This window comes from Symphalangus syndactylus, chromosome 3 (genome assembly GCF_028878055.3).
Source record: "Symphalangus syndactylus isolate Jambi chromosome 3, NHGRI_mSymSyn1-v2.1_pri, whole genome shotgun sequence".
Lineage (NCBI taxonomy): Eukaryota > Metazoa > Chordata > Mammalia > Primates > Hylobatidae > Symphalangus > Symphalangus syndactylus.
In genome coordinates this window covers 79652278-79724200 of record NC_072425.2, presented here as the reverse complement: position 1 = coordinate 79724200, position 71923 = coordinate 79652278, and the positions used below count along the sequence as shown (strand labels likewise).

Sequence of the window (71923 nt, the reverse complement as noted above, 5' to 3'; positions counted from 1 at the left end):
AAAAGAAAAGAAAAGAAAAACTATATATCATTCATATAATGTTACTAAGTAACTAATACTTTGGGCAAAATTCGTATATTTTAATTTTTGAATGCTTTTCTGAGTTACAAATGTACACAATTAAAAACAATTCTTGATATATGTTCTTTTCTTCTTCAGTTATAAAAGTTGTGAGAGTCAATACTCCGTCAACCCAGAGCTGGCCACGATGTCTTACTTTCATCCATCAGAAGGTGTTTCAGATACATCCTTTTCCAAGAGTGCAGAGAGCAGCACATTTTTGGGTACCACTTCTTCAGATATGAGAAGATCAGGCACAAGAAAATCAGAATCTAAGATAATGACAGATATCATTTCCGTAGGCTCAGATGATGAGATGCATGTAAACGATGAGTCAGTTACCCGGTGAAGAAATCAAGGAACCCGGTGAAGAAATCATACTGATGAATAAATAACTTTAATTATTTTGTCATCAAAAGACCTTTCTTTATGTCTTCTGTTAATGTCATGAATTTGAAACTCTGCTGAGACATTCTGGTGTCTTAAAAGGAGGACAGACTCAATAAAAATTATCTCTCGGTTATAAAATTTAATGGAAAATGCACAAGAAGATAATTTAAGGTGGGAGAAATTCATCAAGTAAAAACATTCCTGGGGAGTGACTTTGAAAGATATTTTCTCCAGGCTGGTTCATTTTAAAACAAGGACATTTAGATATTTACCTTCCCCAGGGGCATTTTGAGAACATCAGGGAACTCACCACTACCTATGCACCCCCTCACCACCGTTGAAGCAAAAAGAACACACCTGTTCATGTTTTATTGACAAAACAGTTGTGCCATCAAGAGATGAAACTAAATTAGTGGTAGGAACTCTTAGCATTCTTGAACTGTTTAAAAGTCATCAGTGGTTGCTCTCACATGACAAAGGGTAGGAAAGAAAAGATACTTTTCTATTCCTTTTGTTTTGTTTTGTTTTTTGAGAGGGAGTCTCGTTCTGTCGCCAGGCTAGAGTGCAGTGGCGCGATCTCAGCTCACTGCAACCTCTGCTTCCGGGCTCAAGCGATTCTCCTGCCTCAGCCTCCCGAGTAGCTGGGATTATAGGAACACGTTACCACACCCGGCTACTTTTTGTTTAGTAGAGATGGTTTCACCATGTTGGCCAGGATGGTCTTGATCTCTTGACCTCATGATCCACCTGCCTTGGCCTCCTGAAGTGCTGGGATTACAGGTCTGAGCCACCGCACCCGGCCGTATTTTTCCATTTCTAAAGTATCCATAATCGTTTGAGACAACACAGTGTTCCAGAAGAAGAGAGAGGAAGAGGGGAATTCCAGCAGGTAATTTTCTAGATGAGGACTCATGGACCCTGAGTCTTTTAGAGCTGAAGTGCCCTTCTTTCTCTCTTCCCCCAGGCATCCAGGATTATTATGTTCCACTGAAAGAAAAGCAATGCTTTTTGAAGACTTATTCAAGTTTATTAGTGACTTTTGTGGCTATCCATACCAACAGTATTTCAATTTACAAAGACAGAAAATAGGGATAAAGTTTCCTTTTTAGAAATTAGTTTCAGCTGGGTGCGGTGGTGCATGCCTGTAATCCCAGCACTTTGGGAGGCCCAGGTGGGCGGATCACAAGGTCAGGAGTTCGAGACCAGCCTGGCCAACATGGTGAAGCCCCGTCTCTACTAAAAATACAAAAATTAGCCATGTGTAGTGGCACACGCCTGTAATCCTAGCTACTCAGGCTGAGGCAGGAGAATTGCTTGAACCCGGGAGGCAGAGGTTGCAGTGAGCTGAGATCACACCACGGTGCTACAGCCTGGGCGAGACAGCAAAACTCCGTCTCAGAAAGAAAAAAAAAAATTAGTTTCAAATGGAGGGATTTAGGGACATGCATCATGTCTTTTCTGGATATGTATGGATATGGGAGAAGAACTTAGGGCATGTTTCATTGCCCTCTTCAATTTTTACCACACCAATAGCTTTCATTTACTGAGCACCTACTTTATAATAGGCACTTTAGAACATTGTATCACATTAAATTCTACTATCTTATGAAAGGTGAGTTTAATTTTACAGATCAAACAACAGAAGTTCAGGTAAGTCAGATAAATTGCCTAAGAGCACCTGCTGTGATGTGCTTCCAGTCTGAGGTTCTCTCCATGATCCATGAAGGTGAATAGTTAGACTGGCAACAAAAGTCTTTAGGAGCACCACAGGCCCAGCACCCAAGACACAGAAGGTTCCTTAACTCAGGTGCTCTTTCAGCTCTTGGGAAATTGTTTTCCTTGCCTTTAGCTTGGGTATCTATAATTCTTCTTCCTCGCGAGAATAAACACACATTTTACTCTCACCTGCCACTTCCCCTACTATCCATTGTTAGAGTCCTTCACTCCCAGATTTCACCTCAGACTCCCGCCCAGTCTCACTCACCATCGGTTGGGAAAGCTACGGAGCTCCGCCTTTGAGTAGTGATGGGCTATAAAAGACAGCACCCCTGAGGGAAAAGGCAGCAGGTCAGGCGCTCACCTTTGCCTGGTCTCTGCCAACAGTGCTCACAGTTTCTGAGCCAGTGGAGGTGGCCTGGAGCAGCAGCCCGTGCTACCCTCTGCCGGTTACTTTTGCCATTTTCTGTGCCCTTTTGACAGCTCCAGGGATCGGTGCCAGCATTTGTACTGCCAGTTCAGGCACCTGCAGATCTGGTGGAAAAGTGAGGGAGGTGACTGCAGTTGCTTGGAGATGCTCCAGGTGCAAAGGAGCTCTGTTGAGTCCACAGGTGAGAAAGGGACGTGAGAATATCAGGTGGGCTTGGAGAGAGGTTGATAACCAACTATTCCCACGTTTTCTCTCCACCCCTCCTTAGGAGGTACCAAGAATTTTCCTGATTGGAAAGAGGTGGAAGAGCCACTTTTCAATCATGTAAAAAGTAGTAGTAGTACTAGTAGTAGTGGTACTTGTCTTTGGTACTAAAGTAAAGCATTGTACAAAGTTGATACAGCATTACTCTGGCTACAATATCTAAAATGGCCAAAAGAGATGTGTTAGCTATATATTTTTAAATGGGCTAATCACTCATCCTTAGACAGTTGGCATAGTCTGCCTTGTAAAGTGCAGTGAAGGTATTTTGAGGGGGCTGGAAGGGGAGTGGGCACAGGAAGAATGTCAGGAAGTACTGGTGTGTGTGGTCTCTTTTCCTCCCTCTCCTGCTCTAGAAGTGAGAAGAGGGTCTCACAGCCAGTGCTGGTTGGGGAGAGGTCTTCTTGTCTCTCACTGCTGATCCTCTATGCCATCCATAACTAAACCTTCATTTTCTGAACAGGTTTTCTGGACCTCTGACCTGCTTGCCCTGGAAGGCATCATGAAACCAGTTCCTTTTTAGCCTATCAGTCTCTCCCGCATTCTGAAACTCCCTCTTATTTCCTTTTGCTGATGCTCCCTAATCATCCTCTTCCCCAAACCTCAAAGGGGACTCTCAATTCTGTTCCCCCATCCCCATAGGTGTATTTTGCTGCTTTGTTTTCCTCTACCTTAACTACTCACAGTGATGCAGGTGAACCCCAAAACTGAGGCTCAGCTCGGGCGGGTTCTTGGCTTTGCTCAGGAAAGAATTCAAGAGCCAGCCAACAGTGAAAGCAAGCAAGTTTTTAAAGAGCAACGTTGTACAGCGAAAGTGGTGGCTCCACAGGGCAGGGCTCCCTCAGGCAGAGCAGCACTTGTGGACTGCCAGCTAGCTCTATTTATACCTACTTATAATTACAGGCTAAGTAAGGGGTAGTTTGTTCACAAACTTTCTGGAAAAGGGGCAGGGAGTTTGTGGAACCACGTAAAGTAACTTTCTGCCATTGCCATGGCATTTGTCAACTGTCATGGCACTGGTGGGAGTGTCATTATTTTATGCAAATGAAGAGCCCAGATCAGGAACTACAGCATGGGTTGCTGCTATATTTATACTCCCTCTTAACTGCATGCTCATCAAGGGGAGGGTTATTTTAAATTTTCTAGAAAAGGGGCAGGGAGTTCCTGGAACCATACAAGGGAACTTCCAAGCGTTGCCATGGCATTTGTGAACTGCCACGGCTCTGGTGGGAGTGTCTTTAATAATGATCAGTGACAGCAGAAGTTGCTTTCCTTGCCGGTTTCTGGCAGCTTTCTCTGCTACATCCTGTTTTTGATCAGCAGGAGCCTTACTGGTGCTGGAAAAACAAGTCCTCCTGATCGACCTCCCTACTGCAAAGGAACTTAGGATCAGTTCCTACGGACTGGCTGTGATGGGAAAGAAGCACCAGCACTCGCCTTAGAACTAGCAGCCAAGCCCTTCTAAAGTGCCCAGGAGTAAGTCTTCCCAGCATCACACACCCGGGAGCAGCAGCCTTAAGTTCTAGTCCCTATTCCCTCTTTCTTCCTCCCTCCTGCCACAAGTGTGTCCTAAACATGCCGAACAGTGAGGGTGCTACAGGGGTCCTGATTGATGGTGTTTTTTACAGGCCTTTTAGGGGGTCCCTCAGTTCCTGAAACCCTGGGTTGTAGAGGGAAGCTGTCCCAGAGATGTTTGGAAAGGTGGTTGGCTTGAGCGGGCGTCAAGAGCATCTCTTCCACCCCCAGGAGGAGTGGGCACCAGCTCCCTAGTAACCGAAAGAACTGCTGGGCCCGCGGGGCTCCATGGTGCCCCAGGTGGGTGGACCAGCGCACTGCTCAGATGGGGGCAGGGCCAAAGTCACCAGGTCAGGAAGTCGTGGGCGAGGGGCTTGCGTGGGCGCGTGAGCTCTTTGTGAGGACCAGTAAATGGCATTTCTTGGGAATGCAGGATCCTAGGAAGGTGCCTAGGATGCCGTGCACAAGATTTGCTGCTTGTTAAGAAACAGGTGCAAGGTGTCCTCTCTCCGTCCCTCATCCCCAACATGGAATTACTGTAAGGAGCTTCCTGTGCTCTTGTGAAAGGTGGAAAAGACAGGAAGGAAACTGGCTGTTAGGCCTCTGTTAATTCTGGTGAAGGCAAGGAATAATTACCAATCCAAGGATCCATTCCCAATGAGCTCTAGCCTGAGAAAACGTTCTAAGCGTGCCTTCAAACTTCAAAATTAACCCTCCAAATCTAGCTTCTGGTGAAGTTAAAAAACAAAAACAGAAAAACTTAACACTGTTCGTGATATGGAAAGAAAGTATAATCATGTTTTTTCAGTAGTGCCCCCAAAGCACTATTTAACAGCCCTTCCTAAATCATTGCAACCAAATAAAACCCAGCTTAAGCCAAAAGGCACTTCCGCCTGCTTATCTGGAGTTTACTGCCCTTTAATTTAAAGAGAAATTAGATCCAGGCCTTTATCTTTGGATCCTAAGATAATTCTCATTCTTGTGCGTGCTCGTCTCCTTCCCCAACTATCAAAATGTCACATTTCCACTACACTGTTTTGGATTTCATTCATGTTAATTTCTTAATAGGAAATGAATGGTAAGTTGAAAGACTACTGAGCCAGGAAAAAGCTTATTGTGTGAAAAGGAAGCATGTGTGTGTTAACAACACATGTAGGTTATCTAAAATAAATTCAGAGTTATAAAAAACAATATAATTGGGACCACATCTCGGATCTGAAATCTCTTGTTTGGGCGAAGGGAGAAGGTATAAGTTATCCTGTAATTGATACAGGAAAGCGTATCTTGGAAAGAGAGAAGAGGACGTATTTCTCCTAGTAAAAATTAGGGAAGCAGCTGCCAGGGTGTTGTGGACAGCTGTTACTTCAAGCCTATGTCTTGTCACTCTCCTGGGTTTCCTCAGAAGTGTAGATCTAGCTAGAGTTTTGTCTGTCAATTCTTAGATTGTCATGGTTAAGGGCTGGGGGTTATTTTGTGGTTGAAGCATTCTATAGATATCAGGGACCTTAGAATGTTGAGACTCACTAAAGGAAGGAAAGACTAATGCTTTAAATACATTTTTCTTGTGGACAGAGGAGATGTGTCAGTGGAGAAGACTATATACAGTTCTGCGTAAGTGCTATTCAGTTATTTTAAGTTTCCAAATTGTCATTGCTTGGTAATAAGAAGGTGAATATTTTCTATCCAAAGCATGTCACGTTTGACACAAACAATTATGCACAAACAAGGCCTGTCCTACTGATGTATAGTCACCTTAGTAATAAGGTGTAAATGTATTTTAATCAGTCATGGGAATGAGCTAGACATTTGAAAAACTTAAACAGTGATAGCCGTTGGCTTCTCATTCTCCTTCTAGAATTGATCACTCAGCGAACTACCTCCTGTATTTAAAACTGGGTTTGGAAGGGTTAATGTCCTTCTGATAGGAAGCTACTTCTCCAGGGTATTCTAGAATCTGCATTTCATCATGATTGTAATGATCAAACAAAACGTATTTTCTACTGACAGTCCTAGAAATAACTATGGAAAAATTAGAAAGAACAGAAAAAATGAGTCAGTCAAGGCTGAGGTTGAAGAAGAGCAGAAGAGGGTCTCCAAATGAACTTCAGCACTTGAAGAACTGACTCAAAGCCCTGTGGCCTCCTTGAATGACACAAATGTGAGGCAAGATTTTCCTGAAAATAGCCTGCTCCCAGAGGAAAAGTGAATTGCACCATCGAAGGACAAAGACAGCCTGGAAAGTATGTGATGGACTTCAAATGTCCAGAGACTGATCTTGACTATGATCCTTTCCTCAATTATTCTGCAGAGCTACTTGGGGCATCTAAAACAAAGCAGGATGAGGCTGATCAACAGCACTTCTGCCACTTGAAAACATCTGTGAGTGAAGAGCGCCACACGTCTCTGGAGAGCCAAAGACCTTCTGTTTTACCAGTAAGAAGTAAAACAGATCTTCAAGAATCTGAAGATGATCTTATAATAGATATACCTCCAGTCATGCCTACTTCTAAGAAATCTAAACTATGTAGAGGCTTCAAACATCATTGTAAGGATAAATGGGTATATATCACACCCCTGGAGGAGAAAAATCTTAAAATTAGTGGCACAAAAGAAAAAACAGATAAAACCCAACTAACCACATAAATAGATGATGGCAGTGACAAATTACAACTACCTACATTGCTCATGAAAACATCAGCAGGTATTAAAACTAATGTAAATTTGTATCATTTTAAAACAGTAGCTGAGGAAGAAAAATTTGGGGATAAAAAAAGCATGACTGTATTTTAGAAGGAGGTTCATCTTCTGCACCTCTCAATGGCAATGAAATACTGAAAGAAAGTTGTAATCAAAAAGTTACCCAAAGAGCGAAAAACAGGTGAAAACAAAATTATGATACGCAAAAAGAAGAAATTAAATGTCGGTATTCACCAAGCCAGTTCCACATTTCTTATTCAGATGACCTTGCAAAAGATGATGTGCCAAGAATGCAAGGTAATAATCAAGACCTCATTACTTTTGAAGACAGCAAATTAGCCAAATTTGATTCTAATCCAATCAAATCTGATAAGGGGTGTACTGAAGATGACACCCCCTCTCATTCTGATGACACTATGAAAGAATGTCTTTAAGTTTCTAATGAGTTCACTGAAAGTGAATCTCATAAGGAGAACACTGCTAAACAGTTTAGCATTTTTTTTTCTTGTATTCTTGTTTTCTTAAACCTAAGGGAGTTTTGCTTAAATACATATTTTATACATGTTCTAAATTCTATACAATATACATGTACATAATACACATATTCTAATAGTTTTGATCAATAATATATTGGAATGACAAGGCAAAAGCCTTGATAAGTGGCCAGCCATAGTGTCTGGCAGAGTTGACAGTTTCCAGAGGCCATAGTACCATATACAGTAACTTATAGTTGATTTCTCAAATTAGAGGATTCTTTTTTCCTTGTTTTTTTTTTTGAGATGGAATCTCTGTCGCTCAAGCTGATCACAGTGGCGCGATCTCAGCTCACTGCAACCTCCACCTCCCAGGTTCAAGCAATTCTCCTGCCTCAGCCTCCCAAGTAGCTGGGACTATAGGCACGTGCCACCACACCCAGCTAATTTTTGTATTTTTTGTAGGACGGGGTTTCACCCTGTTGGCCAGGCTGGTCTCGAACTCCTGACCTCAAGTGATGCACCTGCCTTGGCCTCCCAAAGTGTTGGAATTACAGGCGTGAGCCACCGTGCTCAGCCTAGAGGATTCTTTTATAGGAATCTACACATGTAAAACTATTCAAATTCAATTTTTTGTGAATTTTTATTAAAAAATCTGTCCACACTTTGTTGCTTAGATTCATATGACTTTTTGAGAAACATGCTAAATTTGCCTTTACTGTGCTGAAATTGGATAATTCTTTTTTCCGCTAGGCTTCAGAAAAGGATGATATGTTATATTACAAAAACACTTCTGGACTAAAAAAGAGAATTGTACACGATGGCAAATTTGATGTGAGTTATTTAGTTCCTCATCTCCACCCAGCTCAAAACTTTATATAAAGTGCATACTTTGTTGTTTCCAGTTTTGTTATTCTAGGACTACTTATCCTTTTGTCCACTAGGGGACACAATTTACTGGCAGTCAGTACACTGATTCCTGCTTGTTCGCATTTTCCTGTCCATTTCCCCACCCCACCCACAGATCTCACATTTTCATTGAAAGCAGGTATATTATCATTGTATAGCCTCTTAACCATAAATTTCAAAAGTTTATCCTCATTATTCACAGATTCCAAATTTGCGAATTCACCTACTCAATAAAATTGATTTGTAACCTTGAAATCAAGACTTGCTGTGCTTATGAGATCGTTCACAGACAATGTAGAGTGGCAAAAAATTTGAATTGCCTGACATGCACATTCACAGTTAAGGCTGAAGAAGGTGACACAGCCTTCTTGCTTCAGCTCACATACTGCAAACAAATGTCCTTTTGCAGTCTGTTTAGTGCCAGGTTTTTTTGCATCTGTGTGCATTTTGTTGGTGATTTTGTGCTGAAAATTGCCCCTCATTGTAGTGCTGTCTAGTGCTTCTAAGCATAAAAAGGATGTGATGTGCCTTACAGAGAAAATATGTGCTAGATAAGCTTTGTTCAGGCATGAGTTTTAGTACTGTTGGCCACGAGGGTATTAAATGAGATGTCTGTAAACATGACACATACATAAAGCAAGGTGATACATTGATTGACCAAAAAAAAAAATGTGACCAGAGACTTACCTGAACCTAACCCCATGTTTGTTTTAGGAGCAGTGGATTCAATGTTCACTAATTCTGAGTTTCTGGTGACTTACAGAATATAACTACCTGAAATAACAAGAATCGACTTTAGTTTTTCAAAATAATTGTAAACTTTTGTAATTTATAAGTGCTGAAATTCTTTTATGACATATAAAAAAGAAATTGAAGAAGCAGTTCAGTGAGTAGTATTCCTTTAACACTTTTGTGTTTAAAAAGTGATATTTAGGCCGGGCGTGATATATCATGCCTGTAATCCCAGCACTTTGGTAGGCCAAGGCGGGTGGATCACGAGGTCAGGAGATCAAGACCCTCCTGGCCAACATGGTGAAACCCCATCTCTACTAAAAACACAAAAATTAGCTGGGCATGGTGGTGCATGCCTGTAATCCCAGCTACTCGGGAGGCTGAGGCAGGAGAATTGCTTGAACCAGGGAGTCGGAGGTTGCAGTGAGCCAAGATTGCACCACTGTACTCCAGCCTGGCAACAGAGTGAGACTCTGTCTCAAAAAAAACAAAAACAACAACAACAACAAAAAAGATATTTAACAAACTTTCTGCAGGGCAGAAAGAGTTTATACTTCCAAATCACAAATGAAAACCTGAATTTCAGTTCTTCATAGAATAGTTGGATGTCCTCGGGCAAGTTATTTAATTTTGCTGAGCTTCAGTTTCCTTATCTATGAAAGGAAAATTGAGTGCCTACGCCAGGGTCAAATATATGAGTACTTAATAAACGCTAGTTACCCTCCTCTTATTTCTTAAAAAGTTTTTTTGGGTGGCTAACATTATTTCCCTTTGACTGCAAATGTTGTGGTGTTTATAGTTTTAATTTTATTGTGCTATGTAAAAAAAAAAAGCCAGGTGTGATGGCGCCTGTAGTCCCACCTACTCCCTGTTACCCCCTCCCCAATTCTTGTATATTAATAGTTTTTGGCTTTGTAAATAACTGTTTCCTTAAAATTCTCACACGTTGAAATAATTGGACTAAAGATAAAGAATTTTAAGATTTTTAAAGCATGTTGCTGTATTACCTTCCAGAAGGGTTTTGACAATTTATAGTCCTTCTCAGTGTTTCAGAGTTCTCTTCCCACAAACCCTTATCTACAATGCACATTATAATTGTTTAAAGCCTGCAAATCTGGTTAAAATTGTATTGCCTTATCTTATATTACATTGCTTTAATTTCTAGTAAAGCTAAACATTCTTTCACATGTTCATTCTCTTAAAACAAATGTTGCTGTGGAGAAGTCTGCTTGCTATTTCACCCTTTGAGTCGCTTGATACTTTTGTCTGGTTATCCAAAGGATTCTTCCTTTAATTCTGAAGTCCAATAACTTTAGTAGATATGTCTTATTAACTATTCTATTATTTCTGTCTACATACAAACTATCACTTTTGTATGAAGTTTAATTTTTTAGTTAAAACTTTCTTAAATTATGTTTCAATAGTTGTTCAGTTTTATTATTTGCTTATTTCTGGGGATACTCCAGCTATGCATGCATTGGATCACATGCAGCATTACAAATGTGGTCAGTTTACTGTGTGGCTGCCTGTAAGGCCCCCAACGAGCTTCTATGTCAGAAGAAAGGCAAAATTATCAATTTTATCAATTTTTCATCATTTTCATTTGTTTTATGTTGATGCCCTACAGGCTCCAACCAATAAAGAGATCATTAGACCATTCAGGGTACCAGTCCCACTGCTAACAAGCCCCACTGGAATCATTCGGGCCAGCAAAGCAGTACAGATAAAAGCTGCCATAAAGAGTGGGAAGGCTTTTATTGATGACACTTCAGAACCGAAGAAAAATGCATCTTCATGTCCAGCCTGTCAGACCCAAAGGAAAGGTTTGGAAAAAAGCTTTTTTTAAAAAAATCACTTACTTAAGAAATGGAATTTTACTTTGTTTTAAAAAATATTTCTTATAAATCCACATGTTACCAAGTATAGTTGAATCAATGGCACAGTTTTACATGAAATAATATGATTGATATTTAAATATTTTGTCTACATCTTTTTTTTTTTTTTTTTTTTTTGAGACACAGTTTCACTCTGTGGCCCAGGCTGGAGTGCAGTGGCGTGATCTAGGCTCACTGCAACCTCTGCCCCCCAGGTTCAGGCGATTCTTATGCCTCAGCCTCCTGAGTAGCTAGGCAGGCACGTGCCATCACACCTGGCTAATTTTTTTTTCTTTTTTTGTATTATTAGTAGAGACGGGGTTTTGCTGTGTTAGCCAGGCTGGTCTCAACTCCTGATCTTAAAGTGATCCACCCATCTCGGCCTCCCAAGTGCTGAGATTACAGGCATGAGCCACCACTCCCGGGTCAATACTTTGTTTATCTCTAAATGCTACACAATAGTAGTACTATTTTGCAAGTATTTTACAATTGCTTTATCAATTATCTAAATTCATTCTTCTGAATTATACTGGAGTTGGTTATTAGGATTTTTTTGCATTTGAATGTTGTTTTCTTCCAGGTTGCATGTTTCAAACCTATAAAGGAAGTGTTGTGAAATTTTGAATTAATGATTAAACTCTAATCATCTGAGGTTAATGTCATTAAAATTTATCTTTTTTTCCTTGTTCATGAAAACTTCTTAGAATATTCACTCACAATGGACCTTCATCTGGATGTAGTTCTTTCAAGAGAAAACCCGGCTGCAAAACCAACCAGATCTTTCATTCCTGTCAAAAGTATTGCTTCTCTTTCTGTATAGGTATTATAAACTAAGTCTGAACACCAGAATTATATTTCATCATATACTGCTTACATATAGAATCCCTGGAGGAGCGGCTATATTTTTTTCTGAAGCTTTGGAATTCAGATAAATGCCAGACCCAACAGAGAAAAATGTCAACATTTTTTAGGTTACCGATGAATATAGTTATTTTCATTATGATGTAATTTGTGTCTGTGTCACTCTTAGATGTTTTGTTGATCCTATCCTTGGAAATAGTAGGCATTGTTTTAGACTTAAAACATCTCTGGCTATGGTTAATCGAAACCTACTCAACATTTTTTAAAAGGAAAATTTCAAGCTGTGTCCAATGAGGGTGTATATTTGTATATGTATATGAGACAGAGACAGCTCTTTACTAACTAATGCCATCAGTGATATGATGTTGTAGCCTTGTTTAAGTAATTCTTATTCTACTTGTGGCAGGGATTTTCCTCCCCTGTTTTCCAATAATTCTGTAGCAGAAAACCACCTGGCAGTTTTAAGGTTTTCTCCACCCCTAAAATGTCTCTGTACTACATGCAAACAATTACTGAGAAGTATAATATTGGCTTGGTTTTATTTTTCCTCAAAGGTGAAGCAGATTAACTGATTTTAAAGTTCTCCGGGTCTTTTTATAAGTCCTTCAGAAGAAATGCTAAGAGTTTATAGCTGGGATCACTTTAATACTAAGTATACTCAAGTCTCACAAATTTTAAGTCCAAGCAGTTTTCTTAATGATGTGCTATCAGAAAGACATTGGGATATATATTTGAAGGATGGAAATCTACAAACTTTGCTATATTTGAATCAGAGGAGCAAATCCCAGCTTTAGGAATCTGGTTGTGGAACAGTAGTATAATTAGATGAGTGATCAGCTATCATTGCGTACGTGCAGGTAGCAGCACAGACATGGCAGTCTCACTTCTCCCTTTTGTGAGTTTAGGTAATTTTATACTTTGTGTTTATTCTACCTCTTCAACTTCACACTTGAAATTGCTTTTCAATTTAATTTTGATATAACTGACCTAAGGTAGTTTTACTTCTTCCATACACTCAGTAGGAATATTAAACAGAAACATGTCTTCTTCTTTTCTCTAATAACACTTTTATTTTTAACAAGAGGCCAAAAGATATATTTAACAAGATGGCTCATCAGAAAAGACCTTCAGTAACATCAGAATTCTCATCCAAAGTACCTGATGAAGTAAGACAATGCTCCGTCAACCTCTTTGTTGAGAAGTATTTGAAAGTTTGTAAAACAGAGGATGAGGCTGTTTACAAGGTTAGTATTATATAATATAATTTATCTGAAGACACACAAAATTATTACATTGAATAAAAAACTCATGGAGCACAACTAGCAAATAACTTTATTCATTTTCTCTTCATTACATTTTCAAAACCAGGCCATGGGACTGGTTCAGTTCCTTCTTCCCTCTTGGATGACTTTTATGGTCTTTTTCAGTTACCAAAAGTCCCCTGGTTACTTCTAGGGGGCCTGGGCAGGGTGAGGACTGTCTGCTAGCTCCATCCTCTGCACAGGGGCCCCATGGCTCAGAAAACCTAACAAAGGAAACGTGGGTACAGCAGTGGTAATAAGGGGCATGCCTGTTTTATTCCTGATCCTAGGGGGAAAGCTTTAAGTCCTTCTTCATTACGTACAATGATAACTATGGGGTTTTTACATATAACCTTTATCAAGTTGAGACAATTCCTTTCCATTCCTAGTTTGTTGAGTGCCTCATTGTGTTAGATTTTGTTAAATGCTTTTTTCTTCATCTATTGAGCTGTCACACAGGTTTTATCCTTTATTCTATTAATATGATACATTGCATTGACTTTTTATGTTAAATCTTACATTTATTTGATAGGTGTTCTTGGTCATGGCATATAATCTTTTTTTATATGTTGCTAGGTTACATTTCCTAGTATTCCACTGAGGACTTTTGTGTCTATATTTATCACAGATATTGTTCTGTAGCATTTTTTGTTAATGTCAATGACTTTTAAAAATTGCTATAAAATATACATAACATAAAATTACCATTCTAACCATTTAAGTGTACAATTCAGTGGTACGATGTATATTCACAATGTTATGAAACTATCACCACTATCCATTTCCAGAGCTTTTTCATCATTTCAAACAGAAATTCTGTACTCATTAAATAACTCCCTATTCCTGTCTCCTTCCAATCACTGGTAATCTCTATTCTACTTTATGTTTCCATGAATTTTCTTTTCTTTTCTTTTTTTTTTTAGACAGAGTCTCACTTTGTCACCAGGCTGGAGTGCAGTGGCGCAATCTCCACTCACTGCAACCTCCGCCTTCCAGGTTCAAGTGATTCTCCTGCCTCAGCCTCCCAAGTAGCTGGGATTACAGGTGCATGCCACCACACGCAGCCATGTTTCTATGAATTTTCTTATTCTATTTACCTCATGTAATTGAAATGATATACTATTTGTCCTTGTATGTCTGACTTCATTTAGCATAATGTTTTAAAGATTTATTCATGTTGTAGCATGTATTCAAATTTTATTTATTTTTACAACTGAAGAACATTTTACTGTATGTATAACCATACTTTTGTTATCCATTTTGTCCACTCAATAATGGATGGAGATTGTAGTTTTCTTTGCAGTAATGATTCTGTCTCTTTTTTGGTCTCAGGGTTATATTGACCTCATAGAATAAATTGGAAAGTGTTTCCTCCTCTTTTATTTTTTGGTTTATAAGACAGCCTTAGCTTTCACTTCCTGCTTGTGCAGGGCCTCAAGGTCAGCCACTGGTGAATGAATAGGACTTTCTGTATTCCCAGGTCTTAAATGGGACACTTGTTAAACCCAGGATTATGTCAGAGCCTTTAAAAATCTCTAGGGTCATCTAATTCTCCAAGAGTTTCTTTTAAATTCCTAGCCAAACTATTGTTTGCCAAACTAAAACCATAGCCCTAGCTAGCTGTGGGTTGGATTCACAGAACTGTTTTTTTTCTTCTTTTTTTGAGACAGAATCTCTCTCTGTCCTCCAGGCTGGAGTGCAGTGGTGTGATCTCGACTCACTGCAACCTCCACCTCCCAGGTTCAGGCGATTATCCTGCCTCAGCCTGCTGAGTAGCTGGGATTACAGGCACCTGCCACCACGCCAGGCTAATTTTTGTGTTTTTAGTAGAGATGTGTTTTCACCATGTTGGCCAGGCTAGTCTCAAACTCCTGGCCTCAAGTGATCCACCCACCTCGGCCTCCCAAAGTGCTAGGATTACAGACATGAGACAGTGCGCCCAGCCTATTTTTTTTTCTTCTTAAGAAACAAATACAAAATGTAAAATAAGTTACTTTTCATTGGTGGCACCATTTCCCCCCATTCATTAAGTTACATAAATATTTTGCCATATTCATTATATTGCAAGTGACATTTCTTGTTCATAGGCTTTTGGCTTAATATTTCTTTTAATTATTCAATTTTTGACCTAGGCTAAAATAGAAAAAAAGGTGATACACGAAAGGTATAGCAGGAGAAACATGTATGTGAACATAGCAGTAAATTATCCTAAGAAGCTAAGAGATCAAGGTAGTTTATTTTTTCAGTTAATCAAGTGATAAGATAAAACCTGTAATTAGTACCTGACCCTGAATACTTTTTCTCATTAGTAGGGCCATCTTTGGCTTATACCAAGGAATTTATTTTTAAAATAGTCTCTTTAGTGGAATGTGTAGGTGGTACTTTTGGTTGAAAATCAGCTAGATTTGAAATTGGATGTATAAATATAACCGTATTGACAGAGGTTATCACTGAAATATTTAAACTTGTTTTCTGGTTATAAAAGTAACTCACTTCTATGTGGAATGGTATTCTCAACCTTGTTTTCATTATCATCCCCCTAAGAAATCTTTGCAGACATTATTTTTTCTATCACCTCCCTCTTCCCCCTTCATAAAATTAGGTGCCAAGGGATAAGATTTTATAGGTAAGATTGAGTTTTGAAGAACCATATACAATCATAGTATTTAAGATTTTTTTCATCCCTCAAGAGTCAATTTTGCTCCCTTGTGGGCAGTATCAGTTCCATCAAGAATGCATGGATGGCATAAATTCAAATAACATAGAAAAACGTAAGAAGTAAAAGGCAGCCAAGACAACTCTTTCATATTTCTTATTTAGACCCTTCTATGTATTGCTGCAGAGATGTATATAGTTTTAAAATTTTTAATGAATATAATAATTTTATATATACAGTGTGCCCAGCTATTTTCACTGAATAAGGTATCATAGAGGCCTTGTCAGTTAATCTAGAATCTGTTGACATCTAGATCTATATCATGCTTTTTATAATGGCTACGATATTCTATTATGTCGAATCTATACTGTAGATATTCTTTTCTATAGAACTTATACTAAAGATGCAAAAGGTAGCTGGGCATAGTGGTGGCCCAAACACATTTGGATATTTTAGAGTGCTTACATTTTTTCATATACAATTTTTTTCTCTGACTTTTGTAGATGATTATTTCATATAGAAAAAATATCTTTTTCTATATATTCTGTGATAAACTTAAGTGTAACCTCTAACATTTTCTCCTACCTGATGATATGTATCCTAGCACAAATTCCTGTACACAGAAGCAAGGGTCTGCATGTTTGAAATTGGTAAATATTACTAACTGCATCCAAAGAGTTGGCCCATTTATATATTCCCCTTCAGTAAAGTAGAAGTATACGTGTTTTTTCTCACACCTTGCCAAAGCTTATCATTTAGCCTCTCTCAGAGTGCAATGGTGTAGCGCAAAAATGAAGTTAGTCTTTTTTCTTTTCTTTTCGAGACAGGGTGAGGCTCTGTTGACCAGGCTGGAGTGCAGGGGTTCAATCCTTCGCCTCCCATGGTCAAGGGATCCTCCCACTTCAGCCTGTTGAGTAGCTGGGACTACAAGCATACTCCATCACACTCAGCTAATTTTTGTATTTTTTGTAGAGATGGGGTTATACCACATTGCCCAGGCTTGGTGTCACGTACGTGAGCTCAAGCAGTCCTCCCACATAGACGTCCCAAAGTGTTGGGATTACAGGCATAAGCCACCACGACTGGCCTGAAGTTAGTCTTTTTTAAAAAAATTTATTACTGGCAGAGTTAAAGTGGTTCTTGTTTTTTTCTTTCTCTCTCTTCTGCATCCCTCTTCCCCCTCCCCCATTTTTTATTGGTCTATTCATCTGGAACAACCTTTGCCTATCACCCTTTTAATGTGCTGCAAATCCATTCCTCAGTTTATCGCTTGCGCTTCTGCCTTATTTATGAAGTATTATTACATAGATGTGATTTCAAAGTGTAATCAGTCTCTTTGATTTCTGGGTTTTGTCTCAGACTATTCCAACCTCAAGAACATAAACTATCAATCTATGATTTTTGTGGCATTTCTTATGTATAACACTTTAAATAGGAGTTTGTGGGTTTTGTTTGTTTGTTTGCTTGCTTGTTTGTTTGTTTTGAGACAGAGCCTCACTCTGTCACCCAGGCTGGAGTGCAGTGGTGTGATCTCGGCTCACTGCAGCCTCTGCCTCCTGAGTTCCTGCCTCAGGCTGTCAAGTAGCTGGGATTACAGGCACCCACCACTACGCCCGACTAATTTTTGTGTCTTTAGTGGAGATGGGGTTTCACCATGTTGACCAGGCTGGTCTCGAACTCCTGACCTCAGGTGATCCGCCCGCCTCAACCTCCCAAAGTGCCGGGATTATAAGCATGAGCCACCACACCTGACCTCTTTAAATAGATGTAAATACATGTGTTAATATATGCAGGGTCTGTTAGGTTAGTCTTTACAGGTTAAGCTAACTTTCCCCCCTTCTATTCATATTAAATGTAGCACATAGAAATGGAACGTAGAGGTCTTAGTACCTATTTTAAATATTCCCCATGAAAATAGAAATGGTTTGCAAGTTTTTACAGTTGTGGTAAATTATAATATAAAACATATCGACTCAAATTTAGACATAATCTATTATATAAAATGTATTAATTTGAGCAAATATCAAGTCTTGACATTTTTAATAGTTCAGTAGATTTAACTTTTTTCCCAGCTTGGAATTGGTTATGAAGATATTTGGACTCACATGTTGGATACTTGTTTTAAGATTAAATATTTTACCATGCTTATATCTTTTTTAATGTGCTATGTGTTTTCATGGAACAGACAAGAATAATTATTAATTTCAGAGAATTTCTTGTATCTTTTAGTTGTGCCTAGAAGCAGTAATGACAAGACAACTGAATTTAGAGAGTAGGAACAGAAAAATAGGCCAGGCGCAGTGGCTCACGCCTGTAATCCCAGCACTTTGGGAGGCCGAGGCAGGTAGATCACGAGGTCAAGAGATCGAGACCATCCTGGCCAACATGGTGAAACCCTGTCTCTACTAAAAATACAAAAGTTAGCTGGCCATGGTGGTATACACCGGTAGTCCCAGCCACTCGGGAGGCTGAGGCACGAGAATTGCTTGAACCTGGGACGCAGGTTGCAGTGAGCTGAGATCGCGCTACTGCACTCCAGCCTGGCAAAAGAGCAAGACTCTGTCTTAAAAAAAAAAAAAAAAAAAAAAACAAGGGGGGGTGCTGGGGGAGGAACAGAAAAATGGTAAGCTTACTGTAATAATAGTAATAAACCTTGTAATTGTTACCTTAAGGGGAAAGTAATCTTGGTATAGTACAAATATTAAATTACTGTGTTTATGAAGGGTCAACTGCATACGACGCATTTTTTATATCCTTTTAAAAAATTAGTATAAAAACACCATGGAATACTGTGCAGCCATAAAAGAGTTCATGTCCTTTACAGGGACATGGATGAAGCTGGAAGCCATCATTGTCAGCAAACTAACACAGGAACAGAAAACCAAGCACTGCATGTTCTCACTCATAAGTGGGAGTTGAACAATGAGAACACATGGACACGAGCGGACCGTCACACACTGGGGCCTGTCCGGGTGGGAGGCAAGAGGAGGGAGAGCATTAGGACAAATATCTAATGCATGCGGGGCTTAAAACCTAGATGACGGGTTGATAGGTGCAGCAAATCACCATGACACATGTATACTTATGTGACAAACCTGTACGTTCTGCAAACGTATCCCAGAATTTCAAGTAAAATAAAAAAATAGTATAAATAATAATAGTATAAATAGTAGCTGGGACTACAGGTGCCCGCCACCAAGCCCGGCTAGTTTTTTGTATTTTTTAGTAGAGACGGGGTTTTTCACTGTGTTAGCCAGGCTGGTCTTAAACTCCCGACCTCAGGTGATCCACCCGCCTTGGCCTCCCAAAGTGCTGGGATTACGGCGTGAGCCACCACGCCTGTCCTCTATGTGTTTTTAAAATCACAATGAGAAATTAAAAAATAAAATGAAAATAAGAAATGCTTAGCATATAAGAAAGTGAAGCAGTGAAGCCCGCGAAGATACAGCGAGTTTGCTTACTCCCAGCTTGTCTGGCACTGTCCAGATCTTACTGCCGATAGTCCTGCACCCTGAGTATAACCTCAGTCCCAGGCACACCACATGTTCGGACATTCTATATGAAAACCGGAACATTTAAAGAAATGGTGTAAACAGAATAAAGGTATTTTGTTGAAAATAAAATATAATGCTATCCTTACTTGGGAATCCCATTGCCTTTAAAGCGAAGCATATTACTGGGATGTAAACCTATATTTTTCTCTCTTGGCTCTTTAACAGATTCTCCAGATCTGTCTTATTTATATTTCCTTCAAAATACTTTTGTGGTTTCTATCTTTTCTTCTTTCCGAGCCACACTTCAGCTTCATTCCTTATGCACAGGAGAGCCTGTTCTTGGTTTCTTTTCTTCCAGGTTCTGACTTTTAATCTGCCCAAATTGTAACTGGGGCATTTATTGACAAAGAGAAATTTGAACATGTAACAGCCTTTTTTTTTCTTCTAATTTTTCAGTGGTTTCTAATTAGGTAATTTCCTGAAAATTAAAGTTCTTAAAGTCTCTGATTTATTAGTTCATCATTCTTAATTTTTTAAGTTTTCTATCATTGTCTAGTAGAGTATGCCCAGTTGATAGGATATCTGAGGGCATATTATCTCTCCATCAGTTTATTTCTGTATTACACACACTTTCTCTCCATTCTCTTCTGCAGACATTCTGCACCACCTCCCTCCAACAGTTGTAACAAAAATGTCTCCAGACATTGCTGAATGTCCCGGCGAGGGGGCAAAATTTCCCCTGGTTGAGTACAGCTGATAGAAATAATGCCCAAATTTCAAGATTTTTTCCAAAGTGGTCTTCATATTCAATTCCCAAAGGTGTACTTAACATTGTTCTTTCTGAGCAGAGTACTTTCCCCATTTTCTCTACCTGGAGAGAACTCCAGGAAGCTGAGACTGGCCAGACGGCAGAGCTTGACCCAGGTTCCAAGACTGATGAATACCACGAGCAGAACGGTTAGGATGGCCTCTTGTTTGTTTCATCCTTGTGACAAAATAATTGGCCCTCAGCTTTAATTGTAACAACTAGCTGGGGCAATAGCAATGACTCTAGAAGTTCTGCTATTTGGGGTTTACTTTTTACTGGGGACAAGTTGCTGTCATGGTTCCTCTCTGTTTTCAAAACATACCAAAATCATGCACTACACTAAAGACCCAGTGTCTGTCACTGTAGATGCTAATCTGAATTCCCTCTGCCCTATATAAGCCTCAATGAGAACAATTAATTTAGCCACTTTGGCTGATTTAACGTGTGGCAAAGCTTGGCATTCAGGAGTTTTGTGATCAGTGATGGTATATCCAGGCTGGAAGGTCCCAACCTCCTTCCAGAAGTAGGAGCCATTATCATAGAGCATAAAGTCAACTTAGGAGAGAAGGGTTTCTGATACATCTAACCTAGAGTGAGACAGTGATCTGGTTTCAGTAGCACCATTGTGTGTACATGTTGAGGGGTTCCCTTATTGGACAAAATGTACAGGGTAGCAAGGGGTTTTTGGCAGCAAAGGATTGTGCTTGGGTGGGGAGGAGCCGTAATATTTCATTAGAAGTAAGTCGAGAAGCAAACGAGTGCTGATTGGTGCATTTTACAGTGCTGATTGGTGTGTTTTACAGAGCGCTGATTGGTGCATTTTACAAATCCCTTCTAGGACCGGAAAGTTTCTGATTGGTGTGTTTCACAATCCTCTTGCAGGACAGGAAAGTTCCCCAAGTCCGCACTCAACCCAGGAAGTGCAGCTGGCCTAACCTCTCACTGCCAGAGGCTAATTTCCATCCTGGTATTTCTCAGGCCCATAGACAGTGTAAATTCAAATCCAAACCAATATGGCTATTGAGTTATATTTAGAAATTACCTTTTTTTTTTTCATTTTTTTGTCTATCCTATTGGAACCAAGACAAGCGTATATTTTCACTTTCTTCTTATGGGGGTGGGATTTTCCTAGCCCAGGCACTTAACATGCTTCTCTTTAGAAATCCTAGATTTATGCAGAACGCATTTTAACCTATATTCCTCCCTGCATGGGCATCAGTCTCTGTCTCCTGAATTAGGTGCTCATGGTTCTGGGCCAGTAGTTACTGGGAGACACCCCAGGGCAAATGCCAGATGAGGACTCACACCTCTGGATTCAAATTTTTTTGCTCTTCTAGATATCTGAAAATTTGCCTTACTTTGACTCAGCCCATGCATTAAAGCAGACGCTTTTAAATATTTTATGATGCATGTTTTAGGAAAGGGTCTGTCTGGGTATTTTTTCTTTCGATTTGCATTTTTCATTCAATTCTTCTTTCACACTATCCTAAGCGTTAATCAACTCGTCATTTATGTCAGTTAGTACAAAACTTCACTATCCTGTTCATTATCAGCATTTCGTTTCATTCTGCATAAGCCAGACTATTTATCTAAAAAAATTTAAAGAAATCTAAGGCCTTAAAGGATTCTTTCTCAAGGACTCTACTATTTGTATTTAGAGAAATGCTCATTTTTTCCACTGTTTTACTTTCTTCTTGGGTCACACTCTTTGATGACTGTGATCTTACAGAGGATGACAAAAGAGGGCCCACGCTAAGACAATGATACCTACTTGCCCTTTTGGATTTTATTTTCTTAGTGTTCTCAAAATATTAATAAAATGTCGAAAACAAATTATCATCAGAATGTGCTCCTCACTTAAAATTTCTCTCTTTAATAAGTTTTTGTTTCCTAGTTCCTTTGGTACCCTAATATTTAGGTAAATATTCTCTGAGGAAAGGATGTGAAAGTCATAGCAAAATATGTGCTGGATTTGAATGAAAAATATCTGTTTCATAAAAGTTAAGCAGGCAACCAAAACTTACCTTTTTTAACCTAAATTATCTAGACATGTATTTACATTTCTGCTTCATTAAAATATATTTGAGATTGAACGTTCCTGAGACAGATTTTGGAATGCCCTCTCTAAAATATATTTTTTATCTTTTTGGACTAAACAGTTATTTAAAAATGAACTTAATGATTGCTAATTACTCAGTTATCTAAACACTTATTTAAAAATAAACTTAATGATTGATACTCAGTTATTTATAATGCATTTCAAAATTAACTTTATTGTCTAAACCTTTTAATACAAATGTATTAAATTATGAAACAGGGAATTGGGTATTTTTGTTCAAATATCTATTCTCATCAGACTTAAACTATCACTCAGCTATATGATTAAAAATGAATTGCAGTCATTAAATTATTTCCCACTTATTTGTGGTATTTCTCCATATTAAAGGAGACAAACACTGCTCTTTGAATCTGATGATAGTTCTATTGATAATGGCCATCACAATCTAGCTACGCATTGTTAATAAGATCAAGGCATGAATAAAATTTCTCCCTTCTTTCCACTGAAAAACTACAAGTATAGGTCTTTGATAAGATGCCCCAACCATGGCCGGGCATGGTGGCTCACGCCTGTAATCCCAGCACGTTGGGAGGCCGAGGCAGGCTGATCACAAGGTCAAGAGATCGAGACCATCCTGTCGAACATGGCAAAACCTCGTCTTGACTAAATATACAAAAATTAGCTGGGTGTGGTGGTGCGCACATGTGGTCCCAGCTACTCGGGAGGCTGAGGCAGGAGAATCGCTTGAACCCAGGAGGCAGAGGTTGCACTGAGCCAAGGTCATGCCGCTGCACTTCAGCCTGGTGACAGAGTGAGACTCCATCTCAAAAAAAAAAAAAAAGAAAGAAAGAAAAAGAAAATGTGAAGCTCCTTATTATTTCGTTTTAATTTTAGGAATTCCACTTCCTAGATAAGCAGAACATAGAGCCAAGTGCTATGTTCTGGTTGTTTTCAATGGGTACATTTATGTTCTTCCCCAAATTATAATTTATTAATGTCTAACTTCCATTAGATGAGTTGATTACTTTTCATACCCCATTGACTAAAGGAAACCTAATTCTACACATAATTCAAGGGGATCTGTAAGTAAGAACATTTTTAAATTAAACCAACACATGTGCGTTGAAAATCATTCAAACAGTTTGATGGGCAAAAAAACAGTGAAAACCAGAAATTTTGTTTTTTCCTTCCACAGACCTCAGTCCTGTTTTTCAGAGTTAGGCAAGATTTATCATTTTCTTTTTTTACCATATGCTATTCTCTTGAACTGTAAATAATGTTATATAATCACCTAATTTGTTTTATCCATTTTAAGTAATATCCCTTGACTTTATGAACGGTAGAGAATATAGCTCATTTACCCCACTTTCTTCTTCTAAAACTGTATTTCCAATTTAGTCTTTAATGTATAATTCTAAGGGATTTTTTTAAAAATTTGCTTTCTCTAAATAATATACTTACAGTGCTTAGTTCTTTGCTTAAGTAATATACTGTTTAAATAATATATGGTCCATCCAATTTGAACAGCACTGATTGGCTCAGTAGGATGTAGAGATTAGTATACAACTTCCCTCCCCTCCAACATTCCCTGTCATAGCTTTAGACTTTTATCAAATATGGATCTATGCTTATATTTTCACTTTATGTAAATTACATCCTATTTTGTAATTATAGTAAAGTCTGTGCTTTGTTCATAGGTTAATTTTGATCATGGAATCATCCTAATGGAATTGACAGCATCATTATTATGTTTTCTTTTTTTTTCAAACCACAGTCACAGGTGGCGTGATTTGGTTTGTGTGAAGGCAATGAAATGATACATAGATACACCAAAGCCTCCCAAAAGAATCCTGGTTCCAAGATTCAAGAAGATGGATTAATGTTTTTCCATTAATTGTTTGAAATCATGTCATTTTTTTCACTATGTGTCATCAATTTTAAAGTACTTCTGAGAAGACATAACCATCTACATGAGATGGCATTTTAAATTCATAAAAATAAAATATTTTCCTCAACTTTTATACATTTATGACACATTATTTCTTATTTCCCAGGAATTTTACTTACCTTTGTTTTGAATGATTAAAAAGGAAAAATAGCACTTTTTTCAGCACATCGCCAAGATAACCTAGTTATTATTCTTCTCTTTATGAAGTAATTGAATTGGGACAGACAGCTTGCCAGGCCTGCTGCCACTTGTCAGCATTGCATCCCTACTTTCAACCACACTTGCATCTAATGACCATCTCTTTCATTAAATTTCTTTTACATCTTTTCTTCCTGAATGAGTGCATGATAGTTAATTTTCCTGTGCACTTGCATGTCTCAAGAAGGTTTTAATTCTTTTTGTATTGCATTAATATTTAAGTTAAATTTATAATTGCAAAATGATTTATACTCAGAACATTGAAGACTGCTTTGTTTTGTAACATCCTGTCAAAATGATGAGAAGTCAGATCATCCTTTAGGGAAAAATTGGTTTTGATTGGCATCAGCCTTTCCAACAGCAATGTTGGAGACAAGAATAAAATGAAGTAATATTTTTCAAGGATTAAAAGGAAACAAATTTTAATACTTGAATTATTTGCAGCCAAAATCTTTTAAATATGAAAGCCCAGAAAGAGACGTTATAAAATAAGGCCTCAAAAGTTTTATTTCGAATAAATCCCTTTGAAAATGCCTAGAGGACACACTCCAGTAAGAAGAGAAATATACCGTGGTGTTAGAATTGAGGGTTCAAGAATCAGTGGTGGTGGTGTTTATCATACCCTAAAAAATACATGAAAATATAACATATTGAAAACAACCCTGAGTAAACTTCACAAAGTACCTCCTTCGACAAAGGGCTGTCATAACGGAGAAAGCAAAACCAGAGGTGGCAAGAGGAGGCTAGAGTACTTATTTGGTTTGCTGAGTTGATATTAATTTTGACACATGGAGGAAATTGAGAAAATTAACATAAATAATGATATGACCACCATTACAATGTTAAAAATTTCCAGATTTCAAACAAATAGGAAAAGATTTGATCTATAGAGTGAGAGGTACAAATAGGAAAAAAGAAACAGTAAAGAAAGTATGAAAAATCATAAAATGAGATGACAGAAAGAAGTCGTAACAGAACAATAATTACATAAATCAAAGGCTAAGATTGTCAGGTAAAATTTTTAGGTGTCAAAAAAACACTCAATAAAACCTATTGAAAATAAATTAGTGGAAAAAATATATCAGGAAAATATGAATAAAAAGAGCTAGGTCCAATTTTTGATAAAAATTTGAATTCCAGTTGATAATATCCTTAAGAAGGAAAAATCTGTAGACCAATAGAGAGAAAGGAAAGGCACACTCAGACAAAGAAGATGTGTATGGAACACACCAGGGATATCAGAAGAGGCTGCTCATGGCCGGGCGCGGTGGCTCATACCTGTAATCCCAGCACTATGGGAGGCCGAGGTGGGTGGATCACCTGAGCTCAGGAGTTCAGGACCAGCCTGGGCAGCAAGGCGAAACCCCATCTCTACCAAAAATACAGGAAAATTAGCTAGGCATAGTGGCACATGCCTGTATGTGGTTCCAGTTACTTGGGAGGCTGAGGTGAGAGGATTGCTGGAGCCCAGGAGGCAGAGGTTGCAGAGACCCCAGATCGTGCCACTGCACTCCAGCCTGGGCAAGAAAGTGAGACCCTGTCTCAAAACAAAACAAAACAAACAAAAAAAAGAAGCTGCTCAAGACCAGACTTAGCTCCTGGGCCTTGAACTCCAGTCTCATCTCACACCCTAAGATTCCTAAAGAGTCAGTAAGTTAGTTCACCCTACCCCACTCCTGACTTTTGGATGTAGCACAAGTTTCTAAACATATGCAAACAGTGAGGACTTCTATTTTGACAAAATAAGAAGAAATGGAGTCAAGGCAACATATAAAAGATATTTTTGCCAGTTTTATTAACAAAGAAAAATTGTATATATTTAAGGTGTGCAGTGTGATATTTTGATGTACATATACATTGTGAAATGGTGATTACCACAATCAAGCTAACATAGTCATCAGCTCACTTGGTTACCTTTTTACTTGTGTGTGTGTGGTGGAGAACACTTGAGATCTACTCTTTCAGCAAATTTCAAGTATAAATTATTATTGACTTTAGTTACTATGCTGTACATTAGATCTCCAGAACTTATTCATCTTATAACTGAAAGTTTGTACCTTCTGACAAACATTTTTTTCTTTTCCCCCAACTGCTAGGCCCTAGTAAGCACTATTTTACTCTGTTACCATGAGTTTGACATTTTCTTAGTATGCATATAAGTGAAATCATGCAGGATTTTCTTGTGTGTGTTCCTGGCTTATTTTACTTACCATAATAAACTCCAGGTTTATCCATCTTGTTACAAATGGCAGTATAAAGGCTAAATGATATTCCATTACATATGTGTGTGTGTCTGTGTGTGTGTGTGTGTGTAATACATTTAAAACATTCATTCATCTGTCAATGGACACAGGTAGTTTCCATATCTTGGCTATGTAAATAACACTGCAATGAACATGTCAGTGTATATATATTTGAGATAGTGATTTTCTTTACTTTGGATATATACCTAGATGTGGGATTGCTCGATTATATGGGAGTTCCATTTTTAATTTTTTGAGGAAACTCCATACTGTTGTCTGTAATGGCTGTACCAATTTACATTCCCATCAACTATCAACTAAGCACAAGGGTTTCTTTTTCTCAATATCCTCAGCAACATTTGTTACCTTTTTACTGTTATAACAGCCATCCTAATAGATGTGAGGTGATATCTCATTGTGCACTTTCCTGATGATTAGTGATGGCAAACATCCTTTTATTGGTATATACCTATTGTCAATCGTATGTCTTTTAGAAATGTATCTCTTCAGGTCTGATATGGTTTGGCTGTGTCCCCACCCAAATCTCATCTTGAATTGTAGCTCCCATAATTGCCACATGTTGTGGGAGGGACCCAGTGGGAGATAGTTGAATCATGGGAGCACTTTCCCCCATACTGTTTTTGTGGTAGTAAATAAGCCTCACAAGATCCGATTGTTTTATAAGGGATATCCTTTTTCACTTGGCTTTCATTCTGTCTTGCCTGCTGCTGTGCAATATGTGCCTTTAGCCTTCCACCATGAGTGAGGCCTCCCCAGCCACATGGAACTGTGAGTCCATTAAACCTCTTTTTTTTTTGAGATGGAGTCTCACTCTGTCACCCAGGCTGGAGTGCAGTGGTGCGATCTCGGCTCACTGCAAGCTCTGCCTCCAAGGTTCATGCCATTCTCCTGCCTCAGCCTCCCGAGTAGCTGGGACTACAGGCGCCCACCGCCATGCCCGGTTAATTTTTTGTATTTTTAATAGAGACAGGCTTTCACCGTGTTAGCCAGGATGATCTCAATCTCCTGACCTCGTGATCCACCTACCTCGGCCTCCCAAAGTGCTGGGATTACAGGCAGAGCCACCACACCTGGCCAAACCTTTTTCTTTATAAATTACCCAGTCTCAGGTATGTCTTTATCAGCATCATGAAAACAGACTAATACAAGATCCTTTGGAATTGTCTGAGTTCCTAATTTATTTGGATATTAACTTCTTATCAGCTGTATAGTGTGTAAATATTTTCTCCCATTCTTTAGGTTGTCTTTTAATTGTATTTATTGTCTCCTTTGCTGTGCTGAAGCTTTTAGTTTGATTTACTCCCATTTGTCTATTTTTGCTTTTGTTGTCTCTACTTTTGGTATCAAATCTGAAAATTTATTACCAATACCAGTATCAAGGAGCTTTTCTCCGATATTTATGTCTAAGAGTTTTACAATATTGGTCCTATGTTAGGTCTTTCATCCATTTGAGACGATTTTTGTATGTAGGGTGAGATAAGGGTTCAGTTTCATTCTTCTGCATGTGGATATCCCGTTCTCCCAACACCATTTATTAAAGAGACTAAACTTTTATCATTGTGTAATCTTGGCCCCAATGCTGAAGATCAATTGATTGTAAAGGCATGGATTTATTTCTTTCTGTGCTCTCTATTCTGTTCTCTTGGCCTACATGTCTGTTTTTATGCCAGTAACACACTATTTTGATTACTATACCTTTATAATTTAGTTTGGAATAAGGTAATGTGATGCTTCCACTTTTGTTTTTTCTGCTGAAGGATGTTTTGACTGTTTGGGGTCTTTTGTGGTTGCATATGAATTTTAGAATTGCTTTTTTCCATTTCTTTGAAAAATGCCCTTGAAATTTTGATAGGGGTTGCATTATGTCTGTAGATCATGCTGAGTAATAGGGATATGTATCTTCTTCAAATTCTTTCATCGGTGTTTTATAGTTTTTGGTATATACAAATTTTACAGTCTTATTTAAATTTATTCCTAAGTAGTTAATTTTTTGATGCTATTCTAAATGAGATTGTGTTCTTTCAGATGGACTCTCACTCTGTCACCCAGGCTGGAGTGCAGTGGTGCGATCTCAGCTCACTGCAAGCTCCGCCTCCTGGGTTCACACCAATCTCCTGCCTCAGCCTCCTGAGTACAGGTGCTTGCCACCACGCCCGGCTAATTTTTTGTATTTTTAGTAGAGACAGGGTTTCACCGTGTTAGCCAGGATGGTCTTGCCCTCTTGACCTTGTGATCTGCCCACCTCGGCCTCTCAAAGTGCTGGGATTACAGGTGTGAGCCACTGTGCCCGGCCCGAGATTGTTTTGTTAATTCTTTCTGGGATACTTCACTGTTAGTATATAGAAATGTAACAGGTTTTTTAAATGTTAATTATGTGTTCTGCAAATTTGCTTGTTTCTTAATTTTAACAGGTTTTAATTGGAGCCTTTAGAATTTTCTCTATATAAGATCATGTCATCTTCAAATAGAGACACTTTCACTTCTTTTCCAATTTGGATGCCTTTTATTTCTTTTCTTACCTAATTGCTCTGGCTAGGACTTACAGACTTTTTCAGAAACCCCCCAAAATAATCTAAGGGAGTCCATTGTCACTAGACTTGCTTTATAAGAAATCTTAAAGGGAGTTCTTCAAACTGGAATGCAATAAGACTAATTAGTATCATGAAACCATATGTAGTTATAAAAAGTCACTGGTAAAAGTAACTATACAGTCAAATTCAAAATATTCCTAATACTGTAATGATGCAGTATAATCACTTTAACTTTTAAAAGGTTAAAAGATAAAAAAATTACAAATAAATATAACTACAAAACAAAGAAAAAAATAAATGCTGACATCAAAAAACAAAAAGTGGAGGAAAGTGTAGGGTTTTGTATGTGATTGAAGTTAAGTTGTTATCAACTTAAAATAGATCATTATAACTACAATCATACATTTCTTAATGTGGATATGTTCTGAATAATGCCTCATTATGCAATTTTGTCATGGTGTGAATATCATAGAGTATACTTACACAAAATTAGATAATACCACCTACTACACACCCAGGCTATATGGTATAACCTATTGATTCCAGGCTACAAATCTGTACTGCATTGTACTATACTGAATGCTGTAGGCAACTGTAATACAATGATAAGCATTTGTGTATCTAAATGTATCTAAACATATAAAAGATACAATAAAAATGTTATAACCTTATGGGGCCACCATTGTATATGGGGCCCATCAATGACCAAAACATCTTTATGTGGCACATGAGAGCATACGATGTTTTATGTAAGCCTCAGGATAATCGCAAAGACAAAACAGGTACTAGATACACAAATGAAAATTTTACCACATGTTTAAAAAAGAATTAATACTAAGACACAGAAAAGAATCAAAGTATACCACTACAGAAAATAATCAAAATAATCAAATCATGCACAGCAAAAGAGAAATAAAAGAACAAAGAAACTGCAAAACACCTATCAATAGTTACTTTAAATATCAGTGGACCAAATTAGAAAAGACACAGAATAGCTGAATGGATAGTAAAATGAGAACCAAATATATGCTGCCTATAAGAGACTCACTTCACCTTTAGAGACACATACACTGAAAGGAAAGAGAGGGAACAAAAAAAAAGAAAGAGTAGCTATTCTTACAACAAACAAAATAGACTTTAAGTCAAAAACTGTAACAAGAGACAAAGAAAGTCATTATAGAATGATACAAGGGTCAATTCATCAAGAGGATATAATTACTACATATATACATTCTCCCTAATTATATAAAGCAAATATTAACAAATCTGAAGAGCGAAGTGACAACAATAATAAAATAAGAGTAGGGGACTTCCATATCCCACTTTCAACAATGGATTGATCATTCAGACAGATAATCAATAAGGAAACAGATGACTTGAACCACACTATAGATCAAGTGGACCAGACATATACAGGACACTACTTTCCAAAACAGCAAAATACACATTCTTCGTGAGCATACACAGTACATTCTCCTACACAGGTCATATACTGGGCCAGAAAACAAGTCTTAGCAAATTTAAGAAGATTGAAATCTTACTAAGTATTCTTTTTGACCACAGTGGCATGAAACCAAAAATTGAAAACAGGAGAAAACTTAGAAAAGTGACAAATATGTGGAAATCAACCAACACACTCCTGAACAACCAATAGATCAAAGAAAACATCAAAAAAGAAATAAAATTTCTTGAGACAAACTAAAATGAAAGCCCAACATACTAAAACTTATGAGATGAAGCAAAAGCAATTCTAACAGGGAAGTTTATACAGATAAGTGCTAAATGAAGAAAAAAGATCTCAAATAAACAATAAACCTCAATTAATAGAAAAGAAAAAAAATGAAGCCCAAAAGTAGAAGGAAGGAAATAACAAAGATCATAGCAGAAATAAATGAAATAGACTAGAAAAACAATAGAAAAGATCAATGAAACGAAAAGCTGATTTTTTGAAAAGATAATGGCCGGGCGCTGTGGCTCATGCCTGTAATCCCAGCACTTTGGGAGGCCGAGGTGGGCAGATCACGAGGTCAGAGATCAAGACCATCCTGGCTAACATGGTGAAACCCTGTCTCTACTAAATATACAAAAATTTAGTGGGGCGAGGCAGCGGGCGCCTGTAGTCCCAGCTATTCGGGAGGCTGAGGCAGAGGAATGGCATGAACCCGGGAGGCGGAGCTTTCAGTGAGCCGGATTGCACCACTGCACTCCAGCCTGGGAGACAGAGCGAGACTCCATCTCAAACAAATAAAATAAAATAAAATAAAAATAATAAAAATTGACCAACCTTTCACTAGGCTAAGAAAAAAGAGAGCAGCCTCAAATAAATAAAATTAGAATAAAAAAGGAGATATTAAAATTGGTACCATAGAAATACAAAGGATAATAACAGTCTACTCTAAACAACTATGTGTCAACAAATTGTTTAACTTAGAAGAAATAGAGAAATTTCTAGAAACATACATCCACTAAGACTGAAACATGAAGAAATAGAAAATCAACACAAACAATGAGTAAAAATATTGAGTCAGTGGTCAAAAAGCTCCTGAAAAAGGAAAATCCAAGACCAGATAGCTTAGTGGAGAATTCTAGCAAATGTTTAAAGAAGAATTAATACCATTTCTTCACAAACTCTTCCAGAAGTTGAAGAGGAGGGAACACAAACATTTTTTATGAGGCCAGCATTACCCTGATTACAAAGACAGAAAAGGACACTACAAGGATGACAGACACTTTTAAGGTGCAAATGATGTATTCTTGGATTTGAAAATACAGGATTTGTTTGTACAAAGATTTGTGTGTGGATAGGTGGATGTGTATTGGTGTGTGCATGCATACATATACAAGCTTACCTTGTTTTATTGCACTTCACTTTATTATGCTTCTCGGATATTGCAGTTTTTACAGGCTGAAGGTTTATGGCAACCCTGCATCAAGCAAGTCTACCAGTGCCACTTTTCTGGTAGCATGTGCTTATTTTGTATCTCTGTGTTACATTTTTGTAATTCTTGCAATATTTCAAATGTTTTGTTATTATTATGTCTGTTATGGTGATCTGTGATCAGTGATCATTGATATTACTATTGTCATTGTTTTGGGGCATAACAAACCATGCTCCAAAAGACAGTGAGCCTAACTGATACACATGTGTGTTCAAATGGTTCCACCGATCTGCCCTTCCTCCATCTCCCCGTCTCCTCAGGTCTCCCTGTTTTCTGAGACACAGTAATACTGAAATTAGGCCAATTAATAACTCTACAAAGGCCTCTATGTGTTCAAGTGAAAGTAAGAGTCACAGATCTCTTATTTTAAATCAAAAGTGAGAAATGATTAAGGTGAGTGAGGAAGGCATGTTAAAAGCTGAGACAGGCCGAAAGCTGGGATTCCTGCACCTAACAGTTAGCCAAACTGTGCATGAAAAGAAAAAGTTCTTGAAGGAAATTAAAAGTATTACTCCAATGAACACATGAGTGGTGTGAAAGTGAAACAGACTTATCGCTGATATGGAGAAGGTTTGAGTGGTTTGGATAGAAGATCAAACCAACCACAACATTTCCTTAAGCCAAACCCTAATTGAGAGAAAGGCCCTAACTCTCCTTAATTCTCTGAAGGCTGAGAGAGGTTGGGAAGCTACAGAAAAAAGTTTGAAGCTAGCAGAGATTGGTTCATGAGGTTTAAGGAAAGAAGTCTTCTCCATAAGATAAAACAGCAAGGAAAAGCAGCAAGTGCTGATGTAGAAGCTGCAGCAAGTCATCCATAAGATCAGCTAAGATAAGCAACAAAGGTGGCTACACTAAACAAAGGTTTTTACTGCAGATAAAACAGCCTTATATTGGAAGAAGATGTCATCCAGGACTTTCACAGCCAGGTAGCAAAATAAATGCCTGCCTTCAAAGCTTCAAAGAACAGGATGACTCTTTTGTTAGGGGCTTAAGCTGAAGCCAAAGCTCATCTACCATTCTGAAAATTCTAGGGCCCTTAAGAACTATGCTACATCTACTCTGCCTGTGCTCCATAAATGGCACAAAGCCTGAATGACAGCACATGTGTTTACCACATGAATATTTTAAGCTCACACCTGAGAAATACTGCTTTAAAAAAAGATCTCTTTCAAAATATTATTGTTCATTGACAATTTACCTGGTCATCCAAGAGCTCTGATGGGGAACTACAAGAAAATTAAAGCTGTTTGCATGCCTGCTAATACAACATCCATTCTGCAGCCCATGGATCAATGAGTAATTTAGACTTTCAAGGCTGATTACCTGAGAAATACATTTTATAAGACTGTAGCCACCACGTATAGTCGTTCCTTCGATAGATCTGGGCAAAGTAAGTTGAAAACCTTCTAGAAAGGATTCACCATTCTAGAAGCACTTGCAATTCATGGGAGGAGGTTAAAATTAAGAATATTTGTGATTCATGGGAGGAGGTCAAAATATCAACATTAAAAGAAATTTGGAAGAAGTTGATTCCAATCCTCACAGATGACTTTGAGGGTTCAAGACTTCTGTGCAAGAAGTAACTGCAGATATGGTGGAAATAGCAAGAGAACTAAGATTAAAAGATGTGAAGAGAACTTAAGATGTGGCTGAATTGCTGAAATCTCATGATAAAATTTTAACAAATGAGAACTTGGATGAGCAAAGAAAGTGGTTTCTTGAGATGGAACCTACTCCAGGTGTAGATGCTGTGAACCTTGTTGAAATGACAACAGAGTATTTAGAAAATTGCATCAACTTAGTGGATAAAGCCGTGGCAGGGTTTGAGAGGATTGTCTCCGATTTGAAGGAAGCTCTACTGTGGGTAAAATGCTATCAAACAGCATTGCATGCTACAGAGGAATCTTGAAAGAAATAGTCAATTGATGCAGCAAACTTAATTGTTGTCTTATCTTAAGAAATTGCCACAGCCACCTCACCTCCAGCAGCTCCCACCATGATCAGTCAGCAGCCACAACACTGAGGCAAGGCCACCGACCAGCAAAAAGATCATGATGTTGAAGGCTCAGGTGATTGACAGCATTTTCAAACAGCAAAATAATTTTTCACTAAGGTATGTACATTGACTTGTTTAGACATAATGCTATTGCCCACTTAACAGACTACAGTATAGTATAGACCTAGTTTTTATATGCACTGAGAAACCAAAACTTCTGTGTGATTTGCTTTATTACCATATTTGTTTTATTGCAGAACTGGCCACCAGAATCTTCCCTTCCCCTAGAATACCCTTCAGCCAGGCCACCTGCGTTTTCCCCTCACCCATCATACACCCCTCCATTGTCTGGCCTGCCCTCCACCTCCTCCAAAAGCCTTCATTGCTCCCCCACTGCTGGACTGCACTCTGACTCCATCTCACCATGACTCAGGGGCACTTCCATTGGGCACTGCCCTAAAGAGCTCATCTCCACAGTGGCCTGAAACCAAACCCACAGTGTCTCTGAGGTATGCCTATATAGCAGTCCCATAAGTTATCGTGCACTTTAAGCATTACCAAGTCCAGAACTGTAAATGCCATACATTTACAGAAATACCACTTGAAGATTTAACTACCTATAATTCTTTCATAATTAGAATTACAAATTTTGAATATTAATTATTTTAATTGGGGGAGGTGCCAAGCTGGTTGAGGAGAAACAGCTCTACTCTGCAGCTCCCACTGAGACAAACATAAACAGCCAGTGAATTCTGCAGCCATTGAATTCTGCATTTCTAACTGAGGTGTCCAGATTCCCTCATTGGGACTGACTAGGCAGTTGGTGTGACCCATGGAGAGCAAGGCAAAGCAGAGTTGGGCGACAGTTCACCCAAGAGCTGCACAGGGCAAAGGGACCTCCCTCCTCCAGCCAAGGGAAGCAGTGAGGGATTGTGCTACCCGCCCGAGGAACTATGCATTTCCCACAGAGTTTTGCAAACCCCAGATCAGGTAATCCCCTTGTGAGCCCACACCACCAGGGCCTTGGGTCCCAAGTATAGGCCGGGTCTGCACAAAGCTATGCAGACCCATAGCAGGGGCTCCAGTCGGCAGCCACTTGGGCAGGTACTGAGCTGTAGGAGTTTTTGCATACTCTGGTGGCTTGCAGAAATCCAGTGAAGCAGGAGATCCATCAACTCCCATGAGAAGGGGCCTGAAGCCAGGGAGCCAAGCAGACCCACTCCCACGGAACCCCACAAGCTAAGACCCATTGGCATGGAATCCCCACTGGCCAGCACAGCATCCTGGAGTCTGCCTAAGAAGACCAAGTTCCTGGGGGGAGGGGTGACCGCCATTACTGCAGGTCTAGTCGGTGATTTTCCCCTCCCAGTGCTAGGGAGACTGAGTGGTTTGCACTGGGCAGAATTCCCCACAGTGCAGTACAGAGGCTGTGGCAGATATACCATTACTGTATATCCAAAGGAATATAAATCATTCTATTACAAAGATACATGCATGTGTACGTTCATTGCAGCACTGTTCCCAATAGCAAAGACATGGAATCAACCCAAATGCCCACCAATGATAGATTGGATAAATAAAATGTGGTACATATACACCATGGAACACTATGCAGCCATAAAAAGGAATGAGATCACGTCCTTTGCAGGCACATGGATGAAGTTGGAAGCCATTATCCTCAGCAAACTAACACAGGAACAGAAAACCAAATACCACGTGTTCTCACTTACAAGTGGGAGATGAACAATGAGAACATATGGACAGAGGGAGGGGAAAAACACATCCTGGCACCTGTCAGGGGAGGGCCGGTGGTAGAGAGAGCTTCAGGAAAAATAACTAATGCGTGCTGGGTTTAATACCTAAGTGATGGGTTGATAGGTGCAGCAAACCACCATGGTACACATTTGCCTATGTGAGAAAACTGCATGTCCTTCACATGTATCCTGAAACTTAAAATAAAATGAATACATAAGTACATAAAATTTTAAAAGACAAAAAAATTCTTAATTGTATGTGCGTAGGTCCCTTTGACTGAAAGTGAGAAATAATTTTTTAAAACTTACTATTCAAAATTTGCAAAACTAAATAAGAGTAAAAGAAATTTACATTTTGTCTCTGTATTGATACAAGACAAAAACATTGTGTGGGAAAGCTGGAGTTGAGGACGAACGAGATTCTGAGAATAAAAATCCCTGGTACATAGCCAAAATTTCAGAACTTCAGATTTTCAAGGGCTATAAAATATGTAACTTCAAGCCACCGTCTCCAATAGATTAAAGGAACCAGGTAATATCTATGTCCCAGGGAGAAAGAATAGAAAATTGGCTGAGTTCCATCACTGACAAAACTTAGTGAGAAGGAGGGATGTGGAAGGTGGGAGGGTGGGGGGATCCCCGGCTTGAGGGTTGGAGAGGGGCTGTGCTTTAGCCTCCCACTCCTCCTGCCCCTCCCCCTCCCTCTGCACCTCCCTGCCCTCTGCCCCCCCTCCCACCCCGCCTCCCCCTCCCACTGCCCCTCCCCAACAAAGGAGCCCTTTGTGATGTCAAGGCCCCAGCTCTGTGACACAGGCCTGGGCCCCAGTCCCTGGTCTCCACCGGGATGCCCAGAGCTCAGTTGCTTGAAAGCAACGCGCCTATTCACATGGAGAATCTTCCCTTTCCTTTAAAATTACTTAGCGCCTCATCGCTGAACGCCCCCAGCCCCACACCATGGGTGTTGGATATCCTCCTCACCTCGGTGTTTGCCCTGGGGTTATTCTTCCTATTACTCCCCTACTTCTCTTACCTCCGTTGTGACGACCCCCCCTCACCATCTCCTGGGAAGAGAAAGGTAAGGAGCCCTCAGTTCAAACCCACAGAGCTTGATTCTCTCCTTTCTTTTTATTATTAGTTCCACTTTTCCAAATCCAGTGGAGAGACTTCTGCGATGGGAAGTCTCAGAAAACACCAGAACATCATGCTTCCAGGGAGAGGCAGGGCAGCCAGGGCTTGGTAGGGGCAGATCGTGTACTGGGATTTCCATCCCAAGCTCTCAGTCCATCTGTGGGGGAGCGCAGGAGGCATCAAGGCGAAATCAAACCCCTGGACTCAGCCCCAGGACCGGTCATGAGACTGGGGAGGTCCCTATCGGAGACCAGGCCCTGAGCCCTGGCTCATCAGCCACTTTCTGGGGCAGGTGGCTCGGGGCCCACCCTCCTCTGTGTGGGGTGAACTCGGGCCTGTGCTGGGCCCCCGAGGGCCTCCCACCGGGGCCTGACATCTCCTCTGGTCTCCTGGGAAGCAGAATCCTACCTGACAGCTGAGCAGTGCCTGCGGGCCTGAGCCTGGTTGTTCCTGGAGAGGAGGAACAGGGACTGACGGCGTCTGTGGTGGACCTCATATTGAAAATCCCTGTGTGTGTGTGTGCTATTTTTACTTTATTTATTTTATTTTATTTTATTTTTTGAGATGGAGTCTCGCTCTGTCGTGCAGGCTGCAGTGAAATGGAGAGATATTGGCTCACTGCAACCTCTGCTTCTCGAGTTCAAGCTATTCTCCTGTCTTAGCCTCCTGAGTAGCTGGGATTACAGGTGCCCGCCACCACGCCTGGCTAATTTTTGTATTTGTAGTAGAGACGGGGTCTCACCATGCCCAGGCTGGTCTCAAACTCCTGACCTCAGGTGATCCACCCGCCTTGGCCTCCCAAAGGGCTCGGATTACAGGTGTGAGCCACCACACCCGGCCCCCTCTTCCTGTTTTTCTAAGAAGAAAAGGAGTTTGTCATCCATTTAAACATGAGTGGGAGGAAGCACACAGAGCTCCCTGAGCAAGACTAAGACAGCCATGGGGTTCATGAGTGCAGCTTGCTGCGGCTGGGCTGGGGGCGGAGAGGGACAGCCGGTCCTAGCTCCTCGCCGTTTCTTGTCTCCCAGCATCATCGTGTCTCCCAGTGTCCAGTACGGTGGAGGGGGAGGCCCAGAGGCAGGATGAAAAACCACAGTCTGAGAGGTAAGGCTCTGCCAGGGCACACTAGAGTTAATTTGATCTCGTCTGTCCCGGAGGGAACTGACTCTGAAGAAGTCAGTTGAAGAAGCCTGAGGTGGGGGCTCCTAGGAAGGAAATCAGAACCCCGGGTCCTTCTCAGATTCCATGCCGGAATGAAGCCATGGTGGGCCAGGGACTGGGCATTACACAGCAGGGGGCAGTGTGTGTGTCCTGGGAAGACCAATGCCTGCCTGGAGGCGGAGGGGGGTGAGGGGGCCTCCTGCTCCCTGGGAACAGCTGTTCAACTCTGCTAAGGCTGATAGCTCTTTGAGACCATCCCAGTCCTTTCTCCCCACAGGGCAGTTGTGAAGACTGTGGGGGTGGGGGGGTCCGTGTGTGGAAGCCCTTTGTGAATGACAAAGCCCCGCCCTCCATGCCTTGCTATTACCGTTGGGCCATGTGGCTTTGGACACAGATGTGTGGGTTCCCGGGTCTAATTCCCCATGGTCTTCCCTGAAGAAACAGCCACTCAGCCTCCTGTGAGATCCCAGGTGCCTCCCTCACTGCCCTAACCCGGTCTCCTGATTTCCAGCTTGTAGAGAGTGCCCAAGAGGCCTGGAGGAGACTTGGGACCTCCTTTCACACCTGCAGAGGTGAGGCACTTCCCCTTCCCTGCATCCTTCCTACCAGGGCTGGGATGCGACCCCAGGGCCATAGGCAGCCTGGAGCTGACCTGGGATGGGGAGACCTGGGGGGCAGAGGATGGGACTAAAACCCTGGGGCGAGGGGTAGCAGGAGAATCAGGAACTCAGGGTGTGGGGTGGTGGAGGGGCTGTGGCCCGAGCGCCCACTCTGCTCTTTGGCCCCACCTGCTCCTGGCTGCAGCTCATGCCTCCTGTCTCCTGCAGCCTCCTGGGGCCACACCTTGACAAAGGTGGCCTTTCTCAGCTCTCCGGTCCAGACCCCCCAGGTGAGGTGGGCAGAAGAGCAACTGATGGAGCCTCCCGGTCCTCTCATGAGCCTATGGAAGATGCTGCTCCCATTCTCTCCCCGGTAGCTTCCCCGGATCCTCGAGCCAAGCATCCTCAGGATCTGGCCTCCACCCCATCACCAGGCCCAAGGACCACCTCAGTCTCCTCCCTAAGTGCCTCCCAGCCACCAGAACCTTCCCTTCCCCTAGAACAGCCCTCACCCGAGCCACCTGCACTTTTCCCTCACCCACCACACACGCCTGATCCTCTGGCCTGCTCTCCGCCTCCTCTGAAAGGTTTCCCTGCTCCCCCACTGCGGGGCTCCACACTGATGACTCCATCCCCTGAGGCAGCACTTCCACTGGGCACCGTCCCTCAAAGCTTGTCTCCACATGGAGATTTGGCAGCTTCTGTCCCAGCCATCGCAGGCCTTGGCGGCTCAGTCAGTCGTGTTTCTGCCTCCTCCTGGTGGCAGGAGACAACCAGAACCTGGTGTGCCTTCAACTCATCAGTCCACAAAGATCATCTTTCCCGCCACCCACCAGAGACCTGTCAGATGGAAGCTGGTAGCCCGTTTTTGCTCAGCTCTGATGGCCAGCATGCCGTGGGGATACAAGTCACAGAAAGAGCCAAGGTCAACATTTGGAAAGAAAAAGAAAATGATGGATCATTTACAGACCAAATGACCCCAGAAAAGCACTTAAATTCTTTGGGGAATTTAGTGAAATTGGATGCTGAGCAGGACACCACAACCCCAAAACCCTTCTGGAACATGGGAGAGAACTCGAAACAGCTGCCCAGTCCTCAGAAGCTCTCAGATCCTAGGCTGTTGCAGGAGAGTTTTCGGAAGCATTATAGCCAGCTTTTCTGGGGCCTCCCCTCTCTGCACAGCGAGTCCCTGGTGGCTAATGCCTGGGTAACTGACAGGTCTTATACTTTACAGTCTCCTCCTTTCTTGTTCAATGAAATGTCCAATGTCTGCCCAGTTCAAAGGGATACTACACTGTCCCCACTGCCTTACCAGGCCCAGCCCCTGTCCCATCTAGGGCCCGAGCCCCAACCCTTTATTTCATCCACACCCCATTTCCGGCCCACACCTATGGCTCAGGCCGAGGCTCAGGCCCATCTTCAATCCTCTTTCCCAGTCCTATCTCCTGCTTTTCCATCGCTGATTAAGAACACTGGAGTAGCTTGCCCTGCATCGCAGAACAAAGTGCAAGCTCTCTCCCTACCTGAAACTCAGCACCCTGAATGGCCTTTGGTGAGGAAACAACTAGAAGGTGGGTTGGCTTTACCCTCTAGGGTCCAAAAATCTCAGGACATCTGTAGTGTCTCCACTCCTAACCTTCCCCAGGAAAGCTTGACATCCATTCTGCCTGAGAACTTTCCAGTCAGTCCTGAACTCCAGAGACAACTGGAGCAACACATACAAAAGTGGATCATCCGACACTGGGGCAACCTGGGAAGGATCCAAGAGTCTCCGGATCTGATGCAGCTTGGGGACGAATCGCCAGTGACAAGTCAGGCCAAGGGCAAACCCAGGCCCTGGCAGTCCTCCATGTCCACAGGCGAAAGCAGCAAGGAGGCACAGAAGGTGAAGTTCCAGCTAGAGAAGGACCCGTGCCCACATCTGGGGCAAATTCTGGGGCAGACCCCACAAAATCTATCCAGGGGCATGGAAAGCTTCCCAGGGAAGGTTCTGGGGTCCACCTCTGAGGAGTCGGAAAGGATCTTGAGGAAGCCCTTGAGGAGTGACTCGGGAAGTGATTTACTGAAATGCACAGAGAGGAATCGTGTAGAAAACCTCCTGAAAGCCCACATAGGCAGCAGGTTGAGCCAGACCAATGAGGGCTTGGTCCCCCTGACTGTGCATCGATCCTGGCTTGCTGCCAACCAGGCTTTTCCCGTGCCCAACACCCACGTGAAAACCAGCAATCTAGCAGCCCCGGAAAGTGGGAAAGCCTGTGTGAACACAGCCCAGGTGCTTTCCTTCCTCGAGCCGTGTGCTCAGCAGGTGCTGGGAGCCCACATTGTGAGGTTACGGGTCAAACATAGGTGGCGTCTACCCCTCACGGTCCTCAAGCCCATTCAGTGCTTTAAACTGGAAAAAGTTTCATCCTTGTCCCTTACACAGCTTGCCGGTCCCTCCTCAGCCACCTGTGAATCTGGGGCTGGCTCAAAAGTTGAGGTGGCCACGTCCCTTAGAAAGCCACCAATGGCAAGTCTGAGAAAGCAGGTGCTGACCAAAGCATCTGTTCACATGCCAGAGAGTCTTCTGGCTTCCTCACCTGCAGGTGAGCAGTTCCAGATGGTCCCACGAGGGATGCCATCTTGGAATGGTCATGGGCCCTTGAAGGCTCCTTCAGCTGGACAGGAGGGCAGGTGGCCATCTAAGCCCCTCACATACAGCCTCACAGGCAGCACCCAGCAGAGCAGGAGCTTAGGAGCCCAATCTTCAAAGGCTGGAGAGACCAGGGAGGCAGTGCCACAACCCAGAGTCCCCTTGGGAACCTGTATGCTGGCAAACCTCCAAGCCACAAGTGAGGATGTGCGTGGTTTTGAGGCTCCAGGGACCAGCAAAAGCTCTCTACTCCCTACAGTGTCTGTCTCCCAAGATCCAAGAAAGCTGTGCCTTAGGGAGGAGGTTGTTAGTGAATTTGAGCCTGGAATGGCCACGAAGTCAGAGACTCAGCCTCAAGTCTCTGCCGCTGTTGTGCTCCTTCCAGATGGGCAAGCATCTGTTCTGCCCCATCCTTCAGAGAATTTGGCTTCTCAGGTGCCCCAGGGCCATCTCCAGAGCATGCCTACTGGGAATATGGGGGCTTCCCTGGAGCTACGTGACTTCACGGCAGCCAGAAGGAGCAACCTGGGGCACAAGGAGGTCAAGAACCCAAACTGTCAAGGCTCATGCAAGAGCCAAAGGCCGATGTTTCCCTCTACTCACAAGAATGAGAACTCTAGGAAGCCCTACGAGGGCTTAGAAAAACATGAAAACTTAGAAAAACACGAAGAGAGGCTTGAAGGATTGAGGACTCCTCAAGTTACCCTAGTCAGGAAAACAGAAGACACCCATCAGGATGAAGGCATCCAGCTACTGCCATCCAAGAAACAGCCTCCTTCAGTAAGCCACCTTGGAGAAAACATCAAGCAATTTTTTCAGTGGGCTTTTTCAAAGAAAAAAAGTAAGCAAGCACCAGTCACTGCTGAGAGTCAAAAAACAGTAAAAAAGAGATCACGTGTGTACAACAGCAGTGCTGAAGCTCAGGAGCTCATGACAGCAATTGGACACATACTGGAGGAGATAAGGTCACTTTGCCATGCGCACCATGCCTTGAAGGTAAATCAGCACAAACGGGAGTTTCAAGCCCCCGTCTGTGGGGTTCCCTGCAACCACAGGCACCTCTTCTACTCAGAACACAGCAGAATGCTGAGCTATGCAGCCAGCAGTCAACAAGCCACTCTCAAGAGCCAGGGTTGTCCCAACAGAGAGAGGCAAATCAGAGATCAGCAGCCCTTGAAAAGTGTCCGGTGCAACAATGAACAATGGGGCCTGCGACATCCCCAACTCTTGCTCCCCAAGAAAGCTGTATCCCCAGTCAGTCCCCCTCAGCACCGGCCAAAGACACCCGGTGCCTCCAGCCACCATCACAACTGTCCAAGGCACTGTCTTCTTTGGGAAGGTATCTGATTTTGTCAGTCACAAATTCTTTTTTAGCCTTCCCTAGAGAAAAACAAGTCCCTAAGAAAAAATTCACTCTGTAGAGAAAAAATATTTTTTCTCATGTTAGTACATGCAGAACATTTAATATTCCACAATATATATGGTTTTTTATTCATAAGAGGGTGATGGCTTTTATTTGTGCTGTGCTTGGTGTGAGCTTGGTTTCTAGAAGCGACAGGACATGGAGGGATGCTGACAGTGGTGCTGTAAGCCCACCTTCATCCTGAGTTCCTTCACTGAACCTTAGATTTCTGTAATACTGTCTTTACACAAACAACAAAAAACTCTAAAAACAAGATGAGAAAAACCGATGAAGAATATTTATTACAGTATTACTTATAATAGCCAAAAAGTAAAAACATCCCCAATGTTAATTAACTGATGAATGGATAAATACAATATGGTGTATCACATCATATCATATATACAATATCATGTTATTGACCAACAAAAGTAATGAAGTACTGACATATGCTGCAACCTGGGTGAAAATATTATATTCTTATAAATATCATGCTGCGTAAAAGAAACCAGAACCAAAGAGTGCATTTTGTATTATTCCATTTATATAAAATCTCCCAAACAGGCAAGTTTAGACAGTGGTTACCTAATGATGTAAAGTGGAGGAGGAATGGGAAGTGACTGCTAATGGGTACTGAGACTCTTTTGAGGGTACCAAAAATGTTATAAAATTAAGCTTTGGTGATGATTGAACAACTGAATGAATATATTAATATGTATGAAACATTTTAAGTGAGTAAATTACACAAAATTTAAATTATGGCTAAACAAAGCTGTTTTTAAAAAGTGTACCAGCAGCATAAAATTAGTTATAAATTAATCAGGATTAAACAGTGCTCATCTTGATTAAGCTTATAATGGATGATGATTATTTTACTTGTTTTATTCTATAGTAAACAGTTTTAGATTCAGTGATTAAACAAAGGACTACCTTTACACTCTACGTATTTTTTAAGTAAAGGAGAAACATTATTAAAAAGTGTATAAACTGGTTCATGTTTATGTTAACTATCTTACCCTTCCTTCTTTTTTACTTCCAATTACTTTAGTTATATTTTGGGTTCTATTTGATACTGTCTATGCAATCTGTTAATCATTCTTTAAAGGAAAGAGGAAGTGGGTAGGGAATAAAGTATGGAGCCATCCAAAAAGGAAAAGATCTGGGAAGATGTTGTGCTGATTTAATGTTAACAAATGTTGGGAAAGTCAACCCTTGATGTCTTGGTTTTTATTTTAGAAATATTATTTTGTTGACAATATAATAAAGTGCATACAACTGATTTAAAATAAAAATAAGGTATATGAAAATATGTAAGATGCAGCTGAAGCAGAGGTGAGAGGAAAATTTTTATGACTAAATGTTTGTATTAGAAGTGATAAAGGCCTCAACCAACTAAATTCCTACCTCAAACAACAAACAAACAAAAACAAGAAATAAAAAGAGCAAAATAAGACCAAATCAAGAAGCAGCATATTCTGGTATAACTTTCAAATTATCCTTTAAAAACAGTCATAAATTAAGAATTTGGTGTACAAATTCTATATTATGTCTCCTTACCTTTAAAATGCATTTTTTTTTTTGAGACACAATCTCGCTCTGTCACCAGGCTGGAGTGCAGTAGCGCGATCTCGGCTCACGGCAACCTCTGCCTTCCGGGTTCAAGCAATTCTCCTGCCTCAGCCTCCCGAGTAGCTGGGACAACAGGCGCCCACCACCACGTCCAGCTAATTTTTGTATTTTTAGTAGAGATGGGGTTTCACCATGTTGGCCAGGATGGTCTCCATCTCCTGACCTCGTGCTCCGCTCACCTTGGCCTCCCAAAGTACTGGGATTAAAGGCGTGAGCCACTGTGCCTGGCTTAAATGCGTTTCTTTTCCACGATATAAATGTATTATCTGTACTACTATGAATACTGAAATGCCATAATTGAGGCTTTTTTTTTAACTTTGCAAATGGAATAAAGGAGAGAAGGAAGGATGGGATTGTCCTGAGATATTTAGATCAATGTTAGAGAAAAGAAAAGACTCAAGTTGATATTCTGATAAACTTGATAAATCACATGGCCAAATCTGACATTTATGCGAGTAAACGAAATGGAAAACAATATAACTGGGTGTAAAGAAAGAAGGAGATAAAAAAAATACAAAGTTAAATAGTCCCTCACATTGGTCACAAGGCCAAATCAGCTGGCTCAGAATGTCATTTAGTGCAGAAAGCTTCACTAAATTTCCTCCTTCAAGGAATGACTTTGTTCCTAGGAAATCTACACTAGTGTATAGAAATAAAGGGGCATACTGTCTGCATCTTGCTCTTAGATAATTCAGAAAAAAGTGTGTGTATATCTATATCAATACCTGTGTAGAATAAACAAGTGTGATGAAATGTTAACAACTGATAAACCTGGGTAAAGGGTAGGTATATGGGAGTTCTTTGCGTATTTTTTCAACTTTTATGCACATGTGAAATTACCTGAAAGTGAAAATGTTTGTAAAAATTAAAAAGCATACCATTTCAAAATAGACTGTATTTATATAAGAATTGCCCAATGTTTTTGCTTAATTTTTTTGTGGTAAAATTTTGGTCTTCCAGGAAAAGTTTCATATTGGTTATTATTGTGAAAAATAATGAAGTGGGCTGCTTCAAATTTTTGTAAGTTCCTTTTGAATACCTAAGCATCTACACCAACTTAAAGATACTTCTCTATAATTTTTAAAAATTCAAAAAGGATGTCTCATAAAGTAAGAAAATAAACTGTGGTTTGTTTCTCCATTGTTGTTAATTTGCAATGTCCCACTTATCTCTGATGGGACATCAGTAAATTTACTTGCCTTATTGTACTTATTCCTTGATGTATTTCTAATGATTATATCATTCTTTGAAGACTTACATTTGTACCCCCTCAACGATTGTGAGATAAAGTGTTGTATTTGAATATACTAAATGAATAAGAACTATCATGAGCTCTTCAGAAAGTAATGAGCTTAGAAGTCAACAAAATGTAGTACTTTTTAAGATAAGATAAATCCTTTCCAAATAAACAACAAAGTAGAATTTGATTTACTTTTTTCTTTCTTTCTTTCTTTACACCAACAGAACAAATCCATGCTAAAGCCCGGTTTTTCCTTTTGTTTACAACCTCATATATATCAGCTGTCTCTGTCGAATTTATTTCCCCATAGTGTCATTTTATTGTAACTTTGTGTTTGACACTTTTCTAGTGAAACGTGACTGATAACTCTTTTTTTTATGTGTGCAATATTTTAAAGATTGTTTTTAAGATTCTGCTTATACAAAATACCAACAAATGTAGGTGAGGCCTCTGTGAGGAAATCTATGCAATTTCACTCTGAGAAAAAAAAAATGGGTAAGAAGGGCCTCTACGTAACAGGACGAGCAGGAACCGTTAAGGCCGTCAACCCATAGAGAAAGCCTCGTGTTTGTACACAGACACGCACGTGTTTACACATTCATGTGAACACAGGCACCCAAGAGAAGGGGCTGTGGGGCTCAGCTCTGGGGCACGAGGGTGACGGGAGGAGAGGGAGAGCCGTGGGTCACCACACACAGCCACGCAGGTGAAGTGGACCGCAGGTACAGAAGGCGCCGGGAGGCGGCTGCACAGCCATACCCAGAGCTCGCCAGGCCAAGAGCCTGCAGAGACGCACTCCGGACACGAGGAAGGCCAACACCCCTAACAGTCAATCACTGGGCACACACAGCACGACCCCTTTTCTTCATTAAAGTACGGACACATGTTCCCTGACTAACAGTCACTGGGCACACACGGCACGACCCCTTTTCTTCATTACAGCACGGACACATGTTCCCTGACTAATAAATAGTCACTGGGCACACACAGCACGATCCCATTTCTTCATTAAAGCACGGGCATGCGTTAAACTGAAAAGCCTGGAAGAATCTATGAAAACATTAACCACCAGGCCAGGTGTAGTGGCTGACGCCTGTCATCCCAGCACTTTGGGAGGCCGAGGCGGGGAGATCACCTGAGGTCGGGAGTTTGAGATCAGCCTGGCTAAGATGGTGAAATCCCACCTCTACTAAAAATTACAAAAATTAGCCGGGCGTGGTAGTGGGCACCTGTAATCCCAGCTACTCGGGAGAATGAAGGGGGAGAACTGCTCGAACCTGGGAAGTGGAGGCTGCAGTGAGCCGAGATCGCCCCACTGCACTGCAGCCTGGGCGACAGAGTAAAACTCTGTCTCCAAAAAAAAAAAAAAGGCTGGGCGCAGTGGGTCGTGCCTGTAATCTCAGCTCTTTGGGAGGCCCAGGCGGGCGGATCATGAGGTCAGGAGATCGAGACCAGTCTGGCTAACACGGTGAAACCCCGTCTCTACTAAAAATACAAAAAATTAGCCGGGCGCGGTGGCGGGTGCCTGTACTCCCAGCTACTCGGGAGGCTGAGGCAGGAGAATGGCGTGAACCCGGGAGGCTGAGCTTGCAGTGAGCCAAGATCGCGCCACTGCACTCCAGCCTGGGTGACAGAGCCAGACTCTGTCTCAAAAAAAAAAAAAAAAAAAAAAAAAAAAAAAAGAGGAAAAGGGGCAAGAAGCTGGGCTTGAACCTGGCTGGACCTTCCGCCACTCGGCCCGGCCTCCATCTGTGACTGGCACCCTGTAAATGGGCACCAGGAAGCTCCGCCACCCTCACCAGGATGGTGGGGCTGGGCAGCCGTGGGACCAGGGGCTGGGGTGCAGGCCGGATCTGAGTCTCTCCTCCCGTGACGCCCCCGCCCGCCCTCACGGGATGATGTCTGTGTACTCCCGATCCTTCCCCTTGCTCTCTTTCCACTTCCTGTACCTCACGGAGGCGTCCACGTTGGCGGGCGAGAAGGTGTTGGGCTCGTTCAGGAGGGAGATCACACTCAGGAGGATGGTCCTGACGTTCTGCGTGGGGTTCCACCTCTCTGAGGGCAGCTCCCCGCTCTAGGGGTCGTCCACCGGGGGGTGGAGAATGGAGATACACACGGCCCCCGTCTCGTAGATGTTAGGGTGCCACATCTTGGTCAGGAACCGAAAGGCCGGTGGAGAGTATGGGTAGTCGATGGGGAACTTGAGGCGCGCCTTGTAGTAGCCGCCCTCGTAGTAGGTGTTGGGGGCCCGAAGATGGCCACCTCCCAGTTGTACAGGTCGCCGTAGTCCAGCAGTGTCACGCGGAAGCCCTCGACCGGCTCTTCCTGCAGCCCCTTGAGCTCCAGCAGCAGCGCCTTCTGCGAGCTGGGCACTAGAGGCCGAGCCATGGCGGCGGCGGAGGGGCCCGGGGTCGGCGGCGCGCGGGGCCGCGCGACCACCGCGAGTTCGCGAGATGGGCCGGGCCGCGCACCGTCCGTGGGGGGAGCCACCAGGGCCGCCGCCTGCCTCCTCCTCTGCTTCGCCGCCGGGAACCGCGAGCGTTCCACCAGCTCTGGCCTGATCACTCTTTTTTTTTTTTTTTTTTTTTTTTTGAGACAGAGTCTCGCTCTGTCGCCCAGGCTGGAGTGCAGTGGCGCGATCTCGGCTCACTGCAAGCTCCGCCTCCCGGGTTCACGCTATTCTTCTGCCTCAGCCTCCCGAGTAGCTGGGACTACAGGCGCCCGCCACCACGCCCGGCTAATTTTTTTGTATTTTTAGTAGAGTCGGGATTTCACCGTGTTAGCCAGGATGGTCTCGATCTCCTGACCTCGTGATCCGCCCCCCTCGGCCTCCCAAAGTGCTAGGATTACAGGCTTGAGCCACCGCGCCTGGCCCTGATAACTCTTAAAGAGGCAACTTGCTTTATGAGAATTTCTTCTGAATTCTCTTATATCAGACAGCACAAGAGATAGAGAATTATGGATGTAAAGACCATATAAACATAGTTTACAGATGAATAACGCCCCTTATTTTCAGCTGCAGGGTTTAGACAGTGTGGAAGCATTGACCACCAGACTTCATTTCCATTGCTGATGAACATCACCTCCAACTCTCATTAACAACAACAAACACACACACACCAAAATTAAAAAGTCATCTTTTAAAAATCCTGAGCTGATGTAGTCTGCCAGCTAGCCCTTCCTTTCTCAAGTGGCCACTGATAATTCTGCAAGGAAATATTAGAATCAGATTAGATATTTGGAGCCTAAGTCAAAATAATTGCACATTTGTCCATTTTGGAAAGTAATGGAGGCGAGGGTGTGTGTGTGCACTTATATGGACGCGCACATGCATAGGTACACACACGTGTTGTGTTTTCTTGTGCTTTAATTTTTATTTTTAAATTGTAAATTGACAAATCATAGTTGTGTATATTTATGGAGTACAAAGTGATGGTATAATTTATGAATACAATTTGGAATAATTATATCAAGCTAATTAGCATCCACCACCTCAAATACTTGTCACTTTTAATGGGGAATGCATTTGAAATTTACTCTTAGTGATTTTTAAAATGTAGAATTCTTTACTGTGTACTGTTTTCACCAAGTTTTGGAATATATCTCAAAGAAAAAAAAACTTATTATTCCTCTTGTATAAATGAGGCTTTGTACCTTTTGACCAGTATCTATCCATTCCACCCCACACCTCCAGCCTCTGCTAAGGACCATTCTGCTCTCTGCTTCTTTCAGTTTGATTATTTTAGATTCCACATATAAGTGAGAACATGCAGTTTTTGTCTTTTTTGGCTTGGCTTATTTCTTTTAGCCTAACATCTTCCAATGTTGCTGCCAATGAAAAAATGATTTTTGTAAAGGCATGTAATTGTAATAGTCTCTTATGATGCTTTGTATTTTTGTGGTATCAGTTATAATGTCTCCTTTTTCATTTCTAATTTTATTTATTTGAGTCTTCTTTCCTTTTTTCTTCGTCTAGCTAAAAGATTATTGGTTTTATATTTTTAAAAAACTTAGTTTTGTTCATCTTTTGTGTCATTTTCTAGTTTTCATTTCACTTATTTTTGCTCTGATCTTTATTATTTTATTTCCTTCTGCTAACATTGGAAGAATTGGTTCTCCTTTTTCTATTTCCTTGAGGCATAATACTAAGTTGTTTCTTTGAGATCTTTCTTCTTTTTGCTGTTGATGTTTATTGCTATAAACTTTCCTCTTAGAAATGCTTTTGCTGCATCTCATAACTTTCGGTATGTTGTGTTTCCATTTTTGTTTTTCTCAAGATATTTTTACATTTCTTGTTTAATCTCTTCATTGACCTATTGGTTGTTCAAGAGCATGTTGCTTAATTCTTTTAATTTTAATTTCTTCATTCACGTGTTGGTGGTTCAGCACCATGTTGCTTAATTTCCACATATTCGTACATTTTCTGGAATTCCTTCTATTGTTGGTTTCTAGTGTCATATCATTGTTGTCTGAAAAGGTACTTGATATGACTCTAATATTAAATTTGCAAAGATCTGTCTTGTGCTCTAACCTGTTGTGTATCCTGCAGAATGTTCTATGTGTCCCTGAGAAGAATGTGTATTCTGCTGCTGTTGGGTGAAGTTTCTGTATGTGCCTTTTAGGTCCATTTGGTGTAAAGTGTCCTTCAAGTTCAATGTTATTTTCTATCTTTTTTTTTTTTTTGAGACGGAGTCTCGCTCTGTTGCCCAGGCTGGAGTGCAGTGGTGCAATCTTGGCTCACTGCAAGCTCCATCCCCCAGGTTCACACCATTCTCCTGCCTCAGCCTCCCCTGCAGCTGGGACTACAGGCACCCGCTGCCATGCCCGGCTAATTTTTTTGTAATTTTAGTAGAGACAGGGTTTCACCATGTTAGCCAGGATGGTCTCGATCTCCTGACCTTGTGATCCACCCGCCTCGGCCTCCCAAAGTGCTGGGATTACAGGTGTGAGCCACAGCGCCCAGCCCTATCTTTTTATTTTAATAAAATAACTACCTAATTTATGACAGTAGGAAAGTAGGATCTGGTGTTCTCTGAGCTTCTTTGATTCGTGGGCAGGTGTCTGTTGCTGAATTTTAAAAGTTCTCAGCTATCCATTTTTCTTTTCACATTCTGGGTGAATGCAGTTTTCATAAAAGGTGCTAGATTTGTGCAACCCTAAAGATAGGTGACTCCTCTGACTCACAGATCCTTGAGAGCCTCTCCCGAACAGAGTTTATCCACACACCCCAATTCCCATACCCACTCTCCCACATAGGTGTTCTGGCCACCAGTAGTCTCTGAAGGATGGAAGATGAAGAGACATAGCATGACCTTTACGTGAGTCTCTACTCCTCCCAAAAGAGTGAATGTTCCTGGAAACTTCACCAACAGAAAATCAGGGGATAATGTGAGCACTCATTACTCATGTAATGGAGGCCTTGGCAAAATGTGACACTTAAATTTCTGCTCAGGGAGAGTAGAAAATAGGCACAGAGAATAGAGAGACTGGTAAAGAATAAAGGCTCAAAGGTGATTGAGTTGTGTTATAGGAACGTCTTGATCAGGCTTTGCTTTATCCTTCTCTTGTGGAGTATGAAACTGGCTGTTACAATTAAATATATTTCTTGATTTCCTAAAATGTTATAGGCTGTTTCCAATTTTTGTTATTTTTGGAGTTTCTTAAATCGAAATTTGATTCAGGATAATTAAAAAATATAATGTTAATGGTAAGATGGAAAGTAGGCCAAAAGGCAATCGTGTTAAATGAGGATAATTGGAGATAGGACCTTGAACATGAAAGTAATCTTAAATTCTTGACTATTACGATACAGTTTGCATAAAGAACTGAGATTTCTTCAGAAAACTATAGTGAAATGGGACACTACAAATCAGATATAAATTTAAAATGAACACATTTATTCAATACATATCCATAGGTTATTCTGGATTAAATGTATACATTTTAAGAATAAAGTTTTAAATTTGAAAATGAAAGACTATTTCTCATCTAAAAGACCAGTGGCTTCAAGATACTTACAACTGTGTTAAATCATCTTCCATTGGTTATAGTTGGTTATGGCATCGGCATCCCCAAATCTGGCTGACCCATACTACATTTTTCCTAAATCTCTTTTTTCTTCTGTATCTTGCTAAGGCTGCTGGTTCATCGTCCCAATTTCCTGTATTTAAAACCCCAGTGCCACCTTTGACCTTGTCCTTTCTCTTCTGCTCTTCATGTCTTCTGTCTCTCACATTCATTCCAACCTACACATCCCAGTGGCCTATTTCTATTTAAGCACCGAACCCCCTCTCTCCTGAATGACTGCAGAAAGCTTTCTCATCTCTGGACTCATAACACAACAGTTATTGTTACACACGACTGTCAGATGTGTGGAGTTCTTGAACATAGTTCTGTGGTGTCATCATTCATTTTAAAAATTTTGATTGGCTCCCAATTACCTAGAAAGTAAACTTTAGTGTCCTTTGCTCAACATGTGAGGCCCTCCACAATCTAATTTCACACACTCCAAAACCTTATTTCTACCTACTCTCTTCCAAGGACCCTGAACCCCACATTCCAGGCAAATCCAGTCACTGAACACTTGCAAAGGCCATCAGAAGTCACTGCATAACCAATCCGCTCTGACTCCTATGTTTTTTAGTGCTCTATCCCCTTTGTCTGAAATGGCTTTCCCTCCACCTCTATTTTTATTTACCGGCACCTTCCACAGCTTTCAACATTCAGTTTGTCATGAAGGCAGCTGTTACAGACTGGACTAGAAGAATGTGAACTGAATTGGTGGTTTCCAAATCAGTATCACACTTGATTCCCGCCTCCAGAAATTTTGTTAGAGGGGCCCTGGAGTAGAGCCAATGAGTCTTACACATACACACACACACACCCCCCAAAACAAACACACACTTACCCTAATGACTATCTAGGTGCCAGCCCTAGCCTAGGCCAGGCTGGTGGAACATGCTGGATTAAAAACAACAGGGCCGGGCGCGGTGGCTCAAGCCTGTAATCCCAGCACTTTGGGAGGCCGAGGCGGGCGGATCACGAGGTCAGGAGATCGAGACCATCCTGGCTAACACAGTGAAACCCCATCTCTACTAAAAATACAAAAAATTAGCCGGATGTGTTGGCAGGCGCCTGTAGTCCCAGCTACTCGGGAGGCTGAGGCAGGAGAATGGCATGAACCCGGGAGGCGGAGCTTGCAGTGAGCCGAGATCGCGCCATTGCACTCCCGCCTGGGAGACAGAGCAAGACTCCGTCTCAAAAAAAAAAAAAAAAAAAAAAAACAACAGGACACTGAGAAAGTATTTGCTACACATACATACGGGATTTGACCACGTGTTATTTACAGATAACCTAACTCATTGGAGTAAAACCTATCTTAAATTGGCATATGGTATAGGATATGTTGTAGCATTTTATCAGTGAGAATTTGTAAGGTTTTATTTGTGAAAACTGATAAGACTGTATTTGTGACCATCTCAAGGAAGGCCTGTCCTATGCCATTCTCACCTGCCAAGCTGGCTGCAGTCCCTTCCTCTCCTGGCCTCACTTTGCCCCTAAGGGCGCCTCCGTTATTATACTCACGGCCTTCCATTTTCTAATACCGTGTACTGATCATTTCAACACATGCCTTATTCTCTAAATAGACTGAAAGATTCATTAAGTATCTGAAAAGCAAATGGTGATGAACTTGCCTAAAATAAAAAGCATGAACCATTCAAGTTTCTAAGACAGAGTGTAGCAGCGACCCCAGATGATTGCAATCACCTCCCTATTGATCTCCCAGCTGACACATTCTATGTATTTGTAACTCAGCAACCAGAGTGATCCTTTAAAAATTGTTAGAGAGCACTGCTCCTCTTAGTAAAGCACTACCCCACTCCAGTCATGTAGCTTTCTGATTCACAGGAGTAAAAGCCAAAGTCCTTATAATGGCCTAAAAATCTTACATAATCTGTTGCTTTTCAGATTTCATTCACTACCATCTTCCCCCTTCTCTCTCTGTTCCAGTTACAACAGCTTGTTGCCCCCCTCAAACACAACTAGCATGTTCCTGCCCCAGGGCCTTTGCACCTGCTCTTTCCTCTTAGTGCAACAAGCTTGCTCCAGATATCTGAAAGGCTGACTGTCTCGCTACCTTCAGATGTGTGTTCTAATATCTCTTTATCAATGAGAGCTTCTTTGTCCATCCTGGGCATCTTCTTGCCCTTCCTTGCTTTATTCTTCCCCATGGCACTTATTCATATTGGACACTAAATATTTGTTTCCTTAGCTAGGCATTCTTCTCCTACCCTCACAACAGTAGGAATGCCCTAAGGTTCTGAGAAGACTCCTGTGCTAGGTTTCCAGACTCCTGTCCTCTCACATTTGGTGCTCATGCACCTCTTGGTCATTAGTGCACTCCAGAGGTTAGGACTTAGAGTATGTGGCTGTCCTTCAGAAGAGGGAAAGAGATTGCTTGGGAGCAGAGAAGGGAGCTTTGGCCTCGCAGTGCAGGATCCCTGTGCCCACAGGCTTCTGTGTGTTGACAGCAATGCTTTTGGTGTCCACCTACACTGCCCTCTGGTGTTCAGTCAAAATCAAGCAAATAGTTACGAACTGCTATAGGGGATTGTTACCAGGTCCTGAGTCTGAGTGTTGGAAACACAAACCCAGAAGCAAACAAATCTGCCCAACACCCCTGACATGTGGGTTTCACAGAAAATACTGATGTCAGAGTGGCGTGTTAAATGACACAACAGTGACGACACAATCATAAAAATCTACACTGTGGACTCTGTCCTAGTTTCTTTAACGAATTGCATGGAAAAAAAAGATGGAAGGGGAAGAATAAGAATGAAGAATGCTTTAGAGACTCTGCAGTCCATCATAATATCCGTACAAGGATTCTGCTTTTTTAAAAAAAGAAAAATGGTGTGAAAAAATATGTAAGACTGGCCAGGCACTGTGGCTCACACCTGTAATCCCAACACTTTGGGAGGCCGAGGTGGGGGGATCACTTGAGGTCAGGAGATCAAGCCTGGCCGACAAGCCTGGCCAACATGTCAATATGGTGAAACCCCGTCTCTACTAAAAATACAAAAAATTAACCAGGCATGGTGGTGGGCGCCTGTAATCCCAGCTAATTGGGAGGCTGAGGCAGGAGAATCACTTGAACCCAGGAGGCAGAGGTTGCAGTGAGCAGAGATCTGCACTCCAGCCTGGGTGACGGGGTGAGACTCTATCTCGAAAAAAAAAAAAAAAAAAGTAAGACAATCAGGGAAATTTGAACAGAGACTGGATTTTGGTTAAAAGAAAGTAATTCTGGCTAATTTTTTACATGTATTATTTTAAAAAGGGGATCCTTACCCTTTGGAGATGGATACTAAAATATTCATGGATGAAATGATAGGATGCCAGAAATGCTCTTCAATAAATCTATGTCAGGGAAGTGAGATCAGAGGAATCAGGACTGTGTAAAACTGAAGCTTGGAATTAGGTCAATGAGTTAATTATACTATTCATTCATTATGCTATTTATTTCCTTTTGTATATTCTTTAAATTTTTCATAATAATAGTAATAAAAATACGTTGAACATGGTAGAGATGGAAAATGTATAGAGACAGAAGAAGAAATATTCTTATTTTTTATTTCATACAATTCTGTAGTTTCACATTTTGTTTTGTTTTACTGTATTTATGCATTAATTCTATAATTGTAAAACATGCTATTAATAATTAAACTGACCTTATGAAAATTCTTGGAGAGTGGAAACTTTGAAACTCATGTGCTAGGTACATAATTAAAATATATCACTCAGGTGACACCTGATGACTCACATCTATAATCCCAGTACTTTGGGAGACAAAGATAGGAGGCTCCCTTAAGCCCAGGAGTTTGAGACCAGCCCTGGCAATATAGTGAGAGCTTGTTTCTACAAAAAAAAAAAAAAAAAAAATTATTTTTAATTAGCCAGGCATGGTGGCACACACCTGTAGTTCCAGCTACTCAGGAGGCTAAGGTCAGAGGATAGCTTGAACATGAAAGTTCAAGACTATAGTGAGCCACGGTCATGCCACTGCACTCCAGCCTGGGCAACAGGGTAAGACCATGTCTCAATAAACAAACAAACAAACAAACAAATAAATAAATAATAAAGTATTCCATTCAACATTTTTACTTTAGTAATGCTCAACGTTTGGTTTTTCTTTTATGTTGTATTTTCTAGACCAAATTCACATATAGTATAAAGTAGAAGAAACTAATGATTAAATTCATTGTTTGTAACTGCATTCAGTTTCTTATTTTCATCATCATTTGTTTAGAAACTTTTTTTTCTTTTTTGAGACGGAGTCTCGCTCTGTCGCCCAGGCTGGAGTGCAGTGGTGGGATCTCAGCTCACTGAAAGCTCTGCTTCCCGGGTTCACACCATTCTCCTGCCTCAGCCTCCTGAGTACCTGGGACTACAGGTGCCCGCCACCACGCCCAGCTAATTTTTTGTGTTTTTATTAGAGACAGGGTTTCACCGTGTTAGCCAGGATGGTCTCGATCTCCTGACCTCGTGATCTGCCCGCCTCGGCCTCCCAAAGTGCTGGGATTACAGGTGTGAGCCACCGCCCTGGTCTGTTTAGAAATATTTTTAAAGAAGTATTGCACTTCTCTTCGGATAGAACAACAAAAATACATTTTAAGAACATATATTTATATGTATAAAAATATAAAATTTTGAAAAGTTGAATATTTCAAGCCAATTATGTAGATGTCCTTGTCCTTCTCTGAGCTGCTGACTCACATTCCATGAAGCGGGATGGGTCTCACAGGGCCTGTCAGGATGCAGGCTGCGACATGAAGGCCACTCAACACTCACAGGATTGGATGGGTTTGTGAAGGAATTTGGGGTGAGCCTTAGCCCCTTAACATTTCCTTTGAGTAACATCAGTGCTTTTGACATTTGGCTTTACTGCATAAAACTGTAAGTGTATGCAGAGATGTATGTTTCTGAATAAATCACAAAATTGACAAGCAACTGCCATGCATTGTTTTTTGTATCATAGCTAACTGATAACGTACAGACTGCAACATTTACTTATTCAAATACTTTACAGATCTGGCATTTGTTTTTGCTTGTACTTCCCAGGAATTTGACATCAGAGACATATTCTATTATTTCCATATCTATTGAAATGAACTCAAATCAAAAATGAGGATGTTTCATTATACATTTAAAATGTGAGTTTTCCCATTTAAAGTCATGCAAACTGAGGTTACTACGAAAAAGATTTACAATTGTGCAGAATGAATCACTGAAAAATTAGTTTATTCTAAAGATCATGTATTCAGAGTAAATATATTTAAATTTTATTACTTTCAGAATATATTTAAATTTTATTGGATTTCCTCTGTCAGCAAATTAGTTAATAACATTACTGATATCTTAGATGTTTGTGGACACAAAGAGAATAGAGGTAAAAATCATGACCCTCAAGGAGCTCAAAATCCTAAGATTTTTATGGGCAGCCCCAGAGGTATAAAATTCAAAAGGACATTACTTCTCCATTTCTGATTAGGTACGTGATGTTCTGGGATTATGCATGACTCTTGGATACTTGAGAGTAATAATGACAGTGATCTCTGAATTAACATAGTTCAACTTTTATAATAATTATGGCCTTCAGCCATGTGAAGTTTGTGGAGCACTGAGATTTCTTGGGGCGATTTTGTAACAGCTAATTCTTAACAGCAATGTTATTTCAGGCTTTTTGGCTGTTCCCTGTTACAACTGCTGATCTTTTATTCCCATAATGGTACAGAATTCTTTGAGAAAAATAAATTCATCTTTTCATTCATTCAAGGGAAAAATTGTCACCAAAAGCCTATGGCTATACTGTTCTCCATCATTTAAAGAATAAAAGGAATAATCTGACTGAAATTGATTATCTAAGCTTATATATGGTTTTGATACAATGGTTAACATGTGCATTTTTAACAAGTGATATGGTTTGGCTGCAACATTTACTTATTCAAATACTTTTAAAGATCTGGTTTTTTTTTTTTTTTTTTGACTGTACTTCCCAGGAATTTGATGTCAGACGCATTTTCTATTATTTCCATATCTACTGAAACGAACTTAAATTTTAAAAGGGGATGTTTCATTACACACTTATTAATGTGTGTAATTAAGCTGGAAGCCATTATCCTCAGCAAACCAACACAGGAACAGAAAACCAAATATCCCGTGTTCTCACTTACAAGTGGGAGCTGAACAATGAGAACATATGGACAGAGGGAGGGGAACAACACACCCTGGCACCTGTCAGGGGAGGGCCGGTGGTAGAGAGAGCTTCAGGAAAAATAACCAATGCGTGCTGGGTTTAATACCTAAGTGATGGGTTGATAGGTGCAGCAAACCACCATGGTACACATTTGCCTATGTGAGAAAACTGCATGTCCTTCACATGTATCCTGAAACTTAAAATAAAATGAATACATAAGTACATAAAATTTTAAAAGATAAAAAAATCTTAATTGTATGTGGGTAGGTCCCTTTGATTGAAAGTCAGATAGAAATAATTTTTTAAAACTTACTATTCAAAATTTGCAAAACCAAATAAAAGTAAAAGAAATTTACAGTTTGTCTCTGTATTGATACAAGACAAAAACATTGTGTGGGAAAGCTGGAGTTGAGGATGAACGAGATTCTGAGAATAAAAATCCCTGGTACATAGCCAAAATTTCTGAACTTCAGATTTTCAAGGGCTATAAAATATGTAACTTCAAGCCACCGTCTCCAATAGATAAAAGGAACCAGGTAGTATCTATGTCCCAGGGAGAAAGAATAGAAAATTGGCTGAGTTCTATCACTGACAAAACTTAGTGGGAAGGAGGGATGTGGAAGGTGGGAGGGTGGGGGGATCCCCGGCTTGGGGGGTGGAGAGGGGCTGTGCTTTGGTCTCCCACTCTTCCTGCCCCTCCCCCTCCCTCTGCACCTCCCCGCCCTCTGCCCCCGCCTCCCAGCACCCCTCCCCCTCCCACTGCCCCTCCCCAACAAAGGAGCCCTTTGTGATGTCAAGGCCCCAGCTCTGTGACACAGGCCTGGGCCCCAGAACCTAGTCTCCACCGGGATGCCCAGAGCTCAGTTGCTTGAAAGCAACGCGCCTATTCACATGGAGAATCTTCCCTTTCCTTTAAAACTACTTAGCGCCTCATCGCTGAACGCTCCCAGCCCCACACCATGGGTGTTGGATATCCTCCTCACCTTGCTGTTTGCCCTGGGATTATTCTTCCTATTACTCCCCTACTTCTCTTACCTCCGTTGTGACGACCCCCCCTCACCATCGCCTGGGAAGAGAAAGGTAAGGAGCCCTCAGTTCAAACCCACAGAGCTTGATTCTCTCCTTTCTTTTTATTATTAGTTCCACTTTTCCAAATCCAGTGGAGAGACTTCTGCGATGGGAAGTCTCAGAAAACACCAGAACATCATGCTTCCAGGGAGAGGCAGGGCAGCCAGGGCTTGGTAGGGGCAGATCGTGTACTGGGATTTCCATCCCAAGCTCTCAGTCCATCTGTGGGGGAGCGCAGGAGGCATCAAGGCAAAATCAAACCCCTGGATTCAGCTCCAGGACCGGTCATGAGACTGGGGAGGTCCTTGTCGGAGACCAGGCCCTGAGCCCTGGCTCATCAGCCACTTTCTGGGGCAGGTGGCTCGGGGCCCACCCTCCTCTGTGTGGGGTGAACTCGGGCCTGTGCTGGGCCCCCAAGGGCCTCCCACCAGGGCCTGACATCTCCTCTGGTCTCCTGGGAAGCAGAATCCTACCTGACAGCTCAGCAGTGCCTGCGGGCCTCAGCCTGGGTGTTCCTGGAGAGGAGGAACAGGGACTGATGGCGTCCGTGGTGGACCTCATATTGAAAATCCCTGTGTGTGTGTGTGCTATTTTTACTTTATTTATTTTATTTTATTTTATTTTTTGAGACGGAGTCTCGCTGTGTCATGCAGGCTGCAGTGAAATGGAGAGATATTGGCTCACTGCAACCTCTGCTTCTCGAGTTCAAGCTATTCTCCTGTCTTAGCCTCCTGAGTAGCTGGGATTACAGGTGTCCACCACCACGCCTGGCTAATTTTTGTATTTGTAGTAGAGACGGGGTCTCACCATGCCCAGGCTGGTCTCAAACTCCTGACCTCAGGTGATCCACCCGCCTCGGCCTCCCAAAGGGCTCGGATTACAGGCGTGAGCCACCGCGCCCGGGCCCTCTTCCTGTTTTTCTAAGAAGAAAAGGAGTTTGTCATCCATTTAAACATAAATGGGAGGAAGCACACAGAGCTCCCTGAGCAAGACTAAGACAGCCATGCGGTTCGTGAGTGCAGCGTGCTGCGGCTGGGCTGGGGGCGGAGAGGGAGAGCCGGACCTAGCTCCTCGCCGTTTCTTGTCTCCCAGCGTCATCTTGTCTCCCCACGTCATCATGTCTCCCAGTGTCCAGTATGGTGGAGGGGGAGGCCCAGAGGCAGGATGAAAAACCACAGTCTGAGAGGTAAGGCTCTGCCAGGGCACACTAGAGTTAATTTGATCTCGTCTGTCCCGGAGGGAACTGACTCTGAAGAAGTCAGTTGAAGAAGCCTGAGGTGGGGGCTCCTAGGAAGGAAATCAGAACCCCAGGTCCTTCTCAGATTCCATGCCGGAATGAAGCCATGGTGGGCCAGGGACTGGGCATTACACAGCAGGGGGCAGTGTGTGTGTCCTGGGGAGACCAATGCCTGCCTGGATGCGGAGGGGGCTGAAGGGGCCTCCTGCTCCCTGGGAACAGCTGTTCAACTCTGCTAAGGCTGATAACTCTTTGAGATCACCCCAGTCCTTTCTCCCCACAGGGCAGTTGTGAGGACTGTGGGGGTGGGGGGTCTGTGTGTGGAAGCCCTTTGTGAATGACAAAGCCCCGCCCTCCATGCCTTGCTATTACCGTTGGGCCATGTGGCTTTGGACACAGATGTGTGGGTTCCGGGGTCTAATTCCCCATGGTCTTCCCTAAAGAAACAGCCACTCAGCCTCCTGTGAGATCCCAGGTGCCTCCCTCACTGCCCTAACCCGGTCTCCTGATTTCCAGCTTGTAGAGAGTGCCCGAGAGACCCGGAGGAGACTTGGGACCTGCTTTCACACCTGCAGAGGTGAGGCACTTCCCCTTCTCTGCATCCTTCCTACCAGGGCTGGGATGCGACCCCAGGGCCATAGGCAGCCTGGAGCTGACCTGGGATGGGGAGACCTGGGGGGTAGAGGATGGGACTAAAACCCTGGGGTGAGGGGTAGCAGGAGAATCGGGAACTCAGGGTGTGGGGTGGTGGAGGGGCTGTGGCCCGAGCTCCCACTCTGCTCTTTGGCCCCACCTGCTCCTGGCTGCAGCTCATGCCTCCTGTCTCCTGCAGCCTCCTGGGTCCATACCTTGACAAAGGTGGCCTTTCTCAGCTCTCCGGTCCAGACCCCCCAGGTGAGGTGGGCAGAAGAGCACCTGATGGAGCCTCCCGGTCCTCTCATGAGCCTATGGAAGATGCTGCTCCCATTCTCTCCCCGGTAGCTTCCCCGGATCCTCGAGCCAAGCATCCTCAGGATCTGGCCTCCACCCCATCACCAGGCCCAAGGACCACCTCAGTCTCCTCCCTAAGTGCCTCCCAGCCACCAGAACCTTCCCTTCCCCTAGAACAGCCCTCACCCGAGCCACCTGCACTTTTCCCTCACCCACCACACACGCCTGATCCTCTGGCCTGCTCTCCGCCTCCTCTGAAAGGTTTCCCTGCTCCCCCCCTGCGGGGCTCCACACTGATGACTCCATCCCCTGAGGGGGCACTTCCACTGGGCACCCTCTCTCAAAGCTTGTCTCCATATGGAGATTTGGCAGCTTCTTCCCAGCCATCGCAGGCCTTGGCGGCTCAGTCAGTCGTGTTTCTGCCTCCTCCTGGTGGCAGGAGACTACCAGAACCTGGTGCGCCTTCAACTCATCAGTCCAGAAAGATCATCTTTCCCACTACCCACCAGAAACCTGTCAGATGGAAGCTGGTACCCCGTTTTTGCTCAGCTCTGATGGCCAGCATGCCGTGGGGATACAAGTCACAGAAAGAGCCAAGGTCAACATTTGGAAAGAAAAAGAAAATGATGGATCATTTACAGACCAAATGACCCCAGAAAAGCACTTAAATTCTTTGGGGAATTTAGTGAAATTGATGCTGAGCAGGACACGACAACCCCAAAACCCTTCTGGAACATGGGAGAGAACTCGAAACAGCTGCCCAGTCCTCAGAAGCTCTCAGATCCTAGGCTATTGCAGGAGAGTTTTCGGAAGCATTATAGCCAGCTTTTCTGGGGCCTCCCCTCTCTGCACAGCGAGTCCCTGGTGGCTAATGCCTGGGTAACTGACAGGTCTTACACTTTACAGTCTCCTCCTTTCTTGTTCAATGAAATGTCCAATGTCTGCCCAGTTCAAAGGGATACTACACTGTCCCCACTGCCTTACCAGGCCCAGCCCCTGTCCCATCTGGGGCCCGAGTCCCAACCCTTTATTTCATCCACACCCCAATTCCGGCCCACACCTATGGCTCAGGCCGAGGCTCAGGCCCATCTTCAATCCTCTTTCCCAGTCCTATCTCCTGCTTTTCCATCCCTGATTAAGAACACTGGAGTAGCTTGCCCTGCATCGCAGAACAAAGTGCAAGCTCTCTCCCTACCTGAAACTCAGCACCCTGAATGGCCTTTGGTGAGGAAACAACTAGAAGGTGGGTTGGCTTTACCCTCTAGGGTCCAAAAATCTCAGGACATCTGTAGTGTCTCCACTCCTAACCTTCCCCAGGAAAGCTTGACATCCATTCTGCCTGAGAACTTTTCAGTCAGTCCTGAACTCCAGAGACAACCGGAGCAACACATAAAAAAGTGGATCACCCAACACTGGGGCAACCTGGGAAGGATCCAAGAGTCTCCAGATCTGATGCAGCTTGGGGACGAATCGCCAGAGACAAGTCAGGCCAAGGGCAAACCCAGGCCCTGGCAGTCCTCCATGTCCACAGGCGAAAGCAGCAAGGAGGCACAGAAGGTGAAGTTCCAGCTAGAGAAGGACCCGTGCCCACATCTGGGGCAAATTCTGGGGCAGACCCCGCAAAATCTATCCAGGGGCATGGAAAGCTTCCCAGGGAAGGTTCTGGGGGCCACCTCTGAGGAGTCAGAAAGGATCTTGAGGAAGCCCTTGAGGAGTGACTCGGGAAGTGATTTACTAAGATGCACAGAGAGGAATCGTGTAGAAAACCTCCTGAAAGCCCACATAGGCAGGAGGTTGAGCCAGACCAACGAGGGCTTGGTCCCCCTGACTGTGCATCGATCCTGGCTTGCTGCCAACCAGGCTTTTCCCGTGCCCAACACCCACGTGAAAACCAGCAATCTAGCAGCCCCGGAAAGTGGGAAAGCCTGTGTGAACACAGCCCATGTGCTTTCCTTCCTCGAGCTGTGTGCTCAGCAGGTGCTGGGAGCCCACATTGTGAGGTTATGGGCCAAACACAGGTGGGGTCTACCCCTCACGGTCCTCAAGCCCATTCAGTGCTTTAAACTGGAAAAGGTTTCATCCTTGTCCCTTACACAGCTTGCCGGTCCCTCCTCAGCCACCTGTGAATCTGGGGCTGGCTCAAAAGTTGAGGTGGCCACGTCCCTTAGAAAGCCACCAATGGCAAGTCTGAGAAAGCAGGTGCTGACCAAAGCATCTGTTCACACGCCAGAGAGTCTTCTGGCCTCCTCACCTGCAGGTGAGCAGTTCCAGATGGTCCCACGAGGGATGCCATCTTGGAATGGTCATGGGCCCTTGAAGGCTCCTTCAGCTGGACAGGAGGGCAGGTGGCCATCTAAGCCCCTCACATACAGCCTCACAGGCAGCACCCAGCAGAGCAGGAGCTTAGGAGCCCAATCTTCAAAGGCTGGAGAGACCAGGGAGGCAGTGCCACAACCCAGAGTCCCCTTGGGAACCTGTATGCTGGCAAACCTCCAAGCCACAAGTGAGGATGTGCGTGGTTTTGAGGCTCCAGGGACCAGCAAAAGCTCTCTACTCCCTACAGTGTCTGTCTCCCAAGATCCAAGAAAGCTGTGCCTTAGGGAGGAGGTTGTTAGTGAATTTGAGCCTGGAATGGCCACGAAGTCAGAGACTCAGCCTCAAGTTTCTGCCGCTGTTGTGCTCCTTCCAGATGGGCAAGCATCTGTTCTGCCCCATCCTTCAGAGAATTTGGCTTCTCAGGTGCCCCAGGGCCATCTCCAGAGCATGCCTACTGGGAACATGGGGGCTTCCCTGGAGCTACGTGACTTCACGGCAGCCAGAAGGAGCAACCTGGGGCACAAGGAGGTCAAGAACCCAAACTGTCAAGGCTCATGCAAGAGCCAAAGGCCGATGTTTCCCTCTAGTCACAAGAATGAGAACTCTAGGAAGCCCTACGAGGGCTTAGAAAAACATGAAAACTTAGAAAACCACGAAGAGAGGCTTGAAGGATTGAGGACTCCTCAAGTTACCCTAGTCAGGAAAACAGAAGACACCCATCAGGATGAAGGCATCCAGCTACTGCCATCAAAGAAACAGCCTCCTTCAGTAAGCCACCTTGGAGAAAACATCAAGCAATTTTTTCAGTGGGCTTTTTCAAAGAAAAAATGTAAGCAAGCACCAGTCACTGCTGAGAGCCAAAAAACAGTAAAAAAGAGATCACGTGTGTACAGCAGCAGTGCTGAAGCTCAGGAGCTCATGACAGCAGTTGGACACATACTGGAGGAGAAAATGTCACTTTGCCATGCGCACCATGCCTCGAAGGTAAATCAGCACAAACGGGAGTTTCAAGCCCCCGTCTGTGGGGTTCCCTGCAACCACAGGCACCCCTTCTACTCAGAACACAGCAGAATGCTGAGCTATGCAGCCAGCAGTCAAGAAGCCACTCTCAAGAGCCAGGGTTGTCTCAACAGAGAGAGGCAAATCAGAGATCAGCAGCCCTTGAAAAGTGTCCGGTGCAACAATGAACAATGAAGCCTGCGACATCCCCAACTCTTGCTCCCCAAGAAAGCTGTATCCCCAGTCAGTCCCCCTCAGCACCGGCCAAAGACACCCGGTGCCTCCAGCCACCATCACAACTGTCCAAGGCACAGAGAGAGGCAAATCAGAGATCAGCAGCCCTTGAAAAGTGTCCGGTGCAACAATGAACAATGAAGCCTGCGACATCCCCAACTCTTGCTCCCCAAGAAAGCTGTATCCCCAGTCAGTACCCCTCAGCACCAGCCAAAGACACCCGGTGCCTCCAGCCACCATCACCACTGTCCAAGGCACTGTCTTCTTTGGGAAGGTATCTGATTTGGTCAGTCACAAATTCTTTTTTAGCCTTCCCTAGAGAAAAACAAATCCCCAAGAAAAAATTCACTCTGTAGAGAAAAAATATTTTTTCTCATGTTAGTACATGCAGAACATTTAATATTCCACAATATATATGGTTTTTAATTCATAAGAGGATGATGGCTTTTATTTGTGCCGTGCTTGGTGTGAGCTTGGTTTCTGGAAGCGACAGGACATGGAGGGATGCTGACAGTGGTGCTGTAAGCCCACCTTCATCCTGAGTTCCTTCACTGAACCTTATGCTTCCGTAATACTGTCTTTACACAAACAACCAAAAATTCTAAAAACAAGATGAGAAAAACCTATGAAGATCCCACTCTGAAATGAGGTTCAACCCATCTTTCCACTACTACTGTCTACCTCAAACTTTATGCAGCTGTAGGGAGAAGGTTTGCAGAGATGTCACAGGGCTGAACATCTCCATGCAGGCTCCAGGAAGTGCCACAGCCCAGTAGCTTCATGTGTCACAAAATAGTGGAAGTTTAGGTGGCAGAGTGCTGGGCTCTGAGTTCAGAAGTGGGAGAAGTCTTGACCCTGGGTATCCTGTGGAGAATAGGTAATGTCTGCCCTGGGAAGCCCCTACTCTCCCTGACAAACGCTGGGATGGAGATGGGCCCTCTTAGCTCAGCCAACATGTGAAGCACGGAGTCCCCATCCCACTGTCTCTCCCTTTCTCGCACTCTGGAGTGGCAGTGGGGACAGACCTTCCAGCTCTGTGCGTGTGTAGGTGGGGTCTGGAGCCCGGGGGTCCATGGAGGCTGCTGAGGGCCGTGAAATCCCCTGCCCCAGATGAGTGAATGACCCTGCTCCTACTACTTCAGAGTAGTTCTGGGTGAATGGAGTAGGGTATGCCTGTGTGTGCAGAGGCTTCTGATCGTGGGACTCTGTAGGATGCAGACAGAGAACTGAAAAGGAGGTGAAGTGGTGTGTGTGAGGGAGCCATAAGTGGTGCGGCGACCCAGGAGACTCTGACATTCCAACCCCTCAGACAGGCCTAGGGGGCCTAGTGTCTCATCCTGGCCCCACCCCAGGGTCCATCCCTGCTCCAGCTCCCAGATCACAGACCTAGAAAGACCACATTTACCCCCAACACAGAGGGCCATATTAGTGAGAAGGCAAAGTGAATAAGGAAGATGAATTTCTTAACATCTTTGATAACCTTGCACATAATAATCTATTGAACTTTTTTTTTTTTTTGAGACAGAGTTTTGTTCTTTTCCGAGGCTGGAGTGAAGTAGTGCAATCTCAGCTCACTGCAAACTCCGGCCTCTGGGTTCGAGCCATTCTTCTGCCTCAGCCTCCCAAGTGGCTGAGATGATAGTCACCCACCACCATGCCTGACTAATTTTTATATTTTTAGTAGAGACGGGGCTTTGCTATGTTGGCCAGGCTGGTCTCGAACTCCTGGCCTCAGGTGATCTACTGGCCTCGGCCTCCCAAAGAGCTAGGATTACAGGCATGAGCCATGGTGCCTGGCCCACCTATTGAATTTTTTAAAGGGTGTGTTGACGGTAGGTGAAAAAGCAAGGACTAGAGAACCCCAGGCATGAGTCGGAGTCTCGTGACCTTTAATATACATGTAGCCCCAGGACTGCTCCCTGGGGACAGGTGGTGACTTACAAGGGCCCAGCAGCTGAGCTGGGGTCACACAGCAAATCTCCCCTAGCTCCTGACATCCTTGCTTGCCCCAGAGACCAGCAGGGGAAGATGCAGGCAGGCAGGATTTGAACACACAAGGGAGCTGGAAGTGACCTGTCCAGAATGGGCAGGGTGTGGGCAGGGCAGGGCCCGTCCCTGCTGTCTCCGTCTGCTTTCCGCACAGCTTTCCCCTCTCTGGGCCCTGTCCATATGGGAAAGCAGGAGGTCTCCACAAATCAGGGACAGGAGGAGCCAGGTCTCTAGAGGGAGTTTTCTCTGCCTTGTGCCACATACAGGCATGCAAGAGGCCCAGTTCCGGGGGCCTCATTTCAATGGTGGAGAGGCCTGTGCCAGGCAGTGCCACTGATCTAGATGACAATGAAATGGCCCTGCCCCCAACATGTGGGACTGGCCGGCACCAGGGGTGCAGGGGGCAGTGGGCACAGTCCCCAGCCTGTGGCTTCTCCAGGGCCCAGGTCCTGTCTGGGGCCCGGATAACTGAAGCAGCCTCCAAGGTGGGCCCAGCGGTGACAGCGGAGCCAGGATCAGCAGGAGCAGCTGGGACCTGGAGCGGAGAGCAGCCCCGGTCCCCCGGGAGCTCAAGAGAGTGTGGCACAGAGCTGGGACCTTGACCACTGAGGATGGGCCATGCCTGGCTGCTGCTGGGTTCCCTCAGGAAACCAAGAGGCGGGTCCTGGGATGTGGAGGAGCTGGACGTGGAGCCCACGGCTCGGGCGGAGAGAAGCGCCACAGGCAACGATGAGAGACCAGCAAGAACACAGGAAGCCACAAGCCCTTAGCCCTTCTGCGGCTCAGCCTCCCATGACATGCAGCGAGGCCAGCAATGGAGAGACCCACAGAGACCTCCCGCAGGAACCTCACAGAGACATCTCGTACAGAGTGAGCATACTGGGACCTCTCACTGCCACAGAGACCCCACGGAGCTCTCAGAGACCTCATGGTGCCCCACAGAGACCTAACACAGAGATTCCCAGAGTCCTCACACAGAGAACCCCACAGAGGCCACACTGAGAGACCTCACTCAGTCCCACAGAGACCTCCCGCAAATGTCAGAGACCTTCCATGGTTCTCACAGAGAGATCTCACACAGAGACCCCACAAAGACCTCAGAGACTTCACACAGAGTCATAAAACAGGGACCTCATGAGGAGACCCATGCAGCTCACTGCAACCTCCAGCCTCCAGCCCCAGAAATGGCACACGGCCCCCCCCCCCGCCTCACAGAGACCTCTCTCAGAGTCCTCCTCACACAGAGACCTTGCCTGGAGACCTCCCACTCTCCACAGAGACCTTGAATAGATTCCTCACACACAGGCCTCAGGTTGCTCCACACTCATTACCCAGAAACCTCTCACAGAGAATTCCTTCAAACATTCCACACAGAGATTTTGTGGGGCTTTCACAGGGTCCTCTCACAGGGACTTCAGATAGTCCCATGGCCCCTCACACAGAGACCCAGCACGGAGATTTCACACAGGGACTTCCCATAGAGACCCCACAGAGACCTCTGGAAGATACCTCACACACAGACCTTCTGCAAAGGCCTCACAAGAGACAATATAGCCCTCTTGCTGCCCCATGGAGTCCTCATGTGGCCTCACAGGTCTCGCACAGAAACTGACTCGGATTTCAGAGACTTCCCACACAGAACTCACGCAGAAACCTCACACGGAGGCTCCACAGAGACCTCACTCAGAGTTCTCACCAGGAGCCTGGCACTGAGGCCTCCCACGCAGCATCCTCGTCGTGGGTGAGATGCCCCTCACAGACACTCCTCAGAGATCTGGCCCAGAGGCTTCACAGAGACCTCACTCCATCCGTTCTTTAGGGGCCTGAGCAGCCACCTGTTGACACGTCCTTCTCAGTGGATATAAAACCACTTAGCACAGTAGCAGTGCAGCTGGGATATCAGTTGCACTCACTCCCCAGGAACCCTGGGACACCCAGATACTGTCAGCATTGCAATGAAGGTGGTTTTCTGCTTGGGGACATCCTCGCACTTTTTTTTTCTATAATATCACTGCCTCTGAAAAGAATTATGGATTCCACAGGTAGGCCTGCAAAATTCTTTCTTCCACAGGTTTCCATTAGCTTGAATTCTGACCCACAATTTACAAAATTCATTTTTTTTAAATTATTTTTTGAGATTGGAGTCTTGCTCTGTCACTCAGGCTGGAGTCCAGTGGGATAATCTTGGCTCACTGAAACCTCCACCTCCCGTGTTCAAGAGATTCTCCTGCCTCAGCCTCCTGAGTAGCTGGGATTATAGGCATGCACTACCATGCCGGGCTAATTTTTGTATTTTTAGTAGAGATGGTTTCACCATGTTGGCCAGCTGGACTCGAACTCCTGACCTCAAGTGATCCATCCGCCTCGGCCTCCCAAAGTGCTGAGATTACAGGCGTGAGCCATGGTGCCCAACCAAAAATTTTTAAATGAGGAAAATATTACCAACCTTCAATGAAAGAAAATATCTTATTTGTTCAGTTTGTTATTATCCAGCCAAATTATATCAATGTCATATATTTTTTAAAGTTTGGGGGGGACAAGACTTGAATTTGAGATGCCTGACTTCTGTACTTTGAAAATATGATAAAAAGCTCTAGAAAATGATCCCCAGAAATGAAACAAACCAGCAAAGAGGCATCTGGACTCACACTGGTCTCCCAGGGGACTGTGCAACTAGCACATAATTTCATACAGAACAGCTTGGATCACGTTTGCAGAGTTCGTTTTATTTTTAGCAAGCTAATAATCATGCAAAGATTTTTCATGAGTAGGTAAAATCTCTAGCAATATTCTTATTGTATCTCTTGGAAAAATTATACTTCTTAATAATATTATTTTATTCCTTAAAATGCAGTAATGTCCTCAAAGAGTAGTATGACACATGTTTCTAAGACATGACATAGTCCTAATATTCCACAAACATAGCTTAAGCAGATGGGCAATTTAAAAGGATTTATTTTTTAACTAGTTCTATGAAACGCGCATTCTCTAAGATAGGCAGTAGGGATCCATTTTATATTCATTACAGGGCTAAAAAAGAATGTTTTGAAATCTTACAAAACAAATTAATCTATGCTTGAGATATACACATAGCCTAATAAAATATATTGAGGAAGGGACACGTTACATTTGAGTGGAAGAAGGTATACATTTAATCAGCATTTGTACAATAAAAATGAATTATGAAGGGCCTCACTAATTATACATGCAGCACTTTCCAAAGGGTGCACTGTGGTAACACTACATACTTCTCATTGCTCATAAGCAAACTGTTGTCCTTGGCTTGGTAAAATCTATTTTAACAATAGCTGTTAAAGCATATCACTAGATTATTCAACAGGATGACAGCGTCACAGTCCTTTCTCTAAGAGAGGCATAGCTGACACCAAGGCTCTTTTAGCCTATTTGTTTCAACAAGAAATCCCCTTTCTATATTCATCATAATTAAAAAGATTTAACTTAATTTTTCTACTTCCTTATAAATGTCACTGCATCGTAAAATAGTGGAATCGACATGGATCTTCAGATTATATATATATATGCATATATATATGCGTACATATATGCATATGTATATATATGTATGTATATGTGTATATATGTGTATATATGTATATATACGTATATGTGTATATATACGTATATATACGTGTATATGTGTATATATGTGTATATATACGTATATATGTGTATATGTGTATATATGTATATATACGTGTATACGTGTATATATACGTGTATACGTGTATATATACGTGTGTACGTGTATATATACGTGTGTACGTGTATATATACGTGTATGTATATGTGTATATATACGTATATACGTGTATATATACGTATATACGTGTACATATACGTATATATATGTGTATATATACGTATATATATATATATATAGTTTTTTTTTTTTGAGATGGAGTCTTGCTCTGTCACCCAGGCTAGAGTGCAGTGGCATGATCTTGGCTCACTGCAAGCTCCACCTCCCGGGTTCACGCCATTCTCCTGCCTCAGCCTCCCGAGTAGCTGGGACTACAGGCGCCCGCCACCACGCCAGGCTAATTTTTTGTATTTTTAGTAGAGATGGGGTTTCACCATGTTAGCCAGGATGGTCTCGATCTCCTGACCTTGTGATCGCCAACCTCACCCTCCCAAATTGCTGGGATTACAGGCCTGAGCCACCATGCCTGGCCTATATATATATATATTTTTTTTTTTAATTAAATTTAATTTTTTTTTTTGAGACGGAGTCTCTCTCTGTCGCCCAGGCTGGAGTGCAGTGGCGCAATCTCGGCTCACTGCAAGCTCCGCCTCCCGGGTTCACGCCATTCTCCTGCCTCAGCCTCTCCGAGTAGCTGGGACTACAGGCGCCGGCCACCACGCCCGGCTATTTTTTTTTTTTTTGTATTTTTAGTAGAGATGGGGTTTCACCGTGGTCTCGATCTCCTGACCTTGTGATCCGCCTGCCTTGGCCTCCCAAAGTGCTGGGATTACAAGCGTGAGCCCCTGCGCCCGGCCTATGTTATTTTTTTGAGATGGCGTCTCGCTCTGTCGCCCAGGCTGGAGTGCAGTGGCACGATCTCGGCTCACTGTGAGCTCCGCCTCCCGGGCTCACGCCATTCTCCTGCCTCAGCCACCATGCCCGGCTAATTTTTTGTATTTTTTTTTTTTTTAGTAGAGACAGCGTTTCACTGTGTTAGCCCGGATGGTCTCGATCTCCTGACCACGTGATCCACCCTCCTCCGCCTCCCAAAGTGCTGGGATTACAGGCATGGGCCACCGCGCTTGGCCTATAGTTTTTTTCAATAGCGCAACTTAAGTAAGTTTAGTTATCAGAACAAAATAGAGTCAAATAGAAAAAAAAAATTCATACGGAAAAATATACTTTTCATAATTGACTATTTTAACAGAGTTAAAATAAGTGATTATACTTCAGTCATTTGATTTAAATTTGCTCGGAGTGGCCAGAAAGTCTAGAAACATAGAAAATGTCCATATTAAATAGTTGATTGCTATGACATGTTGAAAGTGCTGTTCTTCAATAGTAATTCATAGTTCAGTAATCTATGCAAAATTGCAATGAACAATGTGTATTAAAGCAACATTTCCATCAATCACTGTATATTCATCTGCCATACATTGCCTCAGATGATTTGTGTGTCTAATTTCACAGAATAAATTTGAGTTTTTACCCCAGAAGAAATAATCAATGGGGCTCCATCTATTAAAAAGATATTGAC

At 42.8% G+C, this 71923-nt stretch overlaps 2 protein-coding genes and 2 pseudogenes across 5 annotated transcripts in view; 3 read left to right on the top strand and 1 right to left on the bottom strand.

The window, feature by feature from the left end:
- The window catches only part of LOC129479364 (equatorin), a 13053-nt gene extending 12569 nt beyond the window's left edge, over positions 1-484 (top strand). For both annotated transcript variants that reach the window (XM_055272367.2, XM_055272368.2), the window contains one exon: positions 160-484. In XM_055272367.2, the coding sequence (XP_055128342.1) occupies positions 160-409 (250 nt within the window). In that variant the 3' untranslated portion in view covers positions 410-484. The remainder of the gene's footprint in view (positions 1-159) is intronic.
- Positions 485-36690: 36206 nt separating this feature from the next.
- On the top strand, positions 36691-42884 carry LOC129479361 (spermatogenesis-associated protein 31A6-like). Of its 3 annotated transcripts, none has more exons than XM_055272361.2 (5): positions 36692-36941; positions 38023-38098; positions 38667-38727; positions 38983-39578; positions 40032-42884. In XM_055272361.2, the coding sequence occupies exons 1-5, from the start codon at positions 36711-36713 to the stop codon at positions 42731-42733; spliced, it is 3666 nt and encodes a 1221-aa protein (XP_055128336.2). In that variant the 5' UTR covers positions 36692-36710; the 3' UTR covers positions 42734-42884. The 3 variants fall into 3 exon arrangements, with proteins under 3 accessions (XP_055128334.1, XP_055128336.2, XP_055128335.2); XM_055272360.2 differs by having other exon boundaries at positions 36692-36955; positions 37998-38098; XM_055272359.2 differs by having other exon boundaries at positions 36691-36941; positions 38041-38098; positions 38983-42884.
- Positions 42885-45741: 2857 nt separating this feature from the next.
- LOC129479368 (ubiquitin-conjugating enzyme E2 R1-like) lies at positions 45742-48388 on the bottom strand (annotated as a pseudogene).
- A 10371-nt stretch (positions 48389-58759) lies between these two features.
- Positions 58760-65127, top strand: LOC129479362 (spermatogenesis-associated protein 31A6-like; annotated as a pseudogene).
- Positions 65128-71923: the final 6796 nt, after the last annotated feature.

Coding starts and splice junctions, on each gene's coding strand:
- LOC129479361 (XM_055272359.2), top strand. CDS start 36,711: ATGCCCAGAGCTCAGTTGCTTGAAAGCAACGCGCCTATTCACATGGAG. Junction 38,099..38,666: donor GAAAAACCACAGTCTGAGAG/GTAAGGCTCTGC, acceptor CCTGATTTCCAG/CTTGTAGAGAGTGCCCAAGA. Junction 38,728..38,982: donor CTCCTTTCACACCTGCAGAG/GTGAGGCACTTC, acceptor TGTCTCCTGCAG/CCTCCTGGGGCCACACCTTG.